The following is a 61350-nucleotide window of genomic DNA, read 5'->3' on the forward strand; positions in this document are numbered from 1 at the left end:
CCCTTGCCACAGGCTGCCGGTGGCTGAGAGCCTTCCCCTTCAGGTCTAAAACCTGGTTCAGGCTCCTCCCTGGAGTCCCACAAGAGAGGGGGAATCGCTCAGGCCAACTGCTGGGGAGCTTCTACAATCCCAGCTGCCTGTTCCCCTGCCCCCTGCTTAAACAACCCACATTGTTTGATATAATTGGCTGCCTGCCAGTAATCCTGTTCAAAATCATGAATAGCTCCTCCCCTAACACAAGCCACAGCGCCTGCCTGTGCAGCCTGTGAGCTTGTACCTGCTGTGGGCTGGGGATTTCTATTCTCAGGTTCACTCCCAGCTGCCTGTTTCTTTGCCTCCGGCTTAAACAACTTGCACTGATTCACATGGAACCATTTTGTGCGCCGGGGCAATTTTATCGCATAGACCATGGGGCTGGCTCTATCGACTATACTATAGGGTCCCATGTACAGTGGCTCTAGACTCCCCACCCAGGCTTAGTTCCTAACCATGACCTGGTCCCCTATCTCCCACTGATGGCTCTTGTTGGGCTCGAGCAGCAACCGGTTATTCTGATGCTGCTTCCCCATACTACCTGCTGCCTGCCCATAAATTTGTTTTAGGCGCTCGAGGAGTTCTCGGGCGAACATAGCCCGATCTATTTCTCGAAGCTGTCCTTCCGTAAGGACTGGGGCTAGGACATGGGTAGGGGTCCTCATAACCCTACCGGTCATGAGTTTGTGCAGGGAATACCCTGTACTCTTGGACTGGCTGGCCCGGATCCCCATGAGGACTAGAGGCAGGGCTTCTGCCCATTTTTGGGGTAACCCCACTGTCTCTTTCCTCAGCCTTTCCTTAATGGTGCAGTTCATGCGCTCCACAATCCCTGAGGACTGGGGATTGTGAGCTACATGCCACTTCCCCTGAATACCGAGCAGCATGAGGGTGTCCTGCATGACCTGACCAGTGAAGTGGCTTCCCTGGTCAGACTCCACAAACTGGGGGAGCCCCCACTGTGAGAACACCTCCCGTACCAAGATCTTTGCAGTCCCCAGTGCTGTGGCTGTTTTACAAAGGAAGGCTTCCACCCATTTGGAAAACACATCAACCAGGACGAGGCAGTATTTGTAGCCTCCCTGGGCGGTGGGCAGGGGCCTGATGTAATTGATCTGGATCGACTGCCATGGTCCCTCTATCCTCCTAACGTGTCCCATGGGCACCTTCCTTCTGTGGGGGTCGGGGTTATTTGCAGCACACACGAGACAGCTAGCACAGAACTCGCGGACGTCCTCCTGGAGTCCTGGCCACCATCCTGCCTGTTCCACCCGTTGCCAAGTGGTCTCAGGCCCGGGGTGTCCCGCTCTCGGCCACTCATGGGCCAGTTGAAGGAACTCCCTCCGGTGTTGCTGGGGCACTACCCACTGTTCCTCTCTGAACAGCATGCTTTCCCTTATGGAGAGGGGGGCTGCGCCGTAAGGGCCTTCTAACTTCCTGCCCTCCATTATTACACTCATGACGACTTTCAGGACTGGGTCTTGGGCTTGGACCGTCTTAAGGTCTGGGGCTAACACTAACACTAAGCTCCATTGGGTCCCATCCCTGCCTCTAACTGCCGCCACGGGCCTGGACTCATACGGGTCCCAGAAAGTGCCTGTGTGTGCACCCTCCTTGACCAGCATGTCGGCTTGCTGGTTACCCTGGCTGCGGGGTTCTGTGGAGCAATGGGCCGTCACTTTGTGGATGTAGACCTCGCCTTCCTCCCCCACAGCTGCCAGGATTTTCTCCAGCAGGGGCTTTACTGTTAAGGGCTTTCCGTCGGTGGAGGTATATCCGCGACGGGACCAGATGGCCAGGTATTCCGTACACGAGTTGCAAGTGAACATGCTGTCAGAGCAAATCGTGTACAGGGTAGGGAAGATTTCGGGGTGGGTAACCATGTACATCACCGCGGACAGTTCAGCCTGTTGGGCGCTCATGGTGTTGGGGAGCTTGATTGCCAAGGCAATGTTTGCCATTGGGTCATAGACTCCACAACCCGTGAGTCGTTTGCCAGCAGATACCATGCTGGAACCGTGTACATAGATCTCACGGCCTGAGGGATGTATCCCGGCCCGTAAACCTATGTTCACCTCCCATACCCCTTCTATGGTACACCGATGGGCTGTTCCAGGATATACCATATTGGCCGCGAGCTTTGGCTCGCAAAGGCCCCTCACCCTCAGATCCATCTGCAAGAGGAGGAGGGTCCAGCACACAATGCGGGCACTGCTCACTGTCCCATCTTTAATCCTCCCATCCAGAAGCATCTGAGTGGGTGTGTGGTGTGTGAGGAGGGTGATGGGAGAGGTGCCTATGAAAATCAAAGATATCTTCACAGCCCAATGTGTGGCCAAAAGGTGCCGTTCACAATTGGAGTAGCTCCTCTCCACATCCGCGAGGACTCTGGAGGAGTAGACCACGGGCCTTAGCTTAATGCAGTACACTTAGTGTCCACTAGAGCACTCTTTGCTCAGTGCAACACTCCTTTATTTAAATATACAGCACTTTTAAATATAGAAACACCTTGCTCACTACAGCACCTTTGCTTAGTGGCTTTTACTTAAGAAACAGCACTTTAATACAGAACCCTTAGTGTCCACTGAAGCACTTCTCTGCTTAGTGCAACACCCTTTTTAATAGCACTTTTAATATAGAAACACCTTGCTCACTACAGCACCTTTGCTTAGTGGCTTTTACAAAAAAAACAGCACTTTAATACAGCTACTCTCAGTGTTCACTACAGCCTTATCTGCTAGTGCAACACTATAACTTAAATAGGGGAGGAGAGAACGGACACAACGAGGGAAAATCGACTAAAATCACAGTTCTAACAAAATTCCCACTTAATTCCCACCCCTATACCTATTCTAAGTTGCCTTGTAATGGGCCAGAAAAATATATGCTCACCAATGAAAACTGCCTGCTCCGTGCCCTGCGATCTTTGATCTTCACTGCCCCGAAGTAAAAACACCCCAGTATTTTAAAAGTAAACTGCTGGTGTTCCACTCCTTTAGGCAGGCTCCCACGTTGTAGAGGGCATGGCGGTGAGGCCACAGAGAGAGAGAGGCTTCTGAGAAGCTATCTTTTATACCCCATTTGGGGCCCGCCCAAATCCGGATGTATCTGGCTAAACAAAAGGGATCCAAACTGTCCCCATTGTCTGTAATGGGTTTGAATAAAGCTGCAGTTTAAATGTATCCTCATTGTCTGTGATGGGCTTTTAATAAAGCTGTTGTGGTTTGAAAAAAAGCATGTCTATTTCCTTGATTGCTTGAGTAAACAGAGTCATTGTCCTGAGGTCAAACTGAAACCGCAGTAATCCTTTGTGTAAACATTGTAGCAGTTTCTGTAAACATATCGATTGTCTGCTGCAGGGAGGGGAACTCCCTGAACTGCCTTGATTGGCAGTTTGACTGCTCCATTGAACCTTTTTCACAGACACAGCAGGCTGCCTTTTCAAGTCCTTGTCTTCTGCCATGCGGTCTGGTGGCCATTTTGATCCCTGGATTTTTAAAGGTATATTACCCAGGTATTCTTTAATCAAAATTCAATCTTCAGAACTGTAGGAAATCTCGAAATTATTGCGAAATCCCTACAGTGGCTGTTCCACCTCTGCTCCCACCCCTGACTTCACCCCCCTAGCTGCCAGACCTCGCTGAAACCTGGCACTACTGGTGGTGGTCGTGAGACCTCCTGTTCCTCAACTGGGTCATCCCTTGGCACTACCAGTGATGTCTGAACTGTTCTCCCCTTGTTCCCTATAAAATCTGCCTGGCCTGCCTTCGGGCTTATGAGGCACACCATGCCTTTTGCCTTCCTGAGGGCCAGGCTCAGATTTTCTATCTGTTCCTTGCAGGGGCTATGATCTGCATCTTCAAACCCCTGTTCACTCGCTAACTTGTAAGCTGCCTTTACCTCCTTTACTTTCTCCTCCTATTCTCTTATTTGTCTTGCTAGGCGGGCGTTCTTTTCCTGCAACCTCAACTCATTACCCTTGGCTTCGGTGACCTGGCACTGTAGGTATTCCAACTTGGCCTTATGTTCTCCCATTAAATGTACCCTTTCCTGATTCAGGGCCTGCAATGCTACCAGTAACTTCTCCCCTGCTAGAGCCTTGTCCTGGATCTCCAGGGCTGACTCCTTTAACTCAGCTGCCTGTGCTGCAACGAGCCTGTCCAAAAGCTGGACCTGCTTTTTGAAGGGATTTCTTGTGCTCTTTCCCTTCTGTCCACTTAGCTGCGGCATCTACCGGATGCCCATCCTTTAACAGAGTGGTGATCCACTTCTTCATGATTTTCACCTTACTAAACACATAATCAGAAATCCTTTCCTCCATCATGGGTTGGTCATCTGAACCATTGTCTACTGTATCACACCCCTGTTGCCGGAGTCCTGCCATGGTCGCCATTTCTGTAGTGGGTGGCATGTGCCCAGTCATCTTCACCTCTGACTGTCTCTGAGCGGTTCGAATCGCTCCCACACCCCTGGGTTCTAGACACCGGACTTAGGTACAGGCGGCGATACAGAAAATCGAGTTGACAAGTGGTTTGGTGCAAGAAAACCACCATTTTTATTAAAGACACAATAAAACACAATCTTACTGAGAATTACTGGAATAATTACAGGCATAAACAATTACACTTATATGGGAATGGGGAACACATGGCACATCGAGGGAAACAAATACATTAAAATCCCCTTATCCTTATCCCACCCCCAATACCTAACTAGATTAAGCTACAAGGGACCAGGAATTCATGCTCACCAATTCAAAACTTGTTGATTTAACTGGTTGTGGGTTTTGAGGTTTACTCTTGTTGTCCTTTGGGGTTCATCATTGTCAATTGGTCACAGGGTGTGGCGATGGAGTTGTTTGTGCGAAGCACCCTCCTTTCTCTCCGTTAACGTCTTCGTTGAGTACTTTGTCGCGATGGGTCTCCTTCTTCTTCGGGCGGTTGGTCGTCGACGGTATTACTGCGGTTGGGATTCGGTTGGCGGTTTTTACCGTTAAGATTTTCCTACCCAAGCTTCGAACACCAGTTTATTCTTAATTGGGCTTTACTGTTCATGCATCAAATGCCAGCTTATAACTAGGCCGTTTGTCTTGATTTCACTATCCAGGTTTCGAACGCCAGCTTATTCATCAAACGCCAGCTTATAACTAGGCCGTTTGTCCCCCAACGCGTCTTTCCACTGCCCTTCTCTGCCTTTACCGGTTTTACTGTTCACCTCATCTCGTCTCATCTGTTCGTGGCCCCGTGTGTCCTGTGCGTCTTCGAATTCGGGCCTCGTTCTCCTCCCGCGTTTGGCCCCAGTGTAGTAATGGGTGTCCTTGATGTCGAGCGGCAGGGGGAGGGAGAAGAGGGCCCGCCACGAGGCACGAAGCGAGAGCGAGAGGCAGGAGCCCGGAACAGGAGGCAAGCGGCAAGAGCTAAGAGATAAGAGACCGATCATTACCGATGGGCCTACAATTATACCCGGTTCTTCACCCCTTATCTGCGCGCCAAATCAGGTCAGTCCTTTGTCTAACTTTTGGCGGGCTCGTTTAAATGATTACAGCCATTTACTTTAACGACTTCTGGGGCAGTTGTCTCCTGGTATAATGGCTTCGATAGCCTGGCTGTTTGTCATTTATGAAACTTAATCGGGTTTCCTGGCTTGGCAGCTACCTGTGAGCTGTTACCGATTATTTATGCGAGAAGCTGATGGCTTTCAGATTAGGCCCATCCTGACTTGATCTGTTCCAAGGTGAAGAATGCATATTCTGTGTTTACCTAGCTGTCTGGCTTTACAAAGTCTTTTCACAGATTCATGCATGTTAGGTTTTGTTTCAGGGCCTGCCTTTTTGCAGGGCCTTGCTTTTAAAAATCCTGTTGGTTTTGGTCACGAGGTCTCAGAAGCCATTTTGGGTACCCTTTTTAATAACTTGTCCATACAGGGTCCCTTTATCCATAGCTTTTGGGGAATGTGGGAATTTTGAGAATCCTACACCAACAAAGACTTTACTCCCTACCTCTAATGGAGAAAAGAGGGTACTTTACTCAGGCAACTCCACCACAGCGCCCTGGGACCATGTGACAATGGCAGGCCCCAAAGGACACAAAGATCGAACCCCAAAACTGCAACCAGCTTAATCGACTGGATTCGACCTGTCCAGAAATCCTTATTGGTGAGCATAATCCCTGGCCCCTTATAGCACAATTTAGTTAGATATTGGGGGTGGGACAAGGGTAGAGGGATTATTAACGTGATTTTTCCCTCGATGTGCCGTGTGTTCCCCATTCCTAATTAAGTGTACTCTTGTATGCCTGTAACTATTCCAGTAATTTTTCAGTGTTGTAATTTTATTGTGCCTTTAATAAAATACAGTTTTCTTGTACCAAACCAGTTGTCTACTCCAATTCTGTATCGCCGCCTGTACCTAAGTCTGGTGTCTAGAACCCAGGGGTGTGGGAGTGATTCAAACTGCTCAAAACAGTCAGGGGCAAGCTGACTATGTACACACCACCCCCTACAGTATCCAGTAAGCTGATTACAGTAACAAGAGTTTGTTTTCTTGGGCTCGCTATATTACCAGATATTGGGCGTAAAAAATCACATTCCGGTTTGCAGGGGGCAAGGACATGTTTACGGGAGTGGAATCTGACACTGAGCATAAGGAAACTATTTGAGTATAGCCGAAAAATATCATGCTCTTTGTGTAAACATTGGTAGTATATCACCTGATGACTTATGGTCTAAGGGCACAATAATGGGTGCTTTAAGCATTTGAATAGAAGAGTGTCACATCTTGCAGTTTTTAGGCTAGTTATTTCCTCAGGTCCAGCAGCACCAGTTAATCCCCTAAACAGTCCTCCTGTCCCCTACGATCAGGAGTGCACCTTTTCCTGCCCAATATCTATATTATTTGATAGCAGGACCCCAACCCAGAGATTGTAACAGAGAACCCCTACTCTCTATGCCAACTACTAGACCGTATCATGTACCACCATGTGAATTTTCCTTTCTCTCCAAACTGCAGACTGAATAAGCACTTTAACAAATTGAGACACAGGCTTAGAACCAATAAGTGGTTTTATTTACATAAGATATACAACAGTACACAGTTTAGCATTGATATATATTTCCCTGTACTCCTTGATATATAAAACAACAAAGCTGCAACTCACTTTCTCTCTAACCTTGGACCTTTAAACAGAAGACCACTTACTGTAAACTCTCTCTAGTCAACCTCCTTCCAGCTAGCCCGGGGCTAACATTAGACACTTATAGCAGGCGACTGTGACTTTCAAACACTTCCAGTGCACTTTCTTTCTCTCATTTGACCGCCAGTGAATTGTAAATACACATCTTCAAGGTGAAGGTTTTAAAATTTCAGGGCCCCATCTCTGCCACTGGAAGTGCAATGGAGCAAGACTCCCACACACCATAAACCAAAGTCATAGGCCCCATTCCATATCATGCCGGTGGCCTACGTCTGTACGGGTGCATCAGAGTTGCCAGCCCCATTATGCTGGCAGAAGTTAGAGCGGCTCCTAGCCATTCTGATGGGGAATCCTGAGGTCTAGGAAAGGCCAAAGATAGCAGCCAAGTTTTCTTTAGAACCCTCCAAAAGGAGCAAACTGCCATCATTTTAAAGATAATCAATTCCCTCTTCCTCAGGCCCAGACTGGGGCCTATGTCAGCTCTCAGCTGGGGCTATCAGAGGGCGTGCTGTCTGGAATTCTCTGGAATATAGAAGTCACCTTTTCCGCCCTCCCCAACCCAGGAATTTCAGCCCCAGAGCCTCTGCCAACCAAGTTGTCAATCATAACGTTCATCCAATCAAAGGCCTTTCCCTCCACTCAAATGCCTCAAAAATAGCTGACAATCAAAGTCACTACGCTAGGCCATGGCCTATCCTTTGAACTGTGACCATGGGCTTGTGAACAACCTCACCACCCAGCAGAGATACACTTCTGTAAGTAGCTATTTTACTGAACCTTGGCTTCTGGCAGAGGAGCTCAGAGAGCTGGTGTCTTACTGGGTTAGCATGGATCCAATTGGCTGTTCAGTCAGGCAGCAGCCATTTCAGTAGGCAAACAAATGTATTCTGCTATATGTTCTGAACAGTAAGAAACATTACCGCAGTCAGGAAGATTTCCTTCCTTTTTGACACAGTAACTAAAATAATCCATATACTGTAGGTATTCGGGTTCACCGATTTAGGTATTGGACGAATGCCTACTTAATAATCGAGTTCAACTCCAGGAGAACAATCAAAAAGGTTTTTAATGCAGGAACAGAGGAATTCTAACAGGTTGCAGAGCTAGGTACAGGAGAGCTATAAAATAGGTCTTCACCAGACGGAGACGCCACAAGGACTGAGTAGGCAGTCCCGTGGATTGCGTGATGACATCATCGCATTCTTCCCGCGCTCGGGTAGTCACGTGACTTGCGTGATGACGTCATCGCGTTAACCCGCGTCATCGCGTTCGCACGTGCTCCCAAAGGAGGAAAGCTCTGCACCGGCTACATCGTTATGTTAAAGGGAATTATGTACGGTAAGTAAGGGACACTCGGTGGTACCGCTACATGCGCCCCCCCCAGAATTCGCTTTAACGGACGTTGAACGGTGAGGTGGTCTGACGAGCCTGTCCGAACGACTCCTGTAGTCTCGAGACGGAGACTGCTGGGTGGTTGGTGGTCTGGCGGGCGGTCATACTTGGGTTGGCGTAATGACGATGGGTGGCTGGTGGTCCGGTGGACGATCGTACCAGGTGTGCCGTAACGACGATGGGTGGCTGATGGTCAGGCAGGTGGTCGTGTTGTCTCGACATGGCGGGCGAGGTCAAAATATGTGGTCCGGTAGATGGGGTCTTCAGCGGATCCTGATGCGTGTAAGGGTGAATAAAACGTATTCAGCCCTGTGAAGGACCGTGGAACCGTGTGACCTCTGTAGCCCGTGGTTCAAAACGGGCGCCGGGGCGAAACAGCTGGCCACGTCATAGTGACTGGCAGTTTGGGCAGACACGGACCATGGCTCTGTCATTGTTGGGAAAAGGTCCCCAGTCTGACGAAATCTGCAGGAACGCCGAACGGGTGATCCAGGAGGAAAGAAACGTGGGTCTGGGCAGGCAGGTGAACTCGCCGACAGGCGAGCGAACTCTCCGGCAGTCGGGAACACACGGAACGGTGCGTGCCGTAGTGCTACTACGGTAACACAGAAGAGAGTGAACCGTTGCTGCGTTGATCAGTGATCGGTGATGACAGCAATTTTCGCGTGGCCGATCTCAGCCGCGGGATGCCCGTTGGACCCATCCTCGATGGTCGCAGCGTCATTAGATGTTTGCTTTTGTTGAGGGGAAAACTGTAGAGAGGGCGGCAACGCTTCTAGTTGTTGTTGATTTAGGGGAAAACTGCCGGGAGGGCGGCAACGCTTCCAGTTGTTGTTGATTTCGGTAGGGGGAAAACTGCCGGGAGGGCGGCAACGCTTCCAGTTGTTGTTGATTTCGGTAGGGGGAAAACTGCTGGGAGGGCGGCAACGCTTCTAGTTGTTGTTGATTTGGGTGGGCGGCAACGCTTCGCCTTCGTGCCAAAAAGCATGGTAGAAAAGACAGACCAGCAGGCTGATGGGCTGGTGTGGCGTCGGCGGGGGATGGGTCCTCGTGGTTTGCGAGGGGTGAATCTTCGTGGGTTACGAGGGATGGGTCCTCGTGGTTCGCAAGGGAGGAATGCTCATGGTTTGCGAGGGGTGGGTCCTCGTGGGTTGTGAGGGGCGAATCCATGTGGATTGTGAGGGGCGAGTCCCAGTGGGTTGCGAGGGGTGAGTCCTCGTGGGTTGCGAGGGTTGCAAGGCGTGGTTTGCAAGGACTGAGTCCTCGTGGCCTCTCCGCCGGGGCGCGTTCCGATCCTGTGAGCCAGAAAACGTGCTGTACCCGCGCTGTGGGGATTTTATACTTGCTGTTCCGCCGTGGGGTTGTCAAAGAGGCTGGCGCTCCGAAAGTCGGTAGAGCTGTCGAAAACGGAGACCATATCCAGGTACGTGGTCTGCGCTGTATCGATGTTGCACAGGGCGAACGGGGCTTCTACCAGAATAAAGCACGAGGGCGATTGTTGCTCCCAGTGTTGCGGTAGCTGAGCGAAATGGCTGTAGCTTCCATGTGTGCTTCTTTCGTGAAAAACGTTCACGAAAAATTGGGGTCCGGCTGCGCTGCTTTCGTGAAAAATGTTCACGAAAAACGGGGTCACCAATGTAGGTATTGATGAGCTCCCGTCCTCACGTCGGTGGTCACCAATTGTAGGAATTGGTGTTCGTCGGTTGTTGTTCAGCGGTTGTTGTTCGTCGTGCCGTTCTTCTGTGAGAACGTTCACAGAGACGGGGTTCAGGCTGTGCGCTTCTTCTGTGAAAAACGTTCACGGAGATGGGGTCACCAATTGTAGGTATTCGGGTTCACCGATGTAGGTATTGGACGAATGCCTACTTAATAATCGAGTTCGACTCCAGGAGAACAATCAAAAAGGTTTTTAATGCAGGAACAGAGGAATTCTAACAGGTTGCAGAGCTAGGTACAGGAGGGCTATAAAATAGGTCTTCACCAGACGGAGACACCACGAGGACTGAGTAGGCAGTCCCGTTGATTGCGTGATGACGTCATCGCGTTCTTCCCGCGCTCGGGTAGTCACGTGACTTGCGTGATGATGTCATCGCGTTAACCCGCGTCATCGCGTTCGCACGCGCTCCCAAAGGAGGAAAGCCCTGCACCGGCTACATCGTTACGTTAAAGGGAATTATGTACGGTAAGTAAGGGACACTCGGTGGTACCACTACAATACAGTATTATGAAATAAGGCATAGAATTTGCATTGTCAGAAGGCAAAATGCAAATCAAAGCCATATTAACTGCATATAAGAAATTAGTGAAATCGTACTTAGACTATCATATCCAGTCCATTCATCTTGTCAGCCGTGGCTCAGTAATAACACTATCACCTCAGTGCCGTACTGAGGAAGTGCTGTCTTACAGATGAGACATTAAGCCGAGGCCATGTTGGCCTCTCAGGTGAACAGAAAAGATCCCATAGCAAGGGTTCTCCTCGGTGTCCTGACCAATATTTATCCCTTAACCAACATCACTAAAACAGATTATCTCGTCATTATCAAATTGCTGTTTGTGGGGACTTGCTGTGCACAAATTGGCTGTTGCATTTTCCACATTACAAGTGACTACACTTCAAAAGTACTTAATTGGCTGTAAAGCACTTTGGGATGTCCCGAGGTTAAGTTGGTCTCTTGGAATGTGGAAAGAATCCCTAATCCAGTCAAGTGCCTTAAAATTGTGCAGTATTTAAACTGATTAAAGACTGTGGTAACCTTTTCACAGGAGACCGAGTTGTATGACTAGTTAAATCTTAAGAAATTCGGGGTGGGGCAAATGCACTCTGCGTCTTTTAATTAAAAAGAAGGTTGGCAACATTTAATACATAAATCTAATCCATTTAGAGTAGTACACCTGTGAAAGAGCCAGATGGGAGATGTAGTGACAGGTTTCCTTGCTATGAGCTTTGATTAATATTAGTCAGGCACAATTCCTGAATACGGCCCCTTCTAAGATTAAAGAACTACCTAAACTTCCATTGATCATAAAGGGGATCTTAGTCTTGTATCAGACCAGGGTCTGAATCATTCTCAAGAGAAGAATAGGGCCCTCACTGAGAGTCAGGATAGTCCTTTAGAATTCATTGGTGAGGTTGGCCATATAGATATATGGAGGTTATACAACATCACCACAAAGGATTTTTGCCTATTTTAGAATATCATAGGAGTTAGGAAGGAAATCATTGGGTGCAGATATCAACCAAATGTGATATCAGCTCATTCATTCCCTTTTCTAAAAACAATAGCCTCACTGGAAAATGAGCAATAATTATCCATTTGACCTGTCATATTAAAGCTGGATATACATGTACAGGAAAATAGGGGCCTGTTGGCGCTTGAGGCTACTCCATGGGAACCTTAAGGTAGTAATGCAGGGACAGGTTATAAGCAATGCTTCAGCCAAAAAGAAGAAGGCAGCGGAAATATCTGTGCCCCAGCTCTGATCCACCAGCTGGAGATTTGGCACTAAGTCTCCCATTTGGAACAAACATTCAGAGAAGTTAAACATAAGCTTAACTCTTTACTAAAGAAACAAACTGGATTCAAACTATTTTCGGGTTGGCATCAGTTTCTTGCCTCTGGAGCTAAAAGCTGGGAAACAACTGGGCATGCAGCTAAAAAGGGGAGAGCAGACGGCGCAATCTCTGATTCAGAACATGGTGGAGGAACTAAAGGCAGATCCCATTTAAATTAGCAAAAATTGTGATTCATTTTATAAGCTGGCGTATCAATCAGAATCCTAAGCAGCAGCCTTAGAGTGTGACGGCTTTTTTAGTTGGACTGACCCATAAAGCTATCTGAAGTGGAAAGAGGGTAAGCCCTAGGACTAACATGAGCACACAGTAGTGTTCTACCACAAATTCCTGCCCACGTTGGAGCTGGCATTACTGAGGGCTTTGAACAGATGTACCACAAGGGCAGGGCTCTTACATCAATGTTGGCCATAAAAGGGAAGGACCACACCCACTGCACTAGCTTTAAAATGCTGACTGTCAAAGGTACTCACATGTCAAGTGGGATCAGTGTCTCCACAAATTGTACACTGCAGTCGGGTGAGATCTCTGAAAGGTTTTCATTCCTCTGACACCCTGAGGAAACTTGCACACTTCCTCATATTACAAGTGGCCCAATATGGCTATTTTGTTAGATGTTAGCATTGGACTGAGTCAAATTAAAGTACCCGTTCAAGTGCCTAGAGGACCGAAAATTCCGATCAGACCCTGTCCGATTTTGAGGCAGATTGCCTGATCAGAGCGGAATAAAGTTGCACTTGGATTCCTTCCCATGTTTTTGGTTCAGAGTGGATAGTCTGCCTGCGTCTCCCACCACCCTAAGGGTGTGTGTCTGGGACAGTTCTCAAGCTACACTGAAAATACCCACTTTACACCCTCAAAAGGCCTCAGCAGAACACTTAGAGTCATAGAATTATAGAATAGTGCAGCATAGAAGGTGGCCATTCAGCCCACGAGTCTGCACCAACTCTTTCGAAGAGCAATCCAGTTAGTCCCACTCCACCGCTCTTTCCCCATATCCCTGCAATTTTTTCCCTTCAATATATATAAAATTCCTTTTTTGAATGTTACTATTGAATCTGTTTCCACCACCCTATCAGGGCTGTGTAAAATAGTTTTTCCTCATGTACAGATAACTGTAGCTGTAGTAAAGACAGCTGCTTTACGGTAGCTGTAGTAAAGACAGCTGCTTGACGGCAGTCGTATAAATAGGAAGCCATCTTGGCCATGCGGCAGTACTGCACGAGCTGGCACTGACTCAAGACCTAATAAAGAGTACTCAACGATATCTACTCGTAAGCCTCTTAATACTAAGATATAAGATAACATTACATGGTACCAGGATTTATAGAACGCACGATACAGGCATACCACAACAATGGAAGGGATAAAACCACCGACTAGCCTGCAACTTGAAGGAAATCTGGATGAAAATTGACGCGAATTCAAACAACACTTTCTTCTCTACCTCACAGCGATCGATGCCACGACTAGCTCTGGAACACGTAAGGTAGCTTTGTTGCTAACAGTGGCTGGCTCGCAGGCAATCGAGCTGTATAATACATTTACGTTTGCAGCTGAAGGTGACAAAAATGATCTGGACAAGGTGATAGATTTGTTCGATAAATACTGCACACCTAAAAAGAATGAAACGTTCGAGAGATTTATTTTTCGCTCCCGCATGCAAAAGCAAGGAGAATCCTGTGATGTTTTTCAGATGGACTTGAAAACAAAAGCACAAACATGTAACTTGAAGGAATCAATGATACATGATCAGGTCATTTTCGGAATACTTGACAAGAAGGTGAGGGAGAGAATGCTTAGGGATAATGACTTAACTTTGGATGCTGCAGTAAAAATATGTCATGCTAGTGAACTCTCAGCCATGCACACGCAAACATTCGATGGGAGAACTACAGCAACGGGCATGAGAGCGCTGGGACTGGACAACCTACCAGTGGATGTAGTACACAGAAGGGACACAAGAGGGTGCACAGAGTTCAGGACTATGAAGCCATACGATTGCAGACGGTGCGGCAATAGACACGTGGCAAGACAATGTCCGGCTTATGGGAAGAACTGCGCAAAATGTAAAGGCAGGAATCACTTTGCTAAAATGTGCTTTTGGGAAGAGAAAACCGAAGGTAAAAAGACAGTGCATGCTATTGAGACTGAAGACACGGAATCGGAGACTTTGTATGTTGGAATGGTGCAAAATGACTTAAAACAGGGTAAAGATATGGAAAAAGAAGTACATTCCATAGGACTGAAGACTGAAGTTTGGATAGCCCCCTTGCTGGTAAATGGCACCATTGTTCCCTTCAAGCTAGATACAGGTGCTAAGGCAAACCTCATAAGCTGGAGTGGTGTACGGAATCTCGAAGTGAGACCAAAAATACTGAACAAGACAGTGGCTTTGAAGGCGTACAATGGACAAAGTATTGAAACAAAAGGAACGTGTAGGCTGAATGTTAAGGTAAAAAATTGCATTCACCCATTGACGTTTGTTATAGTGCCTGAAGGACATGAGTCACTGTTGGGGGATAAGGCATGTGTGGATTTGAGCTTGGTAAAACAAGTCTATACTATTAATGAACTGAACTGTGTGCAGAGTGCCCCCCAAGACAGTACAAATATAAAGCATGATGCTATAACACACAAGTACGCAGATGTATTTCAGGGTTTCGGAGCACTGCCCTTTACATACTCCATCAAACTGAGAGATGACGCACAACCTGTGATTCACGCACCCAGGAGAGTTCCGGTGGCCCTCCGTGAGAAACTGCGGAAAGAGCTAGACTGCATGGAGGGACTAAGTGTCATAAAGAAGACTGAGGAACCGACTGACTGGGTAAATTCCATGGTTTGCGTCAATTCAAAAAAGACTGATAAATTGCGTGTCTGCATGGATCCCAAGGACCTTAATGCTAATATAAAAAGAGAGCACTATCAAATCCCTAAGAGAGAGGAAATAGTCAGCGAAATGACAGGAGCAAAATTTATCTCCAAGATGGATGCCTCGCATGGATTCTGGCAGCTGAAACTTGATGAAGAGAGTACTAAGCTGTGCACCTTTAACACCCCGTTTGGTCGATACTCTTACCAGCGCCTGCCCTTCGGCATTAGCTCCGCCCCAGAAATCTTCCGCAGAGCAATGGAGCAAATCATCGAGGGCCTGGATGGTGTGCGGGTGTACGTGGATGATCTGGTAGTATGGGGCTCCACTCAGGGAGAGCATGACACCAGACTGGAAAAAACACTTCAGAGGATACGGCAGTGTGGACTCAAACTAAATAAAGACAAATGTCAGTTCAGCGTCAATGAAATCACATTCCTCCGGGACAAGATTTCTGCAGAAGGGATTCAGCCAGACAAGTCAAAGGTAAAGGCCATACATGACATGGAAAACCCGAAGGCCAAGAAAGGGGTCCAGCGGGCCCTTGGCATGGTTAATTACCGAGGGAAATTCATTCCAAATCTGGCAGAGAAAACCGCTCACTTGGGAAAACTGCTGCACCAAGGGACAGAGTTCCAATGGGGACATGAACATGAGAATGAATGGAAGGGGCTGCTACACATTCTAGCAAGTGAACCCCTACTGAAGTTCTTCTGCCCTGAAAAGAGGACAAAAGTGTCCACAGATGCCTCTAAGGATGGATTAGGGGCTGTCCTTCTACAGGAAGATGAAGGAGAATGGTGACCAGTGGCATATGCGTCACGCTCCATGACGGCTACAGAGTGCCAGTATGCGCAAATAGAGAAGGAGTGCCTGGGCTTGGCATTTGGGTGTGAAAAATTTCATACCTACATCTATGGACTTCCCAAGGTTATCCTAGAAACTGACCATAATCCACTGCTAGGGATCGCAAAAAAGAATCTGTGTGACATGTCATCACGGATACAGCGCCTAATGATGAGACTACAATGTTATGATTTTGAGCTCACATATGTGCCAGGGACACAAATGTTCATAGCAGATACACTATCCAGGGCTGTGCCTCATGCCACACAAAACAGTGAAACAGAAGAGGATGTGGCCCTTCATGTGGATATGGTCTATGCAGCATTGCCCGCCTCACAGGAACAACTATCAAAGATAGCCACAGAGACATCAAAGGACCCTGTTCTGAGGAAAGTGATGAGAAATCTTCAAGAGGGTTGGAAGAAAGGGTCATGTAAACAATATCATCATATTCAGTCTGAGCTTTCTGTGGTTAATGGAATACTGCTTAAGTGTGACAGGATTGTAGTGCCCATCTCTATGCGACGAGAAATGCTTCACAGGATACATGAAGGGCACCTGGGTGTGGAAAAGTCAAAAAGGAGAGCACGTGAGGCACTCTACTGGCCAAACATGAACTCTGATATTGACCAGATGATCAGTGAGTGTGCTACATGTCAGGAGTATCACTACAAGCAAACAAAAGAACCCCTCATTACCACAGAGCTCCCATCACAACCTTGGGAAAAGGTAGGAACTAATATTTTTCACTACGAAGGAAAAGACTATTTGTTAGTTATTGATTATTACTCTAATTATCCTGAGATTGCTCTCCTACCCAGCACCACATCAAGAGCTGTGATAACTCACCTGAAGTCAATCTTTTCCAGGCAGGGCATCCCTCTAACTCTGGTCTCTGATAATGGCTCTCCCTATGCCAGTCATGAGTTTCAGTCATTTGCTACAGAGTATGAGTTTAAGCATGTAACCTCCAGCCCGCTCTACCCTCAAGCCAATGGAAAAGCAGAGAAGAGGGTACAGATTGTGAAAAGGCTATGAAAGAAAGCAGCACACAGCAACACTGACCCATATCTGGCCATGATGTCGTACAGGGCGGCCCCGCTGGAAAGTGGCAAGTCTCCAGCTGAGCTCTTACTGGGTCGCAAAATCCGTACTCGACTTCCCAGGCATGTCACACCTGATCACAGAGATGAGGTATGGGCAGACAAGGCCTGGAAACTTCAGCGGAAACAAAAAACGCTCCATGACCGCACAACCACTGCACTAGTGCCTCTACAGGAGAAGGATGTAGTTCACATTGAAAGGCCTGGGTCATGGAATCAAAGAGCCACCGTTCTACAACAGATCGCCCCCAGGCCATACAGTGTCATGACAGAAAATGGCAATGTGTATCGCAGAAACAGGAGGCACCTACTGAAAACCACCGAGACCTATCAGCCACAGGAGGACAGAGAGGATGAGCTGATGATGGAAATCCGACAGAGTGACGAGGAGACGAGGGCAATGCCACAAAGTGATGAAGTACACAGGGGTGACAATGAGGCAAGGGATCCGTGTAGTACAGACATGAACTTAATGGACACAACTGGGTTGGCCCAGCAAATACCCACTCAGCTACGCAGGTCACAGCGCACCAGAAAGCCTGTCGTTAGACTCGACCTGCAGACAAGGGAAAGACTGTAAACAGCTAATGGACTTCTGGGTTGTAGTGTACGTACTTTGCAGAAGGAACTATATTCTGCAGCCCCTGTATACTGCAGTACCAGTAGTGACCACCCCTGTCTATAAGCCTGTGTAGTAACTTTTGCATAGTAGTTCCAGTTTGGTTCCACTCAGTAAAGACCTGTTATAACCAACTCCTGCAGTCCGTGTCTCAATTACACATGGACATAATACTGGCAATGAGCAAATCCGAACTTACCTACAGTCTGCACCACCTCATGGGGATCCATCCCTGAAGCGAAGTTGTCAGAGGTCGAGGCCAGAAGGAAGAAAGAAAAAATAAATAAATAAAACAAACAGAAGAAACGGGCGTCGACCGTGGGCAACCGCCTCTGATTCATCGGAGTTGAAGATTTGCAGGAGAGGCTGTCGAGAGCGGGGCTTGGTTATCCTGTCGATGGTGTTCCAGCTAATCGGGCTGGTGGCAGGTAGTACACTGATCCTTCCTGGGCTGCGGTGGGCTAGAGCTCGATCGGGTGGCTTTTCAACGGGGCCGAGCAGCGTTGTCGGGAAGAGGAGAGAGAGAGAGAGGGTGGAGCACACAGGGCGCGGCCGGTGCTACGAAGCCGGGCAGCGTACAGACCCGAGAAATGGGAGGAAAGTATCCCGTAGGGTTGCTCCGACGACGGGGAAATAAAAGAATTTAGAAGTGCAGAAAGCCGCGAGGAGCTGCAGTTTGCCACGGGAACCGCAGAGAGCGGCGTTAGCAGCAGCGCGGGGGGAAGTGCGCGAAGACCATAGGGCGTCGCCATCAAGGCATAAAACGCCAGCAACAGCGCTAGCAGCAGCGGGGAAGACGGAAAGCATGGGAGGCGCCATTTTGTTAAATCGGGGAAGAAGGCAAAGCGCGGGAGGCGCCATCTTAGATTTCCAAGATGCCGAAGACTGGCAATATCACTGCCTTCGATAATACAATAGAAGACTGGACCACGTATGTGGAAAGAGTCAAGGTATATTGTGAGGCAAACGAAGTAGCCGATGAGAAAAAGGCATCGGTACTACTAAACTTAATGGGCGCAAGAACGTACGGCCTATTGCGGAACCTGATTACTCCAGCCAAACCGATGGCGAAGAGTTTTAACGAAATTGTTGATATCCTACAGGAACACCTAAATCCTACACCGCTGCTGATAGCAGAAAGATTTAAATTCCACAGGAGAAATCAGTATAAAGATGAGAGCAATGCTGATTACCTTACGGAACTACACAAGCTATCAAAGCACTGCCAGTTCAGAGCAGGACTGGCAGATACCCTACGGGCCAAATTTGTCTGTGGACTCCTGAGTGAAGGAACCCAGAAGAGGTTACTCTCAGAGAAAGAGCTGACGCTAGATAAGGCTTTCAGCGTGGCAGTATCGTACGAAGCAGCAGCAAGGGGAGCTGCGGAAATACAGCAAAAGCCACAGGAATACGGCACCCACGAAATGACACGGGGATTTGAAAAATGTTATCGCTGCGGCAGAACAACCCATGACCAGAAGGACTGCTGGTCCAAGGACAAAATATGCAGGCAATGCGGAAAGATGGGACATATTGCACGAATTTGCAGGTCTGGAAAGAAGACTAATGACAACAAAAAGGCTACTAAGGAACAGTACAGGAAAGTACAAAAGATGACGGACAGTAGTTCCGAAGACCAGATGAGCGATAGTGAATCCGGGAACAAGAGATTAAGCTGTCTCAAACTTCACAACGTAATCGCAAAAGAGGATCACCAAACCATTTGGGTCACCCTCACGATAGCAGGGTCCCAAGTCAAAATGGAATTGGATACAGGATCAGCCCTGACCATCATGAATCGACGAGACTACGAGCGGCTATTCTCACACATACCCTTGAAAGAGACATCCATTTTCTTGAAGACGTATACGGGGCAAAAAGTATACCCCAGAGGGAAAATAAGGGTGCCTGTCGAATACAACGGCAAGGAAATACAGAAATTGTATCTGTACATACTGCAAGATGGTGGACCACCGTTATTGGGACATGAATGGATCAGAAAGATAAGTTTAGACTGGCACTCCATTCAGGCATTGACGGTGGCTGGTAAAAAGGATGACAACGTCACACCTGGGCGATTGTCAAAAATCTTAGCTGACGCCAAAGAGGTATTTCAACAAGAACTGGGAACTCTTAAAGGCGTAACTGCCTCGATAAAAATAGAACAGAATGCAATTCCCAAGTTTTTCAAAGCAAGACCGGTACCATATGCAATTCGCCCAGCCGTCGAGGCAGAACTGGAGAATCTGGAGAATGCAGGCGTGTTATCTAAGGTAGACTGGAGCGAGTGGGCGACACCCATTGTTCCTGTCATGAAGAAAACGTTAAACAATAAGTCTGAGGAGCCAAGGAAGGTTCGCATCTGTGGGGACTTCAAGGTGACGGTGAACCCAGTCCTTCACACAGTACAATATCCTCTCCCGAGGATAGAAGATATTTTCGCCTCACTATCTGGAGGGAAGCGTTTTACAAAAATTGACCTAGCACAAGCATATTTGCAGATGGAGGTTGAAGAATCCTCTTGGAAGTATCTCACGATAAACACTCACAAAGGTCTTTACCAGTATAATCGACTGGTATTCGGAGTAGCATCAGCTCCGGCGATATGGCAAAGAGCGATGGAACAAGTCCTGCAAGGGATTCCGGGGACTCAGTGTTACTTGGACGACATCCTAGTGACAGGTGAAGATGACAGTGAACACCTTGCCAACCTAGAGCAGGTGCTCACTAGACTAAGAGAACATGGGCTACGAGCCAATCGCCCCAAGTGCGAGTTTTTTAAGAAACAGATATCATATTGTGACCACGTGATTGATGAAGAGGGGTTACATAAGTCCCCTGACAAAATTGAAGTGGTAGTTAAGGCTCCAGCGCCTGAAAATGTGTCGCAACTGAGGTCATTCCTCGGGTTGGTGAATTACTACCATAAGTTTTTGCCGAATTTGTCCGCCATTCTGCACCCACTGAACGCCCTACTACAAACTGGAGTAGCATGGAAATGGAGCGATGAATGTAAGCGGGCCTTTCAGAAGAGTAAAGACCTAATCACTTCAAGAGAAGTATTGGCTCACTACAACTCATCACTACCGATAAGACTGGCGTGTGATGCGTCTCCCTACGGCATTGGAGCGGTACTGTCACATAAATTCCTTGATGGTTCAGAAAGGCCGATAGCTTTTGCGTCACGCTCGTTAACTTCAGCCGAGCGTAACTACGCCCAGATTGACAGAGAGGCCCTTAGCCTGGTGTGGGGGGTGAAGAAGTTCAATCACTACCTGCACGGTCAGAAATTTACTCTACTAACTGATCATCAACCTCTTGTTTCCATTTTCAACCCTCAGAACGGCGTCCCGATAATGACAGCACAACGGCTACAGAGGTGGTCCCTTTTCCTAGGGGCACACCAATATGACATCGAGTACAAAGGAACTAAACAGCATGGGAATGCTGATGGATTGTCGTGCCTACCGTTGCCGATGGTGGAAGAAGCACCTGCAGTGGATCCAGTGGAGATATTCCACTCAACCATAGTCGAATGTCTCCCTGTGACGAATGCAAACATAGAAAAGGAAACACGAAATGACCCGACACTCTCCTGGGTCTATGATTTAACGGCGAAGGGATGGCCAGCACATGGCGAACCACTGCTGCCAGCATTCTCGCCGAGAAGAGAACAGCTGTCAGTGTGCAGAGGAACCTTGATGTGTGGATCCAGAGTAGTAATTCCACCCAAATTGAAGGATAGAGTGCTCAATGAGCTTCATGAGGGTCACCTGGGAGGGGTAAAAATGAAGAACTTAGCCAGAGCATTTGTGTGGTGGCCGGGAATCGATAGAGAAATCGAAGAGATGACCAAGAGCTGTACAGGATGCCAGAAGGTCCAAAACGCCCCACCACAAGCCCCTCTACATCCATGGGAGTGGCCCTCATCTCCATGGCAAAGGGTGCACATTGATTTTGCTGGTCCATTTATGGACTCGATGTTTTTAATTGCGGTGGATGCACATTCAAAGTGGCCAGAGGTAATAAAAATGTCCTCAACCACCACAGAAAAAACTATCACACTCTTACGAACCATATTCGCCAGAAATGGGCTGCCTGAACAGATTTGCTCCGACAATGGACCACAGTTTGTGTCTGAAGAGTTCCGGAGGTTCTTAAAGAACAATGGTGTTAAGCATTACACATCCGCCCCATATCATCCAGCCACCAATGGATTGGCTGAGAGGTTCATTCAAACATTCAAGAAGGCTATCAAGGCAATGTGTAATGAAGACATACCCCTACAACACAAGGTGGATAACTTCTTGTTTGCCTACCTGAATGCGACACATGCGGTTACCAACCAAACTCCAGCCATGATGTTCTTCAATTGAAGACTACGATGCCGCTTGGATTTGGTTAAGCCAAACATCAGAAGAGATGTGGAGAACAGGCAGTTTCAGAATATGAATGAAAGGCCGACCAGGAGTTTTAAGATAGGTCAACCAGTTTTGGCCCGGGACTACCACACAGAGAAATGGCAGCCAGGAACGATCTGTACACGGCAAGGACCTCTAATGTATACCGTGGATGTTGGAGAGAGCATTGTAAGACGCCATGCTGACCAGATTCTAGAGTCACTGGAAAATGTCAATTCCACACCACGATCCGATACACCTGGTGATGAAACCAAAGTACCAATTGCATCTACCTCAGAATCGGTGATATTGGAAGCAGACGAACCAAACAACGACGTTGATCCCGAATCAACTTTGCCAGAAGAACCTGATACCCCAAAGAGGCGTTATCCAGACAGAATCAGGAAGCCTCCTCAAAGACTGAACTTATAATTGCTTAACTTCAGCTAATGTATCTAGCAACTGTAATTGTAAATATGTTATTTAATTATTAATCGAATGTTATGTACTGTTTAGCTAAAAGGGGAGGAATTGTAGTGTATGTACTTTGCAGCCCCTGTATACTGCAGTACCAGTAGTGACCACCCCTGTATGTAAGCCTGTGTATTAACTTTTGCATAGTAGTTCCAGTTTGTCTCCACTCAGTAACGACCTTTTATAACCAACTCCTGCAGTCCGTGTCTCAATTACACACGGACATAATGTGGGTGTGGGTAGTGTTTCTATGTACCAGCAGTTATTGCAAGGTGTAGTTACACTGACAGTTTTTACATGTTGTTAATAGTAATTAATAGTAGTTACACTGACTGTTTTTAAATGTTGTTAATATGTGTTCTATGTGTTATGTTATGTTATGGTGTTTACTGTTTATGTCATTGTTGAGGGGGAAAGATGTACAGATAACTGTAGCTGTAGTAAAGACAGCTGCTTTACGGTAGCTGTAATAAAGACAGCTGCTTGACGGCAGTCGTATAAATAGGAAGCCATCTTGGCCATGCGGCAGTACTGCACGAGCTGGCACTGACTCAAGACCTAATAAAGAGTACTCAACAATATCTACTCGTAAGCCTCTTAATACTAAGATATATAAGATAACATTACACTCATTTCACCTCTGGTTCTTTTGCCAAGCACCTTAAATCTGTACCCTCTGATTATCGACCTTCAGCCATTGGAAACAGTTTCTCTTTATTTACTCTATCTAAACCCTTCATGATTTTAAACACCTCCATCAAATCTCCTCTCAGCCTAATCTGCTCTAAGGAGAACAACCTCTAGTCTATCCACATAACTGTAATCCCTCATCCCTGGAACTATTGTAGTAAATCTCTTCTGTACCCTCTCCAAAGCCTTCACGTCCTTCCTAAAGTGTGTGCCCAGAATTGGACACAATACCCTGGCTGGAGCCTGGAGCCCAGAGCTGGCATGAGTTCTGCTGAGACCCGAGGAAAGGCTACAGCCCTTTAGAAGGGAAAGGTAAGTGATCCTGAAGAGCGATTCAATTCCTGAAGTACCAGAACGGCTCCTTTGGAGCTGATGACTTCTGGCACACACTTGGGATGAATTCAGAGTCTTCAGCATGGGCACAATCAGGCCTCACTTCCACCAGAAGAACGGGACCATAGGTATTTTGAATCCTTAGTTTCCTCTCTGGGTTTAATTAGGTAAATAGGATTGAATTATATCATCTCCACTTCAGTTAAATTGGGATGGGGTACATGACAAGGAGGCCCATTTTCCCTGTTACTGTTAATAAAAGCTTTGAAACTGGTGGTTGCCATATGGCCCAAAGCACTTGATTGGAGGGTGAGGAGATGTTTATTTGAAGATTTCATTTGCTACATGTTGTGTCTGTGTATAATAAGACACAGACTGCAGGAGAACGGTACAACAGGTGTTTACTCAACGTGGTTCACACTGGAACTGATCTGTACAGGTTACTACTCAGTACTATATACAGGTGTGGTCACTGCCAGTACTACAGTATACATGAGCTGTAAAAGATAGTTCCCCCCTTAACGGTATATACATTACAATTCCTCCCCTTTTAGATTAATAGTACCATAACACTCATTTAACAATTACATATCAAACTAATTACAATTAACACTTTTAACCTGCAACATTAGCTGAAAATAGTCTATTTATATATTCAGTCTTTGGGGAGGCTTCCTGATCCTTTCTGGATAGCGCCTTTCCCGAGTGTCTTGCTCTTGGTGCGGAGGCGATTCTGGCCCCCTGTCGTCGGTTAGTTCATCAGCTTCCGATGCTACTGTTTCTGGGGTAGATGCGACCTGTACGTCGGGTTCATCACCAGGTACGTATGGGCGAGGCATGGGGTTGACTTGTTCCTGTGACTCTAGGATCTGGTCAGCATGGCGTCTCACGATGCTCTCCCCAACGTCCACTGTGTACATTAGTGGGCCCTGCCGTGTGCATATCGTTCCTGGCTGCCATTTTTCTGTTCGGTAGTGGTAGTCGCGGGCTAAGACTGGTTGCCCTACATTGAAGTTCCTTGTTGGCTTCTCATGGATGTGCTGGAATTGCTTACTCTCAACATCTCTTCGTACGTTTGGTCTGAGCAAATCCAGGGGAGATCTTAACCTTTGGTTAAAGAACATCATGGCTGGGGCCTGGTTGGTGACTGCATGTGTCGCATTCCGGTAGGCGAACAGGAAATTGTCCGCCTTGTGCTGCAGCGGAATGTTGTCATTGTACATAGCCTTTATTGCCTTCTTAAAGGTTTGTACGAACCTCTCAGCCAATCCATTTGTGGCTGGATGATACGGGGCGGATGTGTAATGCCTTACCCCATTCTTTTTCAAGAACCTCCGGAACTCTTCGGACACAAATTGTGGTCCGTTGTCAGAGCAAATCTGTTCTGGCAAGCCATTCCTGGCAAAAATGGTCCGTAGGACTGCAATAGTTTTCTCCGTGGTGGTGGAGGACACTTTGATGACCTCAGGCCATTTCGAGTGCGCATCCACGGCTATTAAAAACATTGAGTCCATGAATGGAACAGCAAAATCAATATGCACCCGTTGCCATGGAGATGAGGGCCACTCCCATGGGTGTAGAGGGGCCTGTGGTGGTGCATTTTGGACTTTCTGGCATCCTGAGCAGCTCTTGGTCAGGTCCTCGATTTGTTTATCGATTCCCGGCCACCACACATAAGCCCTGGCTAGGCTTTTCATTTTTACCCCTCCCAGATGACCCTCATGGAGCTCATTGAGCACTCTATCCCTTAACTTGGGTGGAATTACCACTCGGGATCCACACATCAAGGTCCCCCGGCACACTAACAGCTGTTCTCTCCTTGTCGAGAATGCTGGCAACAGTGAGTCGCCATGTGCTGGCCATCCCTTCACCGTCAAATCATATACCCGAGACAGTGTCGGGTCATTTCGGGTTTCCTTTTCGATACAAGCATTAGTTACCGGTAGGTATTCAACTATAGTCGAATGGAATATTTTGACAGGACCCACTGCTGGTGCTTCCTCCGCAGTAGGCAGTGGCAGGCGTGATAGCCCATCAGCATTTCCATGCTGTTTCGTGCCCTTATATTCAATCTCATAGTGGTGCGCCCCTAGAAAAAGTGACCATCTTTGTAGTCGTTGCGCAGTCATCACCGGAACGCCCTTCTTCGGATTAAAAATGGAGACAAGAGGCTGGTGATCAGTCAGCAAGGTGAATTTCTGCTCGTGCAGATAGTGATTGAACTTTTTCACTCCCCACACTAGGCTGAGGGCCTCCCTGTCAATCTGGGCGTAGTTACACTCGGCTGAGGTTAGTGATCGTGATGCAAAGGCTATTGGCCCCTCTGAGCCGTCCGAGAATTTGTGCGACAGCACCGCTCCAATGACGTAGGGTGACGCATCACATGCCAACCGAATTGGTAATGCTGGGTTGTAATGGGCCAATACCTCTTTCGATGTGATTAGTGTTTTGCTCTTCTGGAAAGCTCGTCTACATTCGTTACTCCACTTCCATGGCACCCCAGTTTGCAGTAGGGTGTTCAGTGGGTGTAGTATTGTAGATAAATTTGGCAAGAACTTATGGTAGTAGTTTACCAGCCCGAGGAATGACCTCAGTTGTGACACATTTTCCAGTGCTGGAGCCTTGACTACTGCCTCAATCTTCTCTGGGGACTTATGTAACCCCTCTTTATCAATAACGTGGCCACAATACTGTTTTCTAAAAAACTCGCATTTGGGGCGGTTAGCTCGGAGCCCATATTCCTGCAATCTAGTGAGCACCTGCTCCAGGTTGGCAAGGTGATCACTGTCATTTTCGCCCGTGACCAGGATGTCGTCCAAATAACACTGGGTCCCTGGGATCCCTTGCAGGACTTGTTCCATTGCCCTCTGCCAAATAGCCGGAGCTGATGCTACCCCGAATACCAGCCGGTTGTATTAGTAGAGACCTTTATGGGTGTTGATTGTGAGGTATTTTTTTGATGCTTCTTCTACCTCCATTTGCAGATACGCCTGGGCCAGATCAATCTTAGTGAAGCGTTTCCCTTCAGATAGCGAGGCGAAAATATCTTCAATCCGCGGAAGTGGATATTGTACAGTGTGAAGGATCGGGTTCACTGTTACTTTAAAGCCCCCACAGATGCGAACCTTCCTTGGTTCCCCAGGCGTGCTGCTCAACGACTTTTTCATCACAGGGACGATGGGTGTAGCCCACTCGCTCCAGTCTACCTTGGACAGTATACCTGAACGTTCCAGACTCTCCAGCTCTGCTTCGACGGCTGGGCGGATCGCACAAGGCAGCGGTCTGGCCTTAAAAAATTTTGGGCTTGCGTTTTCTTCAATTTTAATCGTTGCTGCCATGCCTTTTAGTGTTCCGAGTCCTTGCTGGAACACTTCTTTCGCGTCAGTTAGGATCTTTGACAGTCGCCCAGGTGTGACATCGTCATCCTTTTTGTCAGCCACAGTCAGTGCCTGTATGGAATGCCAATCCAGTTGTATTTTCCGGATCCATTCACGTCCCAGTAATGGTGGTCCTCCATCTTGCAATACATACAGGTCTAGTTTTGGTGTTTCCTTACCGTTATATATAACGGTCACCCTTATATTTCCTTTGGGGTAGACTTTTTGCCCCGTGTACGTCTTCAAAATAATTTTTGTGTCTCTCAAGGGTATGTGTGAGAATAGCCGCTCGTAGTCCCGTCAGTTTATGACTGTTAGGGCTGATCCTGTGTCCAATTCCATCTTTACCTGGACTCCTGCTATCTTGAGAGTGACCCAAATGGTTCGGTGATCCTCCATTGTGATCACATTATGTAGTTTCAGACAACTCAGTTCCCTGCTTTCGGAGTCGTTATCACTCTTTTGTTATTCTGAACTATTCTCCGTCATCTTATGTACCTTCTTGTACTTTTCTTTGGTAGGTTTCTTATTGCTGGTTTTCTTTCCCGACCTGCAGACTCGTGCTATGTGTCCTACTTTTCCACACAGTCTGCACACTTTGTCTTTGAACCAGCAATCATTCTGGTCGTGTGTTGTTCTGCCGCAGCAATAGCACTTCTCTGTTCTATATGACATTTCGTTTGTGCCATATTCTTGCGGTCTCTGTTGTATCTCTGCAGCGCCCCGTGCTGCTGCTTCATATGATACCGCAATGCTGAAAGCCTTTTCCAGCGTAAGGTCCTTTTCAGATAAAAGCCGTTTCTGGGTTCCTTCACTTTGAAGCCCACACACAAACTTGTCCCTTCAGGTATCTGCCAGTCCCGCTCCAAACTGGCAGTGTTTCGATAGTTTTTGCAGTTCTGTTAAATAATCAGCATTGCTTTCATCCTTATGCTGGTTCCGTTTGTGAAACTTGAATCTTTCTGCTATCAGCAGCGGTGTGGGGTTTAAATGTTCCTGTAGTATCGTTAGTATGTCTTCAAAACTCTTTCCCATTGGCTTCATTGGGGTTACTAGATTTCGTAATAAACCATACGTCTTTGCACCCATTAAATTTAACAATACCGACGCTTTCTTGTCATCTGACACCTCATTTGCCTTGCAGTATACCTCTATTCGTTCGACATATGTAGTCCAATCTTCGACTTCATTGTCCAATGCGGTGATACTGCCACTCTTCGGCATTTTGGGTGTGGTTTAAAATGGCGTCTCCCAATGGCTTAAAATGGCGTCTCCCGCGCTTTCCTTCCTCCCCGCTGCTGCCAACGCCGCTCCCGGCAGTTCTCGTGGCAATGGTGGCGCCCTGTAGGTTTTGCGTGCTTCTCCTGCACTGCTGCCAACGCCGCTCTCGGCTGTCCTCATGGCAATGGCGGCGCCTCGCAGGTTTCTGTGCATCTCTCTCTCTCCCTCTCTTCGACGCTGCTCGGCCCCTGAACACCGGCTGAGCCCTGTGCGCTCTGCCCTCTCTCTCTCCCCCATCGACGCTGCTCGGCCCTTTGCTGTGCTGCTCGGTCAGGCTCTAGCCCGCCGCTGTCCGGGAAGGGTCTGCGCACTACCTGTTGCCAGCCCGTTTCGCTGGACCACCTCGACTGGAAAGCCAAGCCTGGCTCTCGACAGCCTCCCCCGCAATTCTCGAGTCTCTGCTGGATGACTGGGCGGTTGCCCGTGGTCGACGCCCGAGTCTCTGGCCTTGACCTCCAATCCACTGATCTCCAGGAACGAATCCCCGGGAGGTGATGCAGAGTTGCAGGTAGGTTCGAACTTGCCTTGTCGCCAATGTTGTGTCTGTGTATAATAATACACAGACTGCAGGAGAACGGTACAACAGGTGTTTACTCAACGTGGTTCACACTGGAACTGATCTGTACAGATTACTACTCAGTACTATATACAGGTGTGGTCACTGCCGGTACTGCGGTATACATGAGCTGTAAAAGATAGTTCCCCCCTTAACGGTATATACATTACACTACAGAGTACATGACCTTCCCTTTCCTATCTGCTGACTTTGATTTGGGATTAATGCCTGATTCCAGGGCTCTGATCTCACCTGGAGGTGGTATATTTGGGCAGAATGTTCATCTGCAATGTTCCCTCTAAGCTGCGCGCGTGCGCGGCCATGCAGTAATCCGCAAGTTCCCACGCAGGCCGCTCACCGGGCTTTACATAGGAAATACCGCGCAGAAATTTAAAGGGACCCCGCATTTAAAGAAACAGGCTGCGCAGAACATAGTGTAGCCTACAGGGAACAATGGTCACCCCATCCTTTATCACATGTTAACACTCCCGGAGAGACAAAATAATTCTCAGAGATTGATACATAGAAGAATCAACCCGTAAACAGGACATTCAAGCATAGTAAATTTTCTATGCTTTAATGGCATTAAGTGGCTCCTGAAAACGGCTGTTTCCAACAATCCACCGTGCGACCACAACTTGGCCTTCACAGTGGAGGCATAGGCCCTCTGAAGAGCCCAGAGATCCAAACCTGTTCGTTTTGTTCCACTGCTCGCCCTCTCGGTTTCAGAGCTGGTAGACGTAGCCGAGTGCACTTCAGTCAAGCCAGGTTCACATTAAAAATGTAAATTTCCTGACAGCAAGATTGCCAGGATTTAAAAAAATCCTTCTCAGAGTCCACCCAATAAGTATCCTGGAAATGTTTGCCCTACTGAGCTTTGAGTTGTGGGTGTACAAAAATAGAGTTGAATCAAATGAGGTGTTTCAGTTTTAAAATTGAGCAATACATCCAGTTCTTTGCTATAAGTGGTGAATGCTACAAGCAGATTCGGCTTTTTTATTGTTATTGCCTGATGCATTTTTAAATGCTTTCAGTTTAAAAAGGAGTTACATTCTGTGGATGAGAGTAAAACTCGACTAAATCCTGTTTAAATGTGCCTGATTTTTTATTGCAGGCTTCCTTTAGTCAACTATATAGGGAAAAATAACAAAATACTACAAATGCTGGCAACCTACAACAAAAACAACACGTCAGACAGCATCTGTAAAGAAGGGGGCGATGGGAGACCAGAGAGCAACATCTCTCAGAGGCAAATAACAACAGAAAACGCTGGAAAAACTCAGCAGGCCAGGTAACATCCGTGGAGAGAGAAACAGAGTTAACGTTTCAGGTTGCAACCCTTCTTCAGAACTGAGAAAAAAGCTGGAAAAGAGGCGGTGGGCAACCTCTCAGAGGCGGTGGGCAACCATTCACAGGGGCACTCGGGGAATTTCCCAATACCCAATCCGCCCCGCCACTGAGCAAAAACATTTTTTTCGGCTCATGGTGAGCAAAGGCACTTAACTACAGGGGATCCACCCTTTATAAGGTAAATGCAATAACATTTGTAAACTGTGGGCAAGTGTCATGTGACCAGACGTCCCGTGATTAAATGTCAGGGCGATGCCCAATTAGAATTGGCAAACCAAATAGGTGCAGAGTCCAGGTACAGCGCCATCTGCTGACTGTATGCATGTGCAGCACCAGCAGCCGTGGGAACTGGGAAGCAACGAGTGAATCAGCAGTGTTCCTCTCTTGTAAATAAGACGTTCGTTTGCAATAAGCCTGGGACTTTTCCCAAAGATTTAAAGTTGCAATGAGATAAAACACATACATGAAGAAAATGGATTTCACATCCAACAATTGATTAAAATGAAATCTCAAACTAGTTTAGAGTCTGGTTTCCGGGAATTTACAGGGAATGAGAATTAACGGGGAAGGGTAAGAGTAGTGTGGTACTGCATCTGTATTCAGGATCCCTTCCAAAAGCAGTGCCATACATGTGCACTTTTGCCATTGTGCTGCTAATACTGACCATTATTAGTGCAGGATAGCTACAACAGCCAGGAGGCAAGTGGCAGAAGGCTGTTGTGCAGCACCATGACATATGTGCAGTTGTTAGATATCTTTTTAAAAAGAGGTTGTTCATTCACATGTCCCAGCAGTTAGTGAGAGCAGACATGGTGCGCAGTGCAAGAGGAGCAGAAAGGATCAAGGACAATCAGGCTGGTGCAAGCATGTTTTGGGCCACACCGACTTTGCTTTTTAGAATCATAGAATGTACGAGTGAACCATTTTAGTGATGTGGTGACATGTTTTGACATGAATTGCATCAGAGCATCCAAACACTTAGAATCACTGGATCTTACAACACAGAAGGAGGCCATTCGGCCCATCGTGCCTGTGCTGGCTCTTTGGTGGAGCTATCCAATTAGCCCCACTTCCCTACTCTTTCCCCATAGCCCTGCAAATTTTTCCTTTTCAAGTATATATCCAATTCCCTTTTGAAAGTTACTATTGAATCTGCTTCTACCATCTTTCAGGCAGTGCATTCCAAGTCATAACAACTCGCTGCATAAAAATAATTCTCTTCATCTTCCCTCTGGTTCTTTTGTCAATTACCTTAAATCTGTGTCCTCTGGCTACCAACCATCTGGCCAGTGGAAACAGTTTGTCCTCATTTACTCTATAAAAACCCCTCATAATTTTGAACACCTCTATTAAGTCTCCTCTTAACCTTCTCTGCTCTAAGGAGAACAATCCCAGCTTCTCTAGTCTCTCCACATAACTGAAGTCCCTCATCCCTGGTACCATTCTAGTAAATCTCTTCTGCAGCTTCTCCAAGGCCTTGACATCCTTTCTAAAGCATGGTGCCCAGGATTTCCTGCGCTAAAGTTTATGGTGACATAAAGGGGGTGAGAAGTCACAACTGGAAATCCACTGAGAGACAGGTTTAGGTCAGGTTGGCTCTTTGGAATTTGAGATGTCCATGTTGAGAATTGGGAGTGGAATTGTGCATTTATTCAACCCCCGTTTGCTGCTGTAAATGGAGAAGAAAAGCTGATGCTAATCTTGGGCATATTCTCAGCAGTAATGGAATGCTGCTGAGAATGGAACTCTGTAAGGAGTGAATTCTGGTTGATTCAGATTTTGGGTTCAACTTGGTCAATGAAGGATTCAGAATTTGGAGGAGAATTAGAAGCTGGAATTTTATTCATTGCGCAGAAGTTAAATTTGTGATGGTTCTCACCTATTTAAAGGAGATTGGTGTCAGCTTCTATGTGAAAGGAGATTGGTGTCAGCTTCCCTAAAGAGCACTGATAAAAGCTGTGCATTTGTTGGTAAGATTTAGCCAGAGTTTAGGATAACTAAGAAAAGCATTTGCTTGAGAAAATGTTTATTGCATTTTACACTATAATCAAGATGCCAGTGCCTCATGAATAACAAACATTACATGAGAGCTGAACAAGAGCACAATAGGAACTACATGTGAAGCTTTACACTATAACATTGTTAGTATATGTTCAGAAGATCACCAAATGTACTTCAGTTGACGAGGAAATCTGGTGCTCACTTCTCACAAGTCACAGGTATAGCTTATAAGCTCCCAATTATTAAGCCAGGGGCGACTGTGCACAACAAATTCACACATCTGAAAGGAAAGGAAAACATTTTCAAAACCTTTTCCAATGTACCTCTTAATTTGCATTATCGGTGATAAAATTGCTAATATTCTAATTTGGCATTAACCATCTGAGAATTAAAGTATGTCATAATCTACTTTGTGCTACTTCTCAGTAATCAACCTTCAACTATTACTCCATTGACACTAATTATATTTTTATTTTATTTTATTTTTGGTTATTGACCTTCTTATCAAAGTGAGGGATGTCAGTGCTGGGCACTGCAACTTCTTTCCCACTTTTCTGAACAAACACTCACTGGACAGGTACAGTATGGACAGACACAGGGTAAAGCTCCCTTCCAAGCCCAACAGTGTGCCACTCTGAGGAGAGTGAACCATGCTGCACCAATGTGAAGTGTTCTACTATTCACACCAGCTAGCATAATGATCTTTCGAACTGACATTTCCAATTTGTGTCGAATTGTGGCTATCTGTGCTTAGGACCCTCTAGGAACTGGATTGAGACTATTCATATAATTTAGGGCTCTTACAGCCTTTAGAGGAAAGAGATTTTATCCCACTGCTCTGGACTTAACTGAAATCTGGGTCAACCCACGGTGTCACTCAGCCTCTCAGGTCACGCCAGTTAATCCTTCAATGTGGGCATCACTGTCAAGCAGTGCGCTTCCCATTTGGTGCATAGTGAGCATCAGTAGACCTGGTACTACCAAAAATAAACTGATCCAAATAGAGTACAATCACCCTACATACCACCCGTTCTAAAATATATATTATCCATTACATTACATTCAATTTCAACTGGCAGGGGGAGGGAGTTAAATTTATAAGCTGGGAAACCTGTGCAATTGATTGCTCTATAATCTGTATTGCTGCAGTAGGCCTCCAAGCCCAGCCACAATAGATCGCCACCCTTACTACCGCCGGACTCCTTACCAGAGACCAAGGAATTTGCAAAAAACAATCAATGAACCCGAGGTGGAAGATTGACTGGGGTCAGGAGCACATCTGGGGTCAGAAGTCCCACCATGCCAAAGATGCATGTACCCCAAAGAAGAAAATCTGAGCCACCATTCAGTGTAGTCATTGGTTTGTAACAATAGAAAGTGCTTCTTACACGAAATACAGGAAATTCTTCGATCTCAGTCATATCCATCTTCACCAACAAATAATATTTCAAACCAGCAACAGCCTGAAAACAGAAACACATTGAATATTAGGCAACTTTACAACTTTAAGCACTCAACATTAATGTATCAATAGCATTAATTTAGTATTAAATCTTCTGATAAGTTCCTGTTAGCCCAAAGAATTATAACAGTTCTGGATAGTGTTATATTACAACAGATAGTGCTCGTCAGTCATTGGAGGTGATAATGATTAACTGAGGCCTGAATCATGTTGATTAGGTTCTTAAGGATGTTTGAAGATGACATTTGTATTGTCCCTGGGTTATGTTTGGCATTGTGCAACTTCCATTTATATAGCGCCGCTAACATAGTAAAATGTAGTGAAACATTCCAATGCGCTTCATAGGAGCGTTATCATCTTGTCCTGAGGAAGAGAATTGACACAGAATCAAAGAAGGAGATATTAGGACAGGTGACCAAATGTTTGGTCAAAGAGATAAATTGTAAGCATCATCTTAAAGGAGGAGAGAGAGGTAGAGAGGCAAAGAGGTTTTGGGAGGAAATTCCAGAGCTTGGGGCCTAGACAGCTGAAGGCACAGCCGCCAATGGTGGGGTAAAGGAAATCGGGGATGCACAAGAGGCCAGAGTTGGAGAAATGCAGAGTTCTTGGTGGGTTGTAGGGCTGGAGAAGGTTACATAGAAACATAGAAGATAGGAGCAGGAGTAGGCCATTCGGCCCCTCAAGCCTGCTCCGCCATTCAATGAGATCATGGCTGATCATCCAAACTCAGTACCCTGTCCCTGCCTCTCTCCCCATATCCCTTGATCCCTTTAGCCTTAAGAAATATATCTAACTCCTTCTTGAATATATTTAATGAATTGGCCTCCACTGCCTTCTGTGGTAGAGAATTCCACAGGTTCACCACTCTCTGGGTGAAGAAATTCCTCCTCATCTCTGTCCTAAATGGCTTACCCCTTATCTTTAGACTGTGACCCCTGGTTCTGGACTCCCCTGCCATCGGGAACATCCTTCCTGCATCTAGCCTGTCTAGTCCTGTTAGAATTTTATAAGTTTCACAGAGATAGGGAAGAGCAAGGCCATCTTGGGATTTGAACATGAGGATGAGAATTTTTAAATTGAGACAAATATGTGAAGACTACCAAGCTGGATCTCTTTAGGACTTCAGAGAATCAGAACCTGGATGAATATCTGGTCAAAAACAAGACGTAAGTTTCTAGGGATAAGTACTGACAGAATTAGAAGCAGCAATGATAAAACAGGTTAAAGATAAAAACTTGCATATATATATATAAATAATGCCTATCATGTCTTCAAGACATCACATAGTCCTTCACAGCCAACAAATTGATTTTAAAGTGCAGTCAATGTTGCTATGTAGGAAAATGCAGTAATCATTTTGTGCACATCAGGATCCAATAAACAGCAATGAAATAACTGACCAGTTAATCTGTTTTGATGATGTTGGTTGAGAGATAATTGTTGGTCAGGACACCTGGAGAATTTCTTTGAAGAATACCATGGGATCTTTTACATTCACTTAAAACAGGTAGACAGAGCCTTGGTTTAATGTCTCATCCGAAAGTGCCTCAGTTGTAGGTTTGAACCCACAACTGTCAAATTCAGAGATGAGAGTGCTACATCTGAGCCAAGCTGACATTTGTTATTTACACTAAACCTGCATTAACCTCACCCTGTGACAGCATGGTTTTTCACTCTATTACAATGAAGGAGAAATTTCCAGTTATCTGTAGTTATTTACTATCCTCAAGAGATTAAGGCCTAGAAATTCGGTGGGCTGCACCACCAGTTAGCGCCCAAAGAGGGCACTTAGTGGATTTAGCACCACTGGCCACGCCTCCCGTGAAATTTAGCGGGGTGCTAATGGCGGCGCTAGCCGTTAGTGCTGCGCCGCCACCGATGATGTCATCAGTGTGCGCAATGCCCCGCTACCACCCCGATCGCGAAATTTGGTAGCGCCCCCTGCTGTAACGCCGGTCGCAATTTGCGACCGGTTCAGGGGGGCCTACCTGCGGCGGTAGAGGCGCTGAGGTGCGGGGCGGCCATTTGTTTTGCTGGCCGCCTGCCAGCACCCCTTCGCGCAGCCGTCCCCGGCCTCCTGAGCCCCCTCCCCCCCCCCCACGTTGTGCCGGCTGTCTCCCAAGAGCCCAGCACTTCTCCTTGGTGCCGGGCTCTTTTGCCGGCACTTGCGATCTTAGATCGCGCTGCAGCAGGCCCCTCCCCTTTAAGAAGGGGAGGAAGGCCTGCAGTACCGCAGCGCGCTGTGCCGCAGTGTGTGGCGCTGCGGCATGTTGCGCTGCGAACTTCAGTTGCAGTGCCCCAAGACGGATGCGGGGCGCCTCAAGTAGTGCCGCACTTCCGTTTGGGGCACTCAAACTGAATTTCCGGCGGGCGCTCGCGACTCCTTCTGGGGTGGTACTTCTGGCGCCCTGGCGAGACTGGCGCCCCAAACGGGGCGCCACCGAATTTCTAGGCCTAAATAAATTGAGGCTAATTCTTAGTAACACTAACCCTTAAGGCCACTGGTTTACAGTAATGAAGTCAAATTCTATGTTAATGGATGACATTCCAGGATTTTTACTAGTGTTTGGGGCCTCGTATTCTGCTAGTCTGCTCATTTTTCTGTGAAAACCAGTGGTCCTGCTAATCATACATGGACTGTTGGATGGAATTAACTCAATGTGGTTTCATGCTTTCTCACGACGTGTCTATACAGAGTATCCAAGTCAGCAAAATATTACCTTAAGCAGAGCAGACTTAAGCCTTGTACAGTGGACTTTCTGCGACCCAAGAATAAGTAATGGCCTGTAATTTCCGATCGGAGGCTTCCTGCGTGCAGATGCCTCCTATCGGGAAAAAATCTACGCCCTTACCTGAGGGCCCCCGATAGACCTGTCAAAAGTATAAATGGGGATCACTGAAAAAAGACATCGAAACATTAAATACATTTTTTAAAAACCATCACGTTTTTAAAATGAGTTTAAATTACATTAAATTGAATATTTTAAACAAAAATTTAATTTTTTGAAAAAAATCATTAAAGTTTTTTACAGGGCTAAAAATAAACTTACCTTTTTTAATTTTATAAATTATAAATGATAAACTGTTATGCTGGTAAAAGCAAGCCTTACGCCTGCTTTTACCAGGCGTAAGATTTTTAAGTGATTTCAGCGGGCGGAGGTTGTGCAGAAAGCGGAACTCTCCCCCCGCAGAGGCCCTTCTCCAGGGCACGCGTCCGATCTATCAAGAGGATTCTTGACAGATCGGAAATGCAGGTTTTCAGCCCATGCGCTTCGCATACCTGAAACTGGCACTTGCGAGGTCCCTATGGGCGTGTACACAGCTCGTACACACCCGTAGGCATCGGAAAATACGGGCCAATGCTCTTAGGTCTAGGGAATTGCAGTCTCAGTGAAAGCCTTGGACTGAGTGTGCAAAGGTAGCAGTAACCAGCATTGTCACAAGTTTCAAAGGCATTTTCATAAACTTGGGAAAATTGTTGGTAAATTGTTAAGCAGAGCATTCACCACAGCATGGATCTAAACTGGAACTTCAAATTTTAGCTGGAAAAGCTCCGAAGAATTTTTCGGCCTATGCTTACTAAGGAGGACAAGGAAAATCCCTCATATTCAACATACCCATACAGGGTCAAACCCGAAACGTCAACTCAAATTTCTCTCCACGGATGTTGCCTGACTTGCTGAGTTTTTCCAGCATTTTCTGTTGTTATACCCATACAGTGTTGGTTCAAGTATGTAGAGAGAGAAATAGATGTAGGCAAAGCCTGTTACCTGTATTTTAGCTTTCTGTAATTTGACCAGTTCATAGCTTTTGCTCCATTTTTTGTTGAATGCTTTAACAGCAAACGCAGCGGCACTTTGAACTCCTGAATCTTTCACATCCATGTTCAGATGCTGACCAAGAATTCCCTGATCCTGATTGAGTATCGCTGAGGCTGAGCTGAAGAAAGCAGCAGAAAGAAGGGCACACACGCAGAGCCAGATACCTGCCATCTTTCACTCCACTTACAACAGTGACTGAAGAGATACGCTGGTGGCCAGCTTTTTATTCTGTTCCCTGGGAAGGATGGTATTATGTAAATCGCCTAATACGTATGTGCAGTAAATATCTCCAACCTTTCCCACAAATTTACAAATTAGCTGAGGACAAAGTTAAATACCCCAATATTATTGTATTAAACATAAGCTCTTTGTAATTCCTTTAACAACCATAGGCTTTAAAATAGCCATTTAGCAAATCCTCAGTGAGGAGCCTCCCATTATCCTTTTCATGCTGGGGGCCATGAGCAATAAAGAACATATCGATCACTTTTCTATCTCCATCACATTGACTTTGATGACTCCACTTTCCACACCATAGCTTCGAAACTGTTCTTTTTCTCAGCCAAGGTTTCCCCTCCATGGAAGTTAACTGGACCCTTGACCACGTTCACTCCATTTACTGGGCCTCTGCTCTTGTGCATTCCCCCTGCTCTCACAACAGCAGGGTCCTTTTTGTCCTCACCTGCCACCCCACCTGCCTCCTCATTCACCAGATCACCTTCTGTCAATTCCATCATCTGCAATTCTAGCACATTTTACCCTCCCTTCACCTCTTTGCTTTCTGGAGGGACTGTCCCCTCTGAGATGCCCTTGTTCACTCTTCTTCCCCTGGCACCTTCCCATGCAACTGCAGAAGATGCGACTCCTTTCCGTTTACCAGTGGAGTTGAGGCCAATTCGTTAAATATATTCAAGAAGGAGTTGGATATATTTCTTAAGGCTAAAGGGATCAAGGGGTATGGGGAGAAGGCAGGGACAGGGTACTGAATTTGGATGATCAGCCATGATCGCATTGAATGGCGGAGCAGGCTCGAGGGGCCGAATGGCCTACTCCTGCTCCTATCTTCTATGTTTCTATGTTTCTACCTCCTCCCACGCCAATGCCCAGGGCCTCAAACACTCCTTCCATTTGAGACAATAATTAATATGTACTTCCTCTAATAAAATGTACTGTATTCGCTGCTCCTGGTGTAGTTTTCTCTATAGCAGGGAGACCAAATGCAGATTCGGTGACCTCTTTGCCAACCACCTTCTTTCTGTCCACAAGTATGAACCTGAGCCTTCTGTGGCTTGCCACTTTAACTCCCCCTCCCATTCTCACTCTGGCCTCTCTGTCTTTGGCCTCCTACAGTCCTCCAACCAAGCCCACCGCAGGCTTCAGGAACAGTAGACAAAAATTGTCTGAGATTCAGCTCCAGTAGCGAGACCTCGCACACAATGGGCGGCTTATCAGAAAATTGCGAGCGCATTGCCCTTAATTTTCTGTCCACTAATATTAATGGATGCAAAATCACTGGCAGTACATGCTTAATTTTTCTTGTTGTACGCCAGACATTGCTGGTGGCATGGGTTTTCAGGAAATGTTGCCCAGTTATGTCATCTTTCTCCTGGGTACTCTGCAGCTCTCTGGCCTGAAAATTGACTTTAGTAACTTCAGATCTTAGCTACATCCTTCATTTTCTTTACAGCAGAGGTGCTTGTGATGTGGTGTAGGGCTGTCATTATGTGTGGGGTGGAGGTGGGGGGTTGGAGAGGAACATGTAATCATATTTGGGGTGTAGACCCTGGACTGGATTTTCTTCATCAACAGATTTACCACTGGAAATGCATTAAAATTGTTCTGACACCCGTCGGTGTTATACCACTATGAAGCCACCTAATTTTCCTCAGTACACCATCATTATATATTCACGGCAAGCTCCAGGTGCTATTATCACCTTCTATGCTGCAGCAGGTAAATAGTTAAAAGCAGATACTTTGGCCCCAATATTTATGGAGAGGCGGGGAGGGTGCGCGGAAGGCCAAAAACGGTCAAAGATCCCGACAAGGCCAGAGACTCGGAGGTCCTGCTGAACCTAACGGGAGGGGGGAGAGAGCCTGGCAATTGGGAGGGGGGAGAGAAGTCAGATATCGAGAGGAGGGAGAGAGGCCGCCATCAGGAGGCGGGGGAAGAGGTCAACTGGGGGGGTGGCTGGCAATCGGGGCTGGGGGGGAGCACTCCTGCTCCTCCTGGCCTAAAAGACGTTCTAAAAGAGGTACTTGCCTTGTGGAGCCAACAGCTCCCACCTCCCTTTCACTGCTGGGTTTCCTGACCCCTGGGAAACCTATGCAGCAACAATCAATTTTAAATTGGGCTCCCTGTTTTTCAATAGTAAATGAGTTGTGGTGGGCTGCTAAACACTAATCTAATGGGGACAATTGTTCTGTCTGTGATGTCCCACCTGTGCCACCTCATAGATGTTATGGACAAGGAGACTCTGCCCCTTTTACAGATGACACACATTTTTGTGAGCCACACTGACAGAAGCATGTAAATGGCATTTAAGTGAGATCAACATTATGTCACAACGAGAGGTATGTAGGGGTAGATGAGCAGCACAATAGCATTGCACCTTCAAGGTTTGACATGAAGGACTTACAATATATTATGTGTGACAGATTATGTGTGCTGCAGGAGTTGAAAGGACATGAGAAGATGAATGGTATGACACGGACTGCAGTGGTTCAAGAAGGAGGCTCGCCACCATCTTCTCAAGGGCAATTAGGGATGGTTTAACGGGGGCAGGTTGGAGTTCGGGTGAGTAACCTGCTCTCAAGAGGCGGGTCAGGGATTATAATATTTAAATGACGCTGGGTGCCTCAGATTTTAGCAGCCATTTGCATTTAACAGCTGCGGGCTAGGTTTCCCAGGGCTCGGGAAACCCGGCAGCTGAAGGGAGGCAAGAACCAGCAGGTAAGTGCTTTCCTAGCACTGCTTGTGGGCCAGATAATGAAGCAGTCCATGCCTGCATGCAGCAAGACCTGGAAGACATTCAGGCTTGGGCTGAGAAGTGGCAAGTAACATTCACGCCATACAAGTGCCAGGCAATGACTATCTCCAACAAGAGAGAGTCTAACCATCGCCCCTTGACATTCAACAGCATTCTTCTTAGGCAGTCCTTCGGAACCGAGGATGACTTGCTTCCACACTAAAAATGAGTTCTCAGGTGACTGATGAGTCCAGTGTGGGACTACAGTCTCTGTCACAGGTGGGGCGGGTGGGTGAGGTGCTTGGGTTGACGTGCGCTCCTTCCGCTGTTTGCACTTGGTCCCGGTGAAGAGACTCGCGGTGTTTGGTGCCTTCCAGGATGCTTCTCCTCCACTTTGAGCGATCTTGGGCCAGGGATTCCCAGGTGTTGGAGGGGATGTTGCACTTTTTCAAGAAGGCTTTGAGGGTGTCCTTGAACTGTTTCCTCTGCCCACCTGCAGCTCTCCTGCCTTGTCGGAGCTCTGAGTAGAGCACTTGGTTTGGGAGTCTCGCATTGGGCATGCGGATGATGTGGCCCGTCCATCGGAGCTGATACCATCACTGAATCCCCCACCATCAACATCCTGGGGGTCACCATTGATCAGAAACTTAACTGGACCAGCCACATAAATACTGTGTCAATAAGAGCAGGTCAGAGGCAAGTGTCTCACCTCCTGGCTCCCCAAAGCCTTTCCACCATCTACAATGCACAAGTCAGAGGTGTGATGGAATACGTTCCACTTGCCTGGATGAGTGTAGCTCCAACAACACTCAAGAAACTCAACACCATCCAAGACAAAGCAGCCCGTTTGATTGGCACCCCATCCACCACCTGAAACAGTCAGTCCCTCTACCACCGGCGTACCGTGGCTGCAGTGTGTACCATCTACAAGATGCACTGCAGCAACTCGCCAAGGCTTGTTCGGCAGCACCTTCCAAACCTGTGATCTCTACCACCTAGAAGGGCAAGGGCAGCAGGCACATGGGAACACCACCACTTCCAAGTTCCTCTCCAAGTCACACACCATCCTGACTTAGAAATATATCACCGATCCTTCATCGTCGCTGGGTCAAAATCCTGGAACTCCCTCCTTAACAGCACTGTGGGAGTATCTTCACCACACGGACTGCAGCGGTTCAAGAAGGCAGCTCACCACCACCTTCTCAAGTGCAATTAGGGATGGGCAATAAATGCTGGCCTTGCCAGCGACGTCCACATCACAGGAACTAATAATTTAAAAAAAGGAGCTGGTTCCCCCGGATGCCCAAGCTTACCTGCCGCAATCTGCCTTTCTCCCCGCGAACAGCAGACACCCCCACGATCTGAACTTCAGCCCCCACCCCCGTTCTGATTCTGACCCACGATCTCCACCCAGCCATCTCCCCTTCCCCCCCGCCCCCACAATCTCTCCCTCCCTCCTCTCTGGTCCCCAGCTGTGGCCTTCCACCGCAGGCCTTCTGGCCTGATAGCCGGCCAGCCTCTCAATCTGGCTAGCTGCCAGACAGAAAGAAATTCAAATGAGGTCCTGGTGTTAAATTCAGCAGGACCTCCGTGTTGCCTGTATTTCCGGGTTTCCCGGCTGCTAAAATTCGCCCCCGCTCCCTCCCTGTAAATATTGGGGCTATCCAGCTTGATCGGTCACAAACTGTAAGAGCCCACATGTCTGCTCTATATGTCAAGTCTAGGATAAAAAGACAGTTGAATAATCTGAACTTGGTTGCTAGTTGGATTCTTGACTTCCATATGTTCTTGTCAAGAGATCGAATGAAGGAGAGATATGTCGGCGAATAGAGATCACCAGAGATGTTATGCGATTTCCTAGATGCAAGACCCAATAGAGAGTGTTAATGGTGCTAGAAACATGCCTTCATCATTATAACAAACTAAATTCTGCAACATTCAGCACGGTCAGAACGGTCGTGTTGGGGAAGCCTGCCAAATCAGAAATTTTAGACCTCTATTTGTTCCCACAGTGCTGTATGATTTGGGTGAGAAGGATCAATTCATAAGTGGACAAGATTGTCAGGTCATTGGTAATCGCCAGCAAAGCAGTCAGTGTCACCACCAACTGCCGTTAACGGCAGCCCAAAATGGCCACTGTGCTAACCGACCTAAATTGGTGTGAGGGGCATGGTGGTAGGTGGCGCAGCGCTAACCTTAGGTGCAGCGCCATCCTGGTGGCGGTGCACGAAGGGTCCGGGACCAATGTGTAGTCCTGGTGCGGTGTTGCTGCTTCCCCGAGCGTCTGTGTACGAGGCTGTGAAGCTCGCAATGCATTGTGGGCAGTGAGGAGCTCTGAAATTTAATGGGCCCATGCACATTGAAGCGAGGGAAAATAAAATGCACTGATTCAATATCTTTTTAAGCCCTTTCTGTCTTTTTACAAATATTCAATATTTAAAAGTTCCACATGTGATTATTCAATTCTTAAAGCTGAATTGCCTTCCTAAACTGAACAAATGGGAAAGCTGCCTCAGCACTACCACAAATGGCTCAGCAAGCCAGGGAAGGGTACCCAGGGTCTCGCACGCAGCACTCCAGCTTTGTGCAGGGGGTCAACACAGCAAGAGAGGTTCTCTACCCACAGTGGCTGGTGTAGTGTATGTGCCTTTAAGTCAGAACTACTTTTACAGCTCCTGTATACTGTAGTACCGGCAGTGACCACACCTGTATATAAGCTTTGCGCATGCCTCTGTACCCCCAGTCTTGAGACTACCCTCCTCCAGTAAAGACCTGTTTATTGTTAATGTACAGCATCCGTGTGATTATTTAATAACAGCATATCCACTGAACCACGGATCCAACAGTGGCGACGAGTGTCGATTCGAATCTACCTGCAACATAAAAAAATAAAAAAATAGTCGAGGCCAGGAACACGGGCGTCGACCACAAGCAACCACCCAGCAGTCAGGCAGAGATTGAACTTCGCAGGGGAGGCTGTGGAGAGCCGGGCTTGGTTCCCCAGCCACGACGAGCAGCAAGAGACCGACGACAGGTCCAGCGCAGACCCTTCCCGAGCAGCGGCTGCTGGAACCGACCGACGGCGGAGAGAAAGTCGAGCAGCGTCGACGGGGTAAGACAGAGGGTGAAGAGCGCAGGGCGCAGCCGGTGGTTGAACACCGAGCGGCGTCGAGAAAAAGAAAACAAACCGGAGAGAGGGAGGGTAGAGAAACAGCCGGGTTCTAGACTGAGCGGCGTCGAAAAATATAAAAAGAAGAATGCGCAGAGCACAGCCAGGGCTCACGGGCTGAACAGGGTCCGCGGGGCGAAGAAAGGGGAGCGCGGGAGACGCCATTGAGCCGCGGAAAAGAAGAAAGAGCGTGGGAGACGCCATTTTTAGAAGCCGCAGCGGAGAAGAAGGGCGAGCGCGGGATGGAAAGAAAGCGCGGGAGATGCCAGTTTGTGCCAGCGGAGAAGGGGAAGTGCGGGAGGTGCCATTTTTGACAGTTAACTCACACCCAAGGATGCCGAAGAGTGGCAGTATCTCTACGTTCGACAATGAAGTCAAAGATTGGGCGACATATGTGGAACGTATTGAAGTGTACTGCAGGGCAAATGAAGTGCCAGATGCTAATAAAGCACTGGTTCTGTTAAATTCCATGGGTGCAAAAACTTATGGGTTACTGCGAAATCTAATAACCCCAGAGAAGCCGGTAAACAAGAATTTTGAAAGCATAGTAGAAATCCTACAGGACCACTTAAACCCCACACCGCTGCTGATAGCAGAACGATTTAAGTTCCATAAAAGGAACCAACACAAAGACGAAAGCAATGCTGAGTACCTAACGGAACTGCGCAAGCTATCGAAACACTGCCAGTTTGGAGCGGGACTAGCAGATACGTTAAGGGACAGGTTTGTGTGTGGGCTACAAAGTGAAGGAACCCAGAAATGACTTCTATCAGAAAAGGACCTTACGCTGGACAAAGCTTTCAGTATGGAAGTATCACACGAAGCAGCCGCAAGGGGCGCTGCAGAGATACAACGGAGACCGCAAGAATATGGCACCAATGAAATGTCCTATGGAACAGGGAAGTGCTATCGCTGCGGCAGAACAACACATGACCAGAAAGGTTGTTGGTTCAAGGACCAAGTGTGCAGACAGTGTGGGAAAGCAGGACACATAGCAAGAGTCTGCAGGTCTGGGAAGAAAACCCACAGTAAGAAATCTCCACAGGAGAAGTACAAAAAGGTACACCAGGTGATGGACAGTGGTTCAGATGAACAGAAAAGTGACACAGACTCCGGAATCAAGGAGCTGGGTTGTCTGAAACTACATAAGGTAACAGAAATGGAGGATCATCAGACTATCTGGGTTACACTCAAGATAGACGGAGTCCAAGTGAAAATGGAATTGGACACAGGGTCAGCGCTAACAGTCATAAATCAAAGAGACGACAAGCGGCTATTTTCACACATACCCTTGAAAGCTACAGAGATTGTCTTGAAGACGTATACGGGGCATAAAGTCTACCCCAAAGGAAAAATAAGGGTGAAAGTGACATATAAAGGCCAGGAAATACCTAAAATGGATATATATGTATTGCCAGATGGAGGACCACCACTGCTAGGATGTGAATGGATCCGGAAGATACAATTAGATTGGCATTCCATACAGGCACTGAAGGTTGAGGCCAAAAAGGATGACGACGTCACACCTGGATGACTGTCAAACATGCTAACTGACGCAAAAGAAGTGTTCCAGGAGGGACTAGGAACACTAAAAGGAATAACAGCAACGATTAAAATAGAGGAAAATGCAAGCCCAAAGTTTCTGAAGGCCAGACCAGTGCCTTATGCGATCAGACCAGCTGTTGAAGCAGAGCTGGAAGGGTTGGAACGTTCAGGAGTACAGTCCAAAGTGGACTGGAGCGAGTGGGCTACACCCATCGTTCATGTAATGAAGAGGTCGTTGAGTAATACGCCTGGGGAACCAACGAAGATCCGCATCTGTGGGGATTTTAAGGTGACAGTGAACCCAGTCCTTCACACGGTACAATATCCGCTTCCACAAATTGAGGATATTTTCGCCTCGCTATCTGGAGGTAAACGCTTCACCAAAATTGACCTAGCCCAGGCGTACTTGCGAATGGGGGTAGAAGAAGCTTCAAAACAATACCTTACGATCAACACTCATAAAAGTCTCTATCAATACAACCGGCTGATGTTTGGAGTAGCCTCGGCTCCGGCTATCTGGCAAAGGGCGATGGATCAGGTCCTGCAAGGGATTCCAGGGACCCAGTGTTATTTGGACGACATCTTGGTCATGGGCGAAAATGACGGTGATCACCTCGCCAACTTGGAGAAGGTGCTCACCAGATTAAAGGAGTATGGGCTACGAGCTAATCGCCACAAGTGCGAGTTTTTCCAGAAACAGATCTCGTATTGTGGCCACGTCATCGATGAAGAGGGGTTACATAAGTCCCCTGACAAGATTGAGGCAGTAGTCAAGGCTCCAGCACCGGAAAATGTGTCACAACTGAGGTCGTTCCTCGGGCTGGTAAACTACTACCACAAGTTCTTAACAAATCTGTCGACGGTATTACACCCACTGAACACCCTACTGCAAACAGGGGTACCATGGAAGTGGGATGACGAACGTAGACGAGCTTTCCAGAAGTGTAGAGAATTGATCACATCAAAAGAGGTGTTGGCCCATTTCAACCCAGCACTACCAATTCGTTTGGCATGTGATGCACCACCCTATGGTATTGGAGCGGTGCTGTCGCACAAATTCCCTGACGGGTTGGAGAGGTCAGTAACCTTTGCGTCTCGGTCACTAACCTCAGCCGAGCGCAACAACGCCCAGATTGACAGGGAGGCCCTCAGCCTAGTATGGGGAGTAAAAAAATTCAACCACTATCTGCATGGGCAGAAGTTCACCTTGCTGACTGACCACCAACCACTTGTCTCCATCTTTAATCCTAAGAAGGGCGTTCCAGTGATGACTGCACAGCGGTTACAAAGATGGTCCCTGTTTCTAGGGGCGAATCAATATGAAATAGAATATAAAGGCACGAAACAGCATGGGAACGCTGATGGGCTATTGCACCTGCCACTGCCTACTGTGGAGGAAGCACCAGCAGTGGACCCTATCGAGATATTTTATTCGTCAATAACTGAACGATTGCCAGTAACGAACGCGGATATAGAGAAGGAGACCCGCAATGATCTGACGCTGTCTCGGGTATATGAATTGACGGTGAGGGGATGGCCAACTCATGGCGACTCACTGTTGCCAGCATTCTCATCCAGAAGAGAACAGCTGTCAGTATGCCAGGGGACAGTGATGTGTGGAACCAGAGTGGTGATTCCACCCAAGTTAAGGGAGAGAGTGCTAAATGAGCTACATGAAGGTCATCTGGGGGGAGTGAAAATGAAAAGCCTTGCTAGGGCTTATGTGTGGTGGCCGGGAATCGATCAACAAATCGAAGACCTAACTAAGAGCTGCTTAGGATGCCAGAAGGTCCAAAATGCACCACCACATGCCCCTCTACACCCATGGGAGTGGCCCTCCTCTCCATGGCAATGGGTGCATATTGATTTTGCTGGTCCATTTATGGACTCAATGTTCTTAATAGCAGTGGATGCTCATTCAAAGTGGCCTGAGGTGATAAAAATGTCTTCAACTACTACAGAGAAAACGATTGCAGTCCTACGGACCATATTTGCCAGAAACGGTTTGCCAGAGCAGATTTGCTCTGATAATGGACCACAGTTTGTGTCCGACGAGTTCCAAAAATTTATGAGAAGGAATGGGGTAAGGCATTACACATCTGCCCCGTATGATCCAGCCACAAATGGATTGGCTGAGAGGTTCGTACAAACCTTTAAGAAGGCAATAAAGGCCATGTGCGACGATGAAATTCCACTACAGCATAAGATGGACAATTTCTTATTAGCCTACCCAAACGCGACACATGCAGTTACCAACCAGACCCCGGCCATGATGTTCTTTAACCGAAGGTTGAGATCTCGTCTGGACTTGCTCAGACCAAATGTGCGAAGAAATGTTGAGGACAAACAATTCCAGCACATCAATGAGAAGCCGACAAGGAGCTTCAATGTAGGGCAACCAGTCTTGGCCCGTGACTATCGAACAGAGAAATGGCAACCCGGAACGATATGTACAAGGCAGGGGCCATTAATGTACACAATGGATGTCGGGGAGAACATTGTGAGGCGCCACATCGATCAGATCTTAGCTTCACAGGAATGCGTCAACCCCATGTCTCGAGTACCTGGGGATGAACCCGACATACCGGTCGCATCTACCTCAGACCCAGTAGCAATGGAACCCGATGAACTACCCGATGAAAGGGGTCAGAATCGCCTCTGCACCAAGAACAAGAACCTCCAGAAAGGCGCTATCCCGAAAGGGTCAGGAAGCCACCCCAAAGACTGAATCTATAAATGGACTTTTGTTGTTTAATGTACATGTTGAAATGTTAATTGTTATTTGAATATTAGGGGTACTACTAATCTAAAAGGGGAGGAATTGTAGTGTATGTGCCTTTAAGTCAGAACTACTTTTACAGCTCCTGTATACTGTAGTACTGGCAGTGACCACACCTGTATATAAGCTTTGCGCATGCCTCTGTACCCCCAGTCTTGAGACTACCCTCCTCCAGTAAAGACCTGTTTATTGTTAATGTACAGCATCCGTGTGATTATTTAATAACAGCATATCCACTGAACCACGGATCCAACAGCTAGGAGGCTCTCCAGAAAGAACAATGTGGGAGTACATTACCAAGGCCATCATTGCCAGCAGTGTCGCCCCACCACCTGGCTCCAATGTCCAAAGAAGCTTCATGACCTCAGACCACTGGTCAAGGTCAGTGAATGCATCTTCAAAAGCCGTCTCCTACCAACTGCACCAACTGTAAATGTGAAGTGACAGCATAAGATGCTGCAAATACTCAGTTGGTCAGGCAGTATGTCGACCTGAGACACGAACTCCATGGATGTTGCGTGGCTTGTTGAGTATTCGCAGTATGTTCTGTCTTCTCAAAGGTATTCACTTACCATCCGAGCCCTTGCAAGCATCGAGCAGCACTCCCAAAACACTTTAAAAACTTTTCACATGTATTGCAGCAAGCCACCACTTCAATAAAATCCAAAAAAGCAAGGCCAAACCCTTCCATTCAAACTTACGTAATTGATGTGTGTGTCCCTTTAACAGCTGCAGCTATCGTAACCTGTCAGCGTCTGTCAGCCCACTTGCACGCTAGGTTAACCTGGCATGCTTAGGACGCAGAGCTGAATTGAGCGCTGGGGTCGAAGTTTGCGTAGGTGACTTTAAGTCAGCATAGCACGTCGACTTGACGTCACTATGCCGCCTTTTTTTTTTTTACAGGGCAGCAGTGCAAAAAGGCCCACAAATATGGCGGCCGCCATGGGTACCACCTCCAGCTGGCGCAAGGCTGCCATTTTTTCAAGACTCGCTGGTGCTAACAGGTGGCGGTAAGTATATGAATTTCTTGCCTGGTATGTTTGCTCCTTGCAATACCCAAGCATCTGTGTTTACAGACATACACCATTCCTACCTGGGCCTGTCAGAGGAGACCTGTCTTTCGCATCTGCATTTCACTGCAGAGGCAGTGACTGAGCTATGTCATCTGCTACTGACTCACTTACAGACAACATCAAGGACTGGGTTGGCTTTTCTTGAAACTCTCAAGGTCACCACGATACTAATCTTTTATACGTCAGCATGCTTCCAGGTCACCGCAAGGGACATCTGCAAGATAAGCCATTCTGTAGCTCACTCCTCTAAAATGCAAGCATATGGGCATTAGATATAGAACCTATGTGACCATTAGGACTCTAAATATCAACCCCCAATGTGCTCAATAGAAAGGAGCACCATTCCTTCCCATTCATCCCGGTTGTTTCTGACATTATTGCCTATTATCCAATGAGTGCCCAGGATGCTTTTATTCAACTGCAGCCTGTGGTGCTGGCATTGTTTGGAGATGCCAAGAGAGCTGTTGGGAAACTAGGGCTCCCCCTTTGCAGGTACGGCTGATAACCCTAATTAGAAACTCTCCTATAGCTGCAGAGCATATATACAATGAAGCTAATGCCAGCACCCGAATCAATGTTGAGCTCACCATAGGAATGTTCCATTACTTGGACCCATGATCACAGCCTCAAATTTGCGATGTCAGGGAAATTGGGGCTTTAGTCTTTAGTAGTTCATCACAAAAATTCTCTATTGTCTTCTTTAGTGTTACTAATTGTACTTGTCCCCCAGCATGAAATGGATAATGGGAGGCTCATCTTTGAAGATTTGCTAAAATGGCCTGTTTAAAAACCTGTGGTTAAAGTAATTGTATGTTTAAAACAATAATCATGGGGTATTTACCTTGTGCTTAATATTACACAAATGAAAACAGCTATTTAGATAGTGTTTAAAATGCTTTTGAGAGTTGTCTCCTCAGTTTAATTTCTGGGAAAGACTGGAAATATTTTACAGCACTTGCACATGAGACCATTTAGATAATGATGTCCTTCTCAGGGAACTGCTTATCTTTTCAGCCACTCATTGTGTGAGTAGTAAGAGTTGGCTGACACCTGGCTCTGTATGTCTGCCCTTCTCATCTGCTACCTTCTTCACCTCAACATATGATGATCTTGTTCACCATTCTATGGACATCAATATAAATGATCCAGGGTTTCAAAACTCTCTGAAAGTAAAAAAAAAATAGGAAACAGTGTAGTGGCCCCTGCCTGCATCTTATTCATCCATCTATATATATATTTCTACATATTTGAAATAATGCTGTATGGAGATGCCAGTCCCAGATAATTTCTTTATCCTCCTTAGGAGGTATATTTTCAAGTCCCACTGTTGATCTGTTTATTAGCAATTTCCTGCAATTTATGGAGATGCCTAGTCACACGAGGGCAACACTGATCACGGCTACCTTTTCAGGTCCTAACCGGGGCTTTAACTGTGATAGTGCAGTTCTTCAGAACTGCAACCATTCATTATTTGTTTCTGGCACTGTGTCAGAAAGTCCATCTCCCAAGCCTTAGGTCTGCCAGGATAAAGACACCAGACAATCGAGGCAGTAGCTTAATAGTGTGCAACACCCTTGTGTCTATTTGAAAAACGAAAAATAAAATGAAATGTCCTAGAAAACCAGAATTAGCACCAAGAGGTACCCAGGCTATATGTCTACTGACCTGACACTCCTCACATTTTTATGATTCAGGCTATCCCTCTAAAGACAGCAGAAGCCTGGCTGCTTCCTATGTCTCAAGGAACTTAATGCAAATCACCTGCCTCTGTCTCTGCCAAGCAGTCAGTTAAAAATAATATGTACAGTGAAAGGAAACATTGGACAAAAGACAGATCTAGTCACATGACAGGTAATATACAGCAGACTACATTGTATGATTATGGATATGATTGCAAGGGAGACACCGAAAGGGCCATTCCTTACTGTTGGACTTATCCTTACTCCAACTGATAACGAGTATAGTCAGAGGTGTAAGAGTTAAACTAATGCTTCACCAACAGTCACTGTGCTGCAGTTTATAGCTCTCTGTGTACCATTTAGTCCCTAAGTACTTTTCTAACAAATAGCAATGTTGCCTGGTACTAGAGAAGAGCTTAAATGTTAACCAAGTTAGTATTGTGTTGATTCAGGTACTCTGTGTAAGCATATCATGAGAAAGCATGGGATGGCCATCCACAGAGTTCACTCCCTCCAACAGACCATACATGATAAGCAGGGCCACTGGTTTTCTGTTAGCATGGAAAAATGGACAGGATAGCAAAAATTGATCCCAAAACTCCACTAAAAAGAATTTCAGAATAGCATGTCATTAACACAGAATTTTACTTATTCAATCACCATAAATCAATGGCCTTCAGGATTGGTTTTACCAAGGATCGGTCAAATTTTTTTTCTGACAGAGATAATTAACCACCACTAACTCTGAAAATCTCTCTCTGATGGCAATTGAATGAAAAATCCAGGCTGATAGTGGGTACAGTTGATACAATTAATGAAAATAACCTGTTTCATTATTGCCTTTTCTATCTCGCTCAGTACTATACTTATTCCAAGAAACATAAACTTCGCTTTTAACCAGATGTTCATCCAGCTCCCCTGAAGTCCTAACAGGGCCCAGTTTGGTAGTCTACACAACACCCAACATATCCCTGGGAGAATAGGAAAGTCACCTTCTAACATCCTTAAGAACCTGATCAACATGATTCAGGCCTTAGTGAATCACTATCAGTTCTAATGCCTGAAGAGCATTATCAGTTGGAATACACCTTTCCTTAAAGTTATAGGTCTTTGGGCTAACAGGAAATTAACAGTAGATTTAATTTTCCTTTGATATTATTAATGCATTAACATTGAGTGATTCAAAGCTAACAAACGATGGGCCGGTATTTGCAGAGGGTAATGATGCCGAACTAACAGTGTTCGCCGTTATTACCCATTTGAAACTGACTGCAACTTCAGGATGTAGCGCATGCACCTCTAAATGCGGAATTCCTGAAGTTGCAGTCGGTCATTCACTGCTCCAACACTGGCTGCGCTGTGGACACCCCCCACCTCCACACCACCGCCCCCCCTGCCCCACCCACCGCCGCAGAGCCGGTAATCAGTGAAATCAGTGAAACTGATGAAAACTTGGGCTTTTCTGGGGTAATATTGCTGTTACATACCCCATTAAATGTTAAGCATTGTTGGAATAGGTGTAACTGGGATTTTAACAGATTATTGGCTGCTAAACAAATGTTATGGTCCTGAAAAACTATTTTTTTATATTTGTGGAGTGACAAATTATAAATTAAAAAATTATAAAGTTTGTTCATGATATTTCAGGTTCTACCTTATCCCGATGAGTGAGCCTCAATCTTTGTTTTGCTCTCTGTTACATTTTTAAAAAGTCCAGATAAAAGCAGGTTCTCATTACCTGGTTTCCTGTCTGTGAGAATTCTGCAATGTGATTGGCTGCTTAGACAGCTTGTTGACGTCACAGCAGAGCGCGTTAGGGAGTCCCCATATCAGAGTGCTGAAATCACTTGAACGTCAAAAAAGGCGAACTTCTCGCCACAGAGATCTTTGTGGGCAGCTTTCTTCAGGGCCAGTGGTGAGCACCTTTGCTTCACCGCTGACTGCAATTCCGGGCCATTGTGTTTGTTGTGGACGGAGTTGTAAAACGTAGAGTTTGCTAAAATACAACGTGTTACACGCATCCGGTTGTTAGTGGGACCAAATATTATTTGAATGTGGAGGTTAGACAGACACAACGCAAGAAAGAGACTGACAATGAAGACCATTGTACTGTATAGATGTTGAGGTAAGATGCACTCTGCTATTACAACTCAATAATCATGCTAAGGAGTTGAGATAGCACTAACCAGGAGAATGAGACTCACATAGATTAGAGCCATTATCTGAGATAGCAGTCTAGAAATCAACATGTATCTTTTATTTTTTCTAATATGTGTAGGATTCGCAAAATTGGACTTTGTATTAATAAGGGTCAAATGGCAGAAGAGGCCATGATTTTAAAGACTGTTTTAAAAGCCCAGAAAAAGGGGCATACAAAATGGCCACCATACCATGTGACCAGCTTATTGGGACACTTTAAAATGGTTCCTGCGAATCCTCAGACAGCTTTGTGGATTCAACCCACAGTAAGTTCTAGAAGCTGTTTCTGAGAGAACGAAACCAGACCCACACATATACATATGGATTAGATACAGATCCAGTCAAGATCGGCCTGGAGACAGAGGCCATCTAAATGTTGACCCAGACAAAAGGGGACAATTACATATTCATGAGAACAGCACCAAGGACTAGATAACGAGATCAGCAGGGCATTAAAAACAATGAAGGTCATTCCAGACCAGAGATGGGCCTTTACCGGCCGTTTAAAACATTTTAAAATATAATAACTACCCCGCTGTGTTCCCAGCCCGCCAAAAGTTAAACAAAGACTAACCTGATTTTGGGCGGGAAGTGGACGCTTCTGGGGGAAAAGTATAACTGAAGGAGTTGGAGTTGTACGATACACTCAGGAAAACTCACTTGGAGGACGCAGACAGTGGTGGGTGAAGAGGAGTCGCTTCGGGAGAAGATCAGCAAACTCCTCTCCACCATCGGAGGAGGAAGAAGAATCAAGCCAACATCAAGAAGGCCGTCTCGAAGCCGGCGTCCCGCCCCGGGGAAACACATCGGGAGATCATCGACCATCCCCGGGCCGTTGCCGAAACGAGAGGCCATTGACCCAACTTGGGAGAAGAAACAAAAAAAATAAAACCCCCAAGAGAAGAAACCTTCCAGCCACCCCGGCTGGGGAGAAGAGATAAATCCAAACTGAAGAAGCGATGGGAGCCAGCCCAAGGCTCCTCTGACCAGGGTCGAGCCGACGATCCTCGACCCCGCCGACATCCAGGCCCGCCGGTGTCCAGCCGCCCCGACCCCCACCTCAGGAGAGAGGTGTTGTAGTGTATGTACTTTGCAGAAGGAACTATATTCTGCAGCCCCTGTATACTGCAGTACCAGTAGTGACCACCCCTGTCTATAAGCCTGTGTAGTAACTTGCATAGTTAGTTTCCCATTTGTCTCCACTCAGTAAAGACCTGGTATAACCAACTCCTGCAGTCCGTGTCTCAATTACACACGGACATAATACTGGCGACGAGCAGATCCAAACTTACCTACAGTCTGTACCACCTCATGGGGATCCATCCCTGAAGCGAAGTTGTCAGAGGTCAAGGCCAGAAGGAAGAAAGAAAAAAACAAACAAACAGAAGAAACGGGCGTCGACCGTGGGCAACCGCCTCTGATTCATCGGAGTTGAAGATTTGCAGGAGAGGCTGTCGAGAGCGGGGCTTGGTTATCCTGTCGATGGTGTTCCAGCTAATCGGGCTGGTGGCAGGTAGTACACTGATCCTTCCTGGGCTGCGGCGGGCTAGAGCTCGATCGGGTGGCTTTTCAATGGGGCCGAGCAGCGTTGTAGGGAAGAGGAGAGAGAGAGAGAGGGTGGAGCACACAGGGCGCGGCCGGTGCTACAAAGCCGGGCAGCGTACAGACCCGAGAAGAGGGAGGAAAGTGTCCCATAGGGTTGCTCCGACGACGGGAAAATAAAGAAATTAGAAGCGCAGAAAGCCGCGAGGAGCTGCAGTTTGCCACGGGAACCGCGGAGAGTGGTGTTAGCAGCAGCGCGGGGGGGAAGTGCGCGAAGACCATAGGGCGTCGCCATCAAGGCATAAAACACCAGCGACAGCGCTAGCAGCAACGGAGAAGACGGAAAGCGCGGGAGGCGCCATTTTGTTAAATCGGGGAAGAAGGCAAAGCGCGGGAGGCGCCATCTTAGATTTCCAAGATGCCGAAAACTGGCAATATCACTGCCTTCGATAATGCAATAGAAGATTGGACCACGTATGTGGAAAGAGTCGAAGTATATTGCGAGGCAAACGAAGTAGCCGATGAGAAAAAGGCATCAGTACTACTAAACTTAATGGGCGCAAGAACGTACGGCCTATTGCGGAACCTGATTACTCCAGCCAAACCGATGGCGAAGAGTTTTAACGAAATTGTTCATATCCTACAGGAACACCTAAATCCTACACCGCTGCTGATAGCAGAAATATTTAAATTCCACAGGAGAAGTCAGCATAAAGATGAGAGCAATGCTGATTACCTTACGGAACTACGCAAGCTATAAAAGCACTGCCAGTTCGGAGCAGGACTGACAGATACTCGACGGGACAAATTTGTCTGTGGACTCCTGAGTGAAGGAACCCAGAAGAGGTTACTCTCAGAGAAAGAGCTGATGCTAGATAAGGCTTTCAGCGTGGCAGTATCGTACAAAGCAGCAGCAAGGGGAGCTGTGGAAATACAGCAAAAGCCACAGGAATACGGCACCCACGAAATGACAAGGGGATTTGAAAAATGTTATCGATGCGGCAGAACAACCCATGACCAGAAGGACTGCTGGTCCAAGGACAAAATATGCAGGCAATGTGGAAAGATGGGACACATTGCACGAGTTTGCAGGTCTGGGAAGAAGACTAACGACAACAAAAAGGCTACTAAGGAACAGTACAGGAAAGTACAAAAGATGATGGACAGTAGTTCCGAAGACCAGATGAGCGATAGTGAATTTGGGAACAAGAGACTAAGCTGTCTCAAACTCCACAACATAATCGCAAAAGAGGATTACCGAACCATTTGGGTCACCCTCACGATAGCAGGGTCCCAAGTCAAAATGGAATTGGACACAGGATCAGCCCTCACCGTCATGAATCGACGAGACTACGAGCGGCTATTCTCACACATACCCTTGAAAGAGACATCCATTGTCTTGAAGATGTATACGGGGCAAAAAGTATACCCCAGAGGGAAAATAAGGGTGCCTGTCGAATACAATGGCAAGGAAATACAGAAATTGTATCTGTACATACTGCAAGATGGCGGACCACTGTTATTGGGACATGAATGGATCAGAAAGTTAAGTTTAGACTGGCACTCAATTCAGGCACTGACAGTGGCTGGTAACCTGGTCGATTGTCAAAAATCTTAGCTAACGCCAAAGAGGTATTTCAACAAGAACTGGGAACTCTTAAAGGCGTAACCGCCTCGATAAAAATAGAAGAGAATGCAATTCCCAAGTTTTTCAAAGCAAGACCGGTACCATATGCAATTCGCCCAGCCGTCGAGGCAGAGCTGGAGAATCTGGAGAATGCAGGCGTGTTATCTAAGGTAGACTGGAGCGAGTGGGCGACACCCATCGTTCCTGTCATGAAGAAAACGTTAAACAATAAGTCTGAGGAGCCAAGGAAGGTTCGCATCTGTGGGGACTTCAAGGTGATGGTGAACCCAATCCTTCACACAGTACAATATCCTCTCCCGAGGATAGAAGATATTTTCCCCTCACTATCTGGAGGGAAGCGTTTTACAAAAATTGACCAAGCACAAGCATATTTGCAGATGGAGGTTGAAGAATCCTCTAGGAAGTATCTCACGATAAACACTCACAAAGGTCTTTACCAGTATAATCGACTGGTATTCGGAGTAGCATCAGCTCCGGCGATATAGCAAAGAGCAATGGAACAAGTCCTGCAAGGGATTCCGGGGACTCAGTGTTACTTGGACGACATCCTAGTGACAGGTGAAGATGACAGTGAACACCTTGCCAACCTAGAGCAGGTGCTCACTAGACTAAGAGAACATGGGCTACCAGCCAATCGCCCCAAGTGTGAGTTTTTTAAGAAACAGATATCGTATTGTGGCCACGTGATTGATGAAGAGTGGTTACATAAGTCCCCTGACAAAATTGAAGCGGTAGTTAAGGCTCCAGCGCCTGAAAATGTGTCGCAACTGAGGTCATTCCTCAGATTGGTGAATTACTACCATAAGTTTTTGCCGAATTTGTCCACAATTCTGCACCCACTGAACGCCTTACTACAAACTGGAGTAGCATGGAAATGGAGCGATGAATGTAAGCGGGCCTTTCAGAAGAGTAAAGACCTAATCACTTCAAGAGAAGTATTGACTCACTACAACCCATCACTACCGATAAGACTGGCGTGTGATGCGTCTCCCTAATGCATTTGAGCGGTACTGTCACATAAATTCCTTGATAGTTCAGAGAGGCCGATAGCTTTTGCGTCACACTCGTTAACTTCAGCCGAGCGTAACTACGCCCAGATTGACAGAGAGGCCCTCCGCCTGGTGTGGGGGGTGAAGAAGTTCAATCACTACCTGCACAGTCAGAAATTTACTCTACTTACTGATCATCAACCTCTTGTCTCCATTTTCAACCCTCAGAAGGGCGTCCCGATAATGACAGCACAACGGCTACAGAGGTGGTCCCTTTTCCTAGGGACACACCAATATGACATCGAGTACAAAGGAACTAAACAGCATGGGAATGCTGATGGATTGTCGCGCCTACCGTTGCCGACGGTGGAAGAAGCACCTGCAGTGGATCCAGTGGAGATATTCCACTCGACCATAGTCGAATGTCTCCCTGTGACGAATGCAAACATAGAAAAGGAAACACGAAATGACCCGACACTCTCCTGGGTCTATGATTTAACGGTGAAGGGATGGCCAGCACATGGCGAACCACTGTTGCCAGCATTCTCGCCGAGAAGAGAACAGCTGTCAGTGTGCAGAGGAACCTTGATGTATGGATCCAGAATAGTAATTCCACCCAAATTGAAGGATAGAGTGCTCAATGAGCTTCATGAGTGTCATCTGGGAGGGGTAAAAATGAAGAACTTAGCCAGAGCATTTGTGTGGTGGCCGGGAATCGATAGAGAAATCGAAGAGATGACCAAGAGCTGTACAGGATGCTAGAAGGTCCAAAACGCCCCACCACAAGCCCCTCGACATCCATGGGAGTGGCCCTCATCTCCATGGCAAAGGGTGCACATTGATTTTGCTGGTCCATTTATGGACTCGATGTTTTTAATTGCGGTGGATGCACATTCAAAGTGGCCAGAGGTAATAAAAATGTCCTCAACCACCACAGAAAAAACTATCACAGTCTTACGAGCCATATTCGCCAGAAATGGGCTGCCTGAACAGATTTGCTCCGACAATGGACCACAGTTTGTGTCTGAAGAGTTCCGGAGGTTCTTAAAGAACAATGGTGTTAAGCATTACACATCCGCCCCATATCATCCAGCCACCAATGGATTGGCTGAGAGGTTCGTTCAAACATTCAAGAAGGCTATCAAGGCAATGTGTAATGAAGACATACCCCTACAACACAAGGTGGATAACTTCTTGTTTGCCTACCTGAATGCGACACATGCGGTTACCAACCAAACTCCAGCCATGATGTTCTTCAATCGAAGACTACGATGCCGCTTGGATTTGGTCAAGCCAAACATCAGAAGAGATGTGGAGAACAGGCAGTTTCAGAATATGAATGAAAGGCCGACCAGGAGTTTTAAGATAGGTCAACCAGTTTTGGCCCGGGACTACCGCACAGAGAAATGGCAGCCAGGAACGATCTGCACACGGCAAGGACCTCTAATGTATACCGTGGACGTTGGAGAGAGCATTGTAAGACGCCATGCTGACCAGATTCTAGAGTCACTGGAAAACGTCAATTCCACACCACGATCTGATACACCTGGTGATGAAACCGAAGTACCAATTGCATCTACCTCAGAATCGGGAATATTGGAAGCAGACGAACCAAACAACGACGTTGATTCCGAATCAACTCTGCCAGAAGAACCTGATACCCCAAAGAGGCGTTATCCAGACAGAATCAGGAAGCCTCCTCAAAGACTGAACTTATAATTGCTTAACTTCAGCTAATGTGTATGACAACTGTAATTGTAAATATGTTATTTAATTATTAATCGAATGTTATGTACTGTTTAGCTAAAAGGGGAGGAATTGTAGTGTATGTACTTTGCAGAAGGAACTATATTCTGCAGCCCCTGTATACTGCAGTACCAGTAGTGACCACCCCTGTATATAAGCCTGTATAGTAACTTGCATAGTTAGTTTCCCATTTGTCTCCACTCAGTATAGACCTGTTATAACCAACTCCTGCAGTCCGTGTCTCAATTGCACACGGACATAATAGGTGTGGCGCAGCTCGCAGGGGTTCCATGATCCACGAGGAGACGGAGCGCCTGAAGGGATCAAAACACAGACTTGATTTCAAAACCTTGCACTTCCTAGTGGGATTGGTGAGCATGTTTCTGGCCCTTCACAATCAGATCTAGATAGGTTTAATAAGGGGGTGGATTTAAGGGTACAATTAACATGAGTTGTTGTCCCTCGATGTTCCGTGTGTTTCCTTATTTCATGATGATCTTTGTAGAGTATAAGATGACTGTATTTGCTTTAGTTAGTACTGTGTCGTTATGATTTGTTTGTGTTTTTCCCTCCCATGTACTCTCTTATCTGCTTGCATTTGATTTATTTTTCCTTATGCAATAAAATTTCATTTTGTTTCATCAAACTTGGTCTGCAAGAGTTTTCTCTACATTGTAGTTCCTGCCCCTAAGTCCAGAGTATAGAATCTAAGGGGCGAGTGGGTCGAACCACTCAAGGTTTACTGTGCAAGAGAGAGAGGCCCCTAGAGAGAGAAACCTCAGAGACATCTCTCGAGGACAAAACCCCTTACATATGTGTATAATACCTGAAAAATTAATGATATCCTATAATGTGCTGATTATAGAGTACAGTTTGTTTTTGGTAGTCCCAGGTTTCATAATGCACACTGTCAGCCAGTATGCTTCTTATTTCGATGCATGGTGATGCACACACTAAATGAAATGCTAAACTTCACATTGGTGCAGCATGGTTCACTCTCCTCAGAGTGGCACACTGTTGGGCTTGGAAGGGAGCTTTACCCTGTGTCTGTCCATACTGTACCTGTCCAGTGAGTGTTTGTTCAGAAAAGTGGGAAAGAAGTTGCAGTGCCCAGCACTGACATCCCTCGCTTTGATAAGAAGGTCAATAAACCAAAAAATTAAATGATAATATAATTAGTGTTTCTGGAGTAATAGTTGAAGGTTGATTACTGAGAAGTAGCACAAAGTAGATTATGACATACTTTAATTCTCAGATGGTTAATGCCAAATTAGAATATTAGCGATTTTATCACCAACAATGCAAATTAAGAGGTACAGCTCTGTTAAATTTCACATTGGAAAAGGTTTTGGAAAATGCTTTCCTTTCAGATGTGTGACTTTGTTGTGTACAGTCGCACCTGGTTTAATCGAAAGGCACTTATAAGCTATACCTGTGAATAGTAAGAAGTGAGCACCAGATTTCCTCATCAACTAAAGTACATTTGGTGATCTTCTGAACATATACTACCAATGTTACAGTGTAAAGCTTCACATGTAGTTCCTATTGTGCTCTTGTTCAGCTCTCATGTAATGTTTGTTATTCAATGCTTTTCTTAGTTGTCCTGAACTCTGGCTAAATCTTACCAGCAAATACACAGCTTCTATCAGTGCTCTTTCGTGAAACAATCACGTTTTACACAGAAGCTGACACCTTTGGACCATCATCAATTTGACTTCTGCAGAAGGAATAAAACTTCAGCTTCTAATTCACCGACAAATTCTTCATTGACCAAACTGAACCCAAAATCTGAATCAACCTTCTTACAGAGGGTGGTTTTTAGGATTCAATTCTATTTACAGAATCAAACAAGGGTTGAATAAATGCACAATTCCATTCCCAATTGTCACTATGGACATCTACAAGGTTAAGATTTCATTTTAATCAGTTTCACAATTCGAGAGAAAGTTAGCTGTCCTGGGAAAAGCTGTTCTATTTCTGTTGGGGACAACATCCTATTATTTATAGCCCCTCACACTAACACAGTTAAATTAATGCAAATTAATTCAATTGTTTGTGATATTTAAATAGAAAGAGTTTGTGGTTATATCCGTGAAGAACTGTTGGAAGTGAAATTAATCTCCTTCTTATATGTGTTTTATTTGCCTGCTTCTTCAAATCTTTGAGTGAAATCCCAGGCTTTATTGCACTGCTGATTCACTCAGTGCTCACCAGCTCCCACAAACATTACATGAGAGCACAATGGGAACTACATGTGAAGCGTTACACTATAACATTGGTAGTACATGTTCAGAAGATCACCAAATGCACTTCAGTTGATGAGGAAATCTGGTGCTCACTTCTTACTATTCACAGGTGTAGCTTGTAAGCGCCTTTCGATTAAGCCAGGGGTGACTGTGCACAATAAAGTCACAGCTGCTGTTGCTGTACATGTATACAAATAATTTCTCAATCCGAACAGCAGATGGATCTGCATTTCGACTTAGTATCGGTGCTAGTTGCTGATTCTTTCAGCCCAGCAATTCACTGTGTTGCATCTTAACCTTTGCTGTATTTTTTTTAAGATCACTTAATTTTACCATTGTCCTTGAAAAGTTTAGCATGACTAGGTCAAACTCCTTTGCCATGCATGACCT

The 61350-nt window shown here is 46.5% G+C and overlaps 1 protein-coding gene across 1 annotated transcript; it reads right to left on the bottom strand.

Moving 5' to 3' along the window:
• Positions 1–32299: 32299 nt before the first annotated feature.
• On the bottom strand, positions 32300–37548 carry LOC147121591 (cystatin-like). The gene is made up of 3 exons (XM_085977973.1): positions 37327–37548; positions 33483–33557; positions 32300–32374 (listed from the first exon to the last, which is right to left on the bottom strand). The coding sequence occupies exons 1-3, from the start codon at positions 37546–37548 to the stop codon at positions 32300–32302; spliced, it is 372 nt and encodes a 123-aa protein (XP_085834099.1).
• Positions 37549–61350: the final 23802 nt, after the last annotated feature.

This window comes from Somniosus microcephalus, chromosome 3, assembly GCF_052327205.1.
Source record: "Somniosus microcephalus isolate GS21.2 chromosome 3, FLI_Smic_1.0, whole genome shotgun sequence".
NCBI lineage: Eukaryota > Metazoa > Chordata > Chondrichthyes > Squaliformes > Somniosidae > Somniosus > Somniosus microcephalus.

Coding starts and splice junctions, on each gene's coding strand:
- LOC147121591 (XM_085977973.1), bottom strand. CDS start 37,548: ATGGCAGGTATCTGGCTCTGCGTGTGTGCCCTTCTTTCTGCTGCTTTC. Junction 33,558..37,326: donor TACAGAAAGCTAAAATACAG/GTAACAGGCTTT, acceptor TTCTGTTTTCAG/GCTGTTGCTGGTTTGAAATA. Junction 32,375..33,482: donor AAGAATTTCCTGTATTTCGT/GTAAGAAGCACT, acceptor CTTTCCTTTCAG/ATGTGTGAATTTGTTGTGCA.